This window comes from Culex pipiens, chromosome 2, assembly GCF_016801865.2.
Source record: "Culex pipiens pallens isolate TS chromosome 2, TS_CPP_V2, whole genome shotgun sequence".
Lineage (NCBI taxonomy): Eukaryota > Metazoa > Arthropoda > Insecta > Diptera > Culicidae > Culex > Culex pipiens.
The window spans coordinates 58,638,322-58,710,410 of record NC_068938.1 but is presented as its reverse complement, the minus strand read 5'-3'; positions in this window follow the sequence as shown (position 1 = coordinate 58,710,410).

Here is a 72,089-nt window from a genome sequence, read left to right as displayed (position 1 = left end):
TGTTCGACATCTCTTGCGAACTTTTCATTTCGCAGGAGAGTGAATCTGTGGTCAATAACCTTTTGCAAATCTTTTTGAATTCGCTTCAGTGCAGGATCTCGAGAACGTTGATACTGTCTTCGGCGAACATTTTTCAGACGAATCAGAAGCTGAAGATCGTCATCAATAATGGGAGAATCAAATTTGACTTGGACTTTAGGAATAGCAATATTCCTAGCATCCAAAATTGCATTAGTTAAAGATTCCAAGGCTGAATCAATATCAGCTTTGGTTTCTAAAACAAAATCATGATTTAAAATGTTCTCAATATGATGCTGATACCTGTCCCAATTAGCTTTGTGGTAATTAAACACAGAACTATTGGGTCTGGTAACTGCTTCATGAGAAAGTGAAAAAGTTACTGGAAGGTGATCAGAATCAAAATCAGCATGAGTCACTAAAGGACCACAATACTGACTTTGATTTGTCAAAACCAAATCAATTGTTGATGGATTTCTGACAGAAGAAAAGCAAGTTGGCCCATTCGGGTATAAAACCGAATAAAGACCAGAAGTGCAATCTCTGAATAGAATTTTACCATTGGAATTTACTTTTGAATTATTCCAAGATTGGTGTTTGGCATTGAAATCACCGATGATCAAAAATCGAGATCTATGCCGAGTAAGTTTATTCAAATCCCCTTTGAAATAATTTTTATTTTCCCCAGTGCATTGGAATGGCAAATATGCAGCTGCAATCATAATTTTCCCAAATGAAGTTTCAAGTTCAATGCCCAAACTTTCAATAACTTTTAATTTAAAGTCACGTAACGTGCTATAAATCATACTACGATGGATAACTATTGCAACTCCACCGCCATTTCGATTAATTCTGTTATTGGTTATAACTTTATAATCTGGATCACTTTTCAAATAAGTGCCAGTTTTTAAAAATGTTTCGGTTATAACAGCAACATGCACGTTATGAACTCGTAAAAAGTTGAAAAATTCATTTTCTTTCGCTTTTAAAGAGCGAGCATTAAAATTCATAATATTGATGGAATTACTTAGATCCATGATTAAACTTCAGGGTAAGAACAACATCATTCGCAAATTTTAATCCAATCTGGATTGCTTCCATCATCGTGACAATAGTTTGTACCAGATTATGTTTCACCAGTTTTTTGTTTAAAAGGAAAAAACAAAATCAAATTTCGGCATTCTCTATAAAAAGCACCAACACTTTTTTATCTATCATCTGCTCCACAATCTGCAATTTAACCAAGGAAAATTGAATTTGTCCAATCTCAATCATATTACAGGGTTGTGCCACCACCGGGAACGGGCAACCACTCCCGGCCGCGAAGGGCAAAGCGACCCTCCTAAAAATTGATAAAATTCAATCAATCAGCTGTAGGCCAATTACCCTGGATAATGTATTTTGAATTGCTTTGCCTTACCGGGGAGGCCTCACCATCGTTTGTCGAGTAGGTAGCGTGGAAGGAAGTCGTGAACTCTGGGGAGGAACATCGAAATTGTTTTAAATTCCAGGTAACAGCCGTGATTTTATGGGTCAGCTTCACTTTGTAGCGATTTGGGATAGGTTGGTTGGCCTATGTTGGTGCAGCTCAATTTGATGAGTTTGCCATGCTTTTGGGAGAAACAATTGTGCTCAAAGTTTAATTCAGTGAATGTTAAAGATGTCTGCCCTTAAATTTTAGAATTTATTTCTTGTGAAGAAATATTGAACAATCAAAAGTGAAAAATGAAAAGTGAAAAGTGAAAAGTGAAAAGTGAAAAGTGAAAAGTGAAAAGTGAAAAGTGAAAAGTGAAAAGTGAAAAGTGAAAAGTGAAAAGTGAAAAGTGAAAAGTGAAAAGTGAAAAGTAAAAAGTGAAAAGTGAAAAGTGAAAAGTGAAAAGTGAAAAGTGAAAAGTGAAAAGTGAAAAGTGAAAAGTGAAAAGTGAAAAGTGAAAAGTGAAAAGTGAAAAGTGAAAAGAGAAAAGTGAAAAGTGAAAAGTGAAAAGTGAAAAGTGAAAAGTGAAAAGTGAAAAGTGAAAAGTGAAAAGTGAAAAGTGAAAAGTGAAAAGTAAAAAGTAAAAAGTAAAAAGTGAAAAGTGAAAAGTAAAAAGTGAAAAGTGAAAAGAGAAAAGTAAAAAGTAAAAAGTGAAAAGTGAAAAGTGAAAAGTGAAAAGTGAAAAGTGAAAAGTGAAAAGTGAAAAGTGAAAAGTGAAAAGTGAAAAGTGAAAAGTGAAAAGTGAAAAGTGAAAAGAGAAAAGTGAAAAGTGAAAAGTGAAAAGTGAAAAGTGAAAAGTGAAAAGTGAAAAGTGAAAAGTGAAAAGTGAAAAGTGAAAAGTGAAAAGTGAAAAGTGAAAAGTGAAAAGTGAAAAGTGAAAAGTGAAAAGTGAAAAGTGAAAAGTGAAAAGTGAAAAGTGAAAAGTGAAAAGTGAAAAGTGAAAAGTGAAAAGTGAAAAGTGAAAAGTGAAAAGTGAAAACTGAAAGCTGAAAAGTGAAAAGTGAAAAGTGAAAAGTGAAAAGTGAAAAAAGAAAACTGAAAAGTGAAAAGTGAAAAGTGAAAAGTGAAAAGTGAAAAGTGAAAACTGAAAACTGAAAGCTGAAAAGTGAAAAGTGCAAATTCGAATGGAGTGACACAGTAAACTTGTTAGTGAGTAACACTACTTGAACTTTTGGGTATTTTCTGTTCACACACTGTAAAGTGAATCAATTCATATTATTTACTCCATGAAGAAACATCGCCAAAAGCCAATTTATGTGCGCGGGTGCGGAGTTCATCCCTCCCCTCTCCCTTGTTCAGCAAAAGTGATAGATTCAATTTTTTCACGATTATTGTCCCGCTCTCATTTTGCGTTAATCTTGGGGCGCGAATTTTTACGACTTACTTATTTCTTCATCCGGGTGTGGTGGCGTTGGTAGTTTGAGGATGCTCACCAAGGAACGGGACCGGACGAAGGGGACAGCGGGCAAGGACCTTGATGAGGGATGGATGGCTTCTGCTCGGTAAACCAGAAAAAATATGCTTTCTAATGGCTTTTTGCCATGGCTTCTGGGGATGGATACTTTCAAGCAGCAATAAATGCGCGCCCAAATAAAACACTCCTCGCCGCAGAGAGGTTGCCAGAGGTTATGTTGGTGGTGGATGTCAACGGCAGGATCGCCAGAACAAGAGGAGGGAGAGAGGCAGTATCAAGCGCAGTCACAAAATGGCAACAAGGGGATAATCCACAGATTATGCTATTATTTGTTAGCTAAATTGTGGCATACGGATGCTAAAATCATCACTTGCTGGTACTTATCATGGTGAATTGGATAATAATTTAAATTAGTCGTTAATTGAATGAGTTTTTCCACTATGGTGAATCTGCAATGAGTTTTTTATTTCGTTTTAATTTACATAAATCATGGAGATTGTTCATGGGATCATGATGCGCTAAACACACAACACATTGTATTATTGTTGGATTATCCCTTAAAAAAAAACTGATATTTTATGCTGATTTATCAGTGGTGGTAGTTTAATTTTAAAGCGTTTAATCTCAATTTTCCTTTTTTGCATAAGATAAGTTTTCTTATTTTTCTATGGAAAATAAAAGTTATCATTAAAACTACACTATGAACTATAAATATAAAGATGATGGTTGAACAAGCAAGAAAATAAAACATTGTTTGTAAGCTTCAAACATAAATCAAAAATCAATAAGAATAAAAAGGACAAAAAAATATCTAGAGTTTTTTTTTTGATTAGGTCCTATAAACATATGAAAGACAATAGTTTATTGGTCCTTTTCAAAAAAAAACTCTGGATACTATGTTTTTCTGCGACCTCCTTAATAAAAGGAAATTGGTGAATTTAATGAACATATACTTTTTAAACGCACATTTTACGACATCTTGTGCATCATAATTTGCACGCCTTTACTCACCCAATGACAAACAAGCTGAATACTGGGTTCGATGCCAATTATCAAAATTATTTTCGTTAAAAATGACTAAAGTTATTAGAAACCGTATTATAAATTTAAATATAATCTTAACAAAAAGACCCATATGAGCAACTCTCTACCAAAACCGGAAATGGATTTTATTGGTATTTTTTTATTTGGCTCAAACTTTTTGAGGGCCTTCCCTATGACCAAAGAAGCTATTTTGTGTCATTGGTTCACCCATACAAGTCTCCATACAAATTTGGCAGCTGTCCATACAAAAATGGAACGTGAATATTTAAACAGCTGTAACTTTTAAGTGAATTTTTGATCAATTTGGTGTCTTCGACAAAGTTGTAGGTATCGTTGAGGGCTATTGACAAAAAATATGTACACAGAAAAAAAAAACCGATTTTAAACTAACATTTTTTCACAAAACCTCAATTTCCCCAAAAAACGTAATTTTTGATATTTGAGATTTTTTGATATATTTTAGGGGACAAAAACCCGCAACTTTTGAGCTATAGAGAAGTATGGTTAAAAAATCTGATGCCGAGTTATGATTTTTTGGAAAAATAGTGATTTTTGGAAAAATATAAATCTTATACCAAAAAAAAAATTGACCTAAATTTTTTATGTAAAATTGAATTTGCAATCGAAAAGTACTTTACAGATTTTTTGATAAATATATAAAAAAATTATAAAGAAAATCCCTAATTCACCTTAAACTAGGAAAAAGTAGCACTCGAATGAGTAAATGTAGTAAAAACCATAGTTTTTTTTCACTAAGCAGCACCCCTAAAAAATCAGGCCATAAATAGTACAAAAAAATACGGATCGATTATGTTAATAATTGTTGAACTTTCGATTCCGTATATAATATGAAAAAATACAGGAAAATATTCCTAACAACATTCAAATATCGATTTTTCTGATTTTTTTTTAATTAAAAAATAAATTATGATTTAAATAGTTTAGAGCCTAGATTAGTGAAAGTATCACAAATTTGATGCCTCTGTGCTCTCTTGTACTAAGCTTGCTAGTTTTCCTAACTAGTTAGCATAACAGAGCACAGAGGCATCGAATTGTCTATCATTGTGGCTTACCAGAATTTGTTCAAGATAAGGGTGTTTATAGAAATCTATTTTTCTAGGAATATTTGACCTCATTATTGAGATTATTGGCTAGTCGCGATATTTTGCGATCTGGTCCACTGTGCAATGGTTTCAAAATATTAAAAAATAGAAGTTTATGTAATAAGTTGGAAAAAAGAAGATTGAAAATAAAAAACAAATTTTATAACGATTTGCTAAATTTTTTCTGCAATTTCGAAAAACGCTTTTTGAATAAAATTTTATGTTAAACATCCATGTGTAAAGGAAATTCACCGATCAAAACCAAATAAAAGTATTGAAAAATGTTACTTTAAACTGCTAGTGCTGAAAAGTTCAACTTTTCACATATTTCAGTGTTGAAAAGTAGAACTTTTCAGAAATGGTATTGAAATGTATAAATTTTCCATTCTGTTATTTCTTGTAGAGAAAAGTAGGCTGTTTTGTTGCTCGAGAATCCGAGTTCCATTTTTGATATCTCGATATTCGATTTGCATTGCCATGATGATTTGGAAATTTTGTGTCATAGGACTTTTATGTACGCCTGATGTGATGGCGCAATCAAAAAAAAAATATATTTTTAAAGCTTCTGCCCTTATGCACTACTCAACTGTAAAAGTTGAGTGACATTTTTAGAAAAATAAAACATTGTTTTACAAAGTTTTAGTACAGAAAACTAATAGAAAATAGTGCAAAAAAATTAAAAAAAATATTTCAATGGCCTAAACTATGATGTTTAAAATATTTTTGTGTCATAGGGATTTTTAAGCACAGCTGAGCGTGTAATTTTGAAAAAAAATGTTTGCAAAGGCATACTCATTTTTTTAGATTTTAAATTGATTAGCTTTCATTGAATTGTTGATATCTTTTTTATTCAAGTTGCCGAAATATTTTTAAATAATAAGTATTAATATTATTTGAAATAGATAGAAAGTGATATTTTGACTGGATTGGAGCTAATTTCACATTTGTTGTACGAGAAAATACAAAAAAATGTTCAAAATCAAAACCGTTAACACCTTAACTCCCAAGCTCGAGAAAAAGGGGGAATTTATATGGAAATTCCCCCTTTTTTCGAGCTTGGAAGTTTAGGTGTTAATGTAAAGTGAAGATACACGTCTTACTTCAATATTATAATACCTGAACTACTAAGCATGATAAAATGTGGTTTTTGTTTGGTAAATCTCACCTTTTGTATTAATATGTCACGCAGTTGTCAAAATATCATTAAAATAAAAAAAATGTTTATAAACTTTTTGACTTGGGGAAATTTTCGTATGTTTGGCAGGTTAAGCACTCGCTCCTAACTCTAACTAGTTTTGCAAAACTTTTGATAGGAACTTGCTAGCTCTTTTCTTATTAAGCAAATTATCACTCGATTTCAGTTGAAAACGCTTTTAATGAGCTGTAATTGCATGTCAAAGTGCTGATATGACACATTAGAGACACGCTGGAATTAGATGCTGTTCCCCTAGTTAAATTCATGGTAGAATGTTCGAAGCAAACCTCAATTGTAGCTCTCTTCCAAATTCTGTTGAAAATGGCGTCATTTATGGCCACTCCCCTCGAACAAATGCATCACCTTCGTCGTCGTCATGCAATTTCGTTTCTCCCATTTTGCGCCCAATAAAAGCTCCACTTTGTGCGCGACTAACAGAGTTGCCCTGCCTCGGTCATACCGTCGTACTTTGTGCGGGATCGGTTCCACCTTCGCATCGCCAAGTTAAGCACCATCGAAGACCCGCCGGTGGCCCCAGGATTTATTGGATGGCACACACGAAATTGACGAAACGTCATCATTGGCCATCGTTCTGTGGAGTGCTGGCTTGGCGATTGGGGTTTGTTTTGGAGGTTGGCATTCTCGATATGAGACGGAGTTCAATTTCTAGAAAATAATTCAATAAAAACTACCGAATCACATAATATACCTGACGGCTGATTTATTTAAAAAAAAGTTTTAATAATTTTAACTTTAAAGTATTTTCAACAACAACTTTTCAGCAGTCTTGTCCCACCTCACTACTCCTAAACCTTCAGTGTCAGACAGGTCGTATTCGGCGGACCGGTCCACTCGAGAGTTTATTAACATTCAAGTGCTCTCGCGTGCACTCATCATAAAATCTAAACATAATTTTACGAAACTTTGTTATTGATATCCCCGTCATCGTGATCGAACGGCCATTAGAGCTATACCCGGTAAAGGACTCACTCAGTTCCGGGGAGACCAATCGACACAAAGTATCTGGCAAGGGACCTGCCAGGGAGAGGGGAAGGTTCTCGAAGTAGCAAATTGATATCAACAAGTTTCGTTATTTATGTCTCATTTTCATTGCCCTTGGAGCACGCCTTCGGTTTCACCTACTTTGCGCCAAGGACCTTCGCACGCTGACTGCTTCGGGGGTCCTGATGAGGATGATGATGATGAGATGAGAAGCTGCGAAGAGCCGTAGCTCTCGATTAAATTATTCAGAACGCGGCTGAACCTCGGGAAACGTGAGAAAGCGATTGGCCAGACGCGCGCGTTTGTCTATCATCGGTGGGGATTTAAGGACCGGGTCGATTTTAGCACAGGACGCGTCCGTCCCTGAGGCAACATGGCTGTGGTCTATTAGCGAGAATCGGCACGTTCGGCACTAGGATTATACACGTGAATTGAAAATCACTCCGGAATGATGGCCACGCTTGGGTGGCTGGTGGGGAATTCTCGTGGTCCGAGCTAATTGGTTTCAAGCGGTTTGTGAAACGATGTGGGTCTTTAAATATAAAAAAAATGCCGATTTAATCCACCGAATGGTTGGATAGAGTTTTTCTTTCTTGCAAGATGAATGGTCTGATCGTAAATTCGGGTGACAGTTCAGCGATTGTCCACACTCCATACAAACACGATTTGTTTTGTATGGAAATTGTCTACGAGGAGGGGGGCAGGGTGGGGGGGGGGGGGTCTGAGATTTCAAAAAAGTTTCCACGTGGTTTATGGATGGTCCCTATGGAGAATTGGGACCCCAAAGTTGATGCTTCCCCCCGAAATGCATGTGAGCAAAAATTGTGTTCATCGGTGTAATCAAACCAAAGCCTTCTGAGATATCATCATCAGTTGTAAAAAAGTTTATCAGAGTAACAGTGAGATAAACTCTTTTTTTTCAAATAATTTTTGTAAGAGGTTGTGTTAAAATAACATCAAACTGAAATTTTCTCAGCTCTGGGGAAATCTTCCAACCCGATTTGATGGCGTACTCAGAATTCCGAAAAAAAACACAAACAAAGTTTTAAAAACTCTGTCATTTTGCGTTACTCCACTGTAAAAATGTTTGGAACATGTCATTTTATGGGAAATTTAATGTACTTTTTGAATCTACATTGACCCAGATTTTTTTCATTTAGAACATTTTTTTCATTTTAAAATTTGGTGTTTTTTCTAACTTTGCAGGGTTATTTTTTAAGAGTGTAACAATGTTCTACAAAGTTGTAGAGCAGACAATTACAAAAATTTTGATGTGTAAACATATAAATATAACGAGTTATCGCGATTATACAAAAAAAAAATTGAAAAGGTTACTTTTTGCGTTTCTTTTTGTTTCGTCGTCCGTGTCTGTCGCGGGTGACCGTGTTTGTCACGGACGGCCATGATCAACGACGACCAACATTTTCAAAACTTTTTTTTCGTAAAATCACGATAACTCGTGACGTTTATAAGCAAACCCCTTATGTTTATATATCAAAATTTTTGTAATTGTCTACAATTTTGTAGAACATTGTTACACTCTAAAAAATAACCCTACAAAGTTAGAAAAAATACGAAATTTTGAAATGAAAAATTGTGTCCTAAATGAAAAATGACCCTTCTGTGCAGACGTGCATCCGCTCTAACTCCTCTTTTAGAAGAACTTGTTTGGCATTTGGCGTGGATGATTCCCAGCATGTTGTGCCAGTGTTTAGAGTACACTTTTACGCTAATCTTTAAGGCTCCCGAAGACCCTGAGAGCCTATATAATAAACCAAGTGAGATATAGGGTAAGAACCGTTAAGTGCACTCAAAGAGCTTTTAAGACGTTCTTCTTAAGAGCTTATGAGAACAGTCACATGAAAATATACCTGAAGTCGGTTTTTCCAATGAACCAATGTTTTCTACACATTATTCATGCTAAAAACAAGACGTTTTTAACTGGCAACAAGCATAACATTACTTTAAACTTAAATGCCAACCAGAACAAGTTAGCTCTTAGTGCCGATGCATGTCTGCTTCTGTGGTTAGTGTAGATTCGTTAAGTACATAAAATTCCCTTAAAATGACACGTTCAAATTTTGTACAGTTGACGGAAACGGAAAATGGCAGAGTATTTAAACTTTCCTGTTTTTTTTTTCATGAAAAATACGTATTTTTGGTATTTTGAGTACGCCATCAATATGGGCGTCCAATTTTACACAAAAGTCCCTTTGACACGAAATTTCTGTCTCTTCCCATTACAGGCTGCAAATTTTTGAAAAACACGTCTTTTTTCGCATGTTCAAAAATGAGAGGGGTCGTACCACCCCTCCATCACGAGACATCAAAACCCGATTTAATATCACCAGAGGTGAAATAGTGCCTTTCTTACAAAATGATGAAACTCCGAGAAATATATTGGTGCAATTATTTTTTCAAAAACATAATGATACCATCCAGTGAGAATTTTACCAAAAGCTTCGAATCTTTTAAGGCTAAACCTCAAATGCCATTTTTTTTTTAATTTCAGAAGTACATTATTTGTCGCAAGACATTTAAATTTAATTAAGAAAAACATATTGGATTGACATTATTAGAAAAAAAATAAAGGGTACTCAGTCTATAATGTTAGTCTATGATTAACTTAAAAAAATATGTATCGCTATTGCACTTTGTCGATCAATTATGAGAAGCCAGAAAGAACACTTTCACGCACAGCGTAAAACGCGCAAGCGTAAAAGCGCTGGCGTTGAAGCTTCGACTTGACGACTTGTCGAGCTTTCGGGCGAGAACGAGCCGGGACTTCGAATTTGATGTTCAGTATATGATTTTATATAAATCCAAAAATTTAATAGGAAAAAAGGGTAAAAATAAGACGAAAAACACTAAAATCGCTATATCTCTGGAAATACATTTTGGAAAAGCTTCAAATTTTGGGCCCAAACAGTTTATGGCGCATGTTTTCGAATGGTTTTTTGTTTGAAACTGAATTCTTTAAATTTGATAGTGTTATATGTAAAATAGTCCAAAAAATACCTCCAAAAATGGCTTTGACCACATTTACGGGTCGAAAATTGTGAATCGAAAAATAAAATGTTCGTCTCCGACCCCACGGCTACAGATCTGGCTTTTAAAAATTGTGGGTTTTACGAGCGGTTTTCCAGTGATGGAAGACACAAATTTTTAAGAGCGGATACAGACATCGGCCATGTATTTCAGAAAAAGAGCTCTCAAAAATCAGACTTTGAGTTCCGGGTTTCGGGCCAAAATTCAATCGAAAGAACGCATCTAAACCTTCAATTTAGTAATAGGTTTTTTTCCTGGGATGAATCCTCGCCGTGCACGAATTTTTTTAGATTTCTGAAAAAAGCGTTTTTCCAAAAGCAAACCTTAAACCTTTCTTTTGTAAGAAAGGCAAAAAGTCAAACGCTCTCAAATAAAAGTGCGGAATCCAATCGATGTAAAATTTGCTGAGAAGTTTGATCGAGTCGTGAACACTCAGTTAGAAAGATAAATTTAAGTGAAATTACAAATAAATCCTTGGGGAGAATTATTCTGAATGACCCTTTACCTTTTTTGAGAAATTTACTCTGTATATAAAGAAAAATCATACAGCTATAACTTTTGAACCAACCGTCTGATCAATACCAAAATTGACTCGAATACAATTCATCCCAAATGCTTTCGATCGAGAATGGGCTGGGACTTTGAATTTGATGTTCAGTATATGATTTTGTATAAATCCAAAAATTTAATAGGAAAAAAAAGGGTAAAAATAAGACGAAAAACACTAAAATCGCTATATCTCTGGAAATACATTTTGGAAAAGCTTCAAATTTTGGGCCCAAACAGTTTATGGCGCATGTTTTCGAATGGTTTTTTGTTTGAAACTGAATTCTTTAAATTTGATAGTGTTATCTGTAAAATAGTCCAAAAAATACCTCCAAAAATGGCTTTGACCACATTTACGGGTCGAAAATTGTGAATCGAAAAATAAAATGTTCGTCTCCGACCCCACGGCTACAGATCTGGCTTTTAAAAATTGTGGGTTTTACGAGCGGTTTTCCAGTGATGGAAGACACAAATTTTTAAGAGCGGATACAGACATCGGCCATGTATTTCAGAAAAAGAGCTCTCAAAAATCAGACTTTGAGTTCCGGGTTTCGGGCCAAAATTCAATCGAAAGAACGCATCTAAACCTTCAATTTAGTAATAGGTTTTTTTCCTGGGATGAATCCTCGCCGTGCACGAATTTTTTTTAGATTTCTGAAAAAAGCGTTTTTCCAAAAGCAAACCTTAAACCTTTCTTTTGTAAGAAAGGCAAAAAGTCAAACGCTCTCAAATAAAAGTGCGGAATCCAATCGATGTAAAATTTGCTGAGAAGTTTGATCGAGTCGTGAACACTCAGTTAGAAAGATAAATTTAAGTGAAATTACAAATAAATCCTTGGGGAGAATTATTCTGAATGACCCTTTACCTTTTTTGAGAAATTTACTCTGTATATAAAGAAAAATCATACAGCTATAACTTTTGAACCAACCGTCTGATCAATACCAAAATTGACTCGAATACAATTCATCCCAAATGCTTTCGATCGAGAATGGGCTGGGACTTTGAATTTGATGTTCAGTATATGATTTTGTATAAATCCAAAAATTTAATAGGAAAAAAAAGGGTAAAAATAAGACGAAAAACACTAAAATCGCTATATCTCTGGAAATACATTTTGGAAAAGCTTCAAATTTTGGGCCCAAACAGTTTATGGCGCATGTTTTCGAATGGTTTTTTGTTTGAAACTGAATTCTTTAAATTTGATAGTGTTATCTGTAAAATAGTCCAAAAAATACCTCCAAAAATGGCTTTGACCACATTTACGGGTCGAAAATTGTGAATCGAAAAATAAAATGTTCGTCTCCGACCCCACGGCTACAGATATGGCTTTTAAAAATTGTGGGTTTTACGAGCGGTTTTCCAGTGATGGAAGACACAAATTTTTAAGAGCGGATACAGACATCGGCCATGTATTTCAGAAAAAGAGCTCTCAAAAATCAGACTTTGAGTTCCGGGTTTCGGGCCAAAATTCAATCGAAAGAACGCATCTAAACCTTCAATTTAGTAATAGGTTTTTTTCCTGGGATGAATCCTCGCCGTGCACGAATTTTTTTAGATTTCTGAAAAAAGCGTTTTTCCAAAAGCAAACCTTAAACCTTTCTTTTGTAAGAAAGGCAAAAAGTCAAACGCTCTCAAATAAAAGTGCGGAATCCAATCGATGTAAAATTTGCTGAGAAGTTTGATCGAGTCGTGAACACTCAGTTAGAAAGATAAATTTAAGTGAAATTACAAATAAATCCTTGGGGAGAATTATTCTGAATGACCCTTTACCTTTTTTGAGAAATTTACTCTGTATATAAAGAAAAATCATACAGCTATAACTTTTGAACCAACCGTCTGATCAATACCAAAATTGACTCGAATACAATTCATCCCAAATGCTTTCGATCGAGAATGGGCTGGGACTTTGAATTTGATGTTCAGTATATGATTTTGTATAAATCCAAAAATTTAATAGGAAAAAAAAGGGTAAAAATAAGACGAAAAACACTAAAATCGCTATATCTCTGGAAATACATTTTGGAAAAGCTTCAAATTTTGGGCCCAAACAGTTTATGGCGCATGTTTTCGAATGGTTTTTTGTTTGAAACTGAATTCTTTAAATTTGATAGTGTTATCTGTAAAATAGTCCAAAAAATACCTCCAAAAATGGCTTTGACCACATTTACGGGTCGAAAATTGTGAATCGAAAAATAAAATGTTCGTCTCCGACCCCACGGCTACAGATCTGGCTTTTAAAAATTGTGGGTTTTACGAGCGGTTTTCCAGTGATGGAAGACACAAATTTTTAAGAGCGGATACAGACATCGGCCATGTATTTCAGAAAAAGAGCTCTCAAAAATCAGACTTTGAGTTCCGGGTTTCGGGCCAAAATTCAATCGAAAGAACGCATCTAAACCTTCAATTTAGTAATAGGTTTTTTTCCTGGGATGAATCCTCGCCGTGCACGAATTTTTTTAGATTTCTGAAAAAAGCGTTTTTCCAAAAGCAAACCTTAAACCTTTCTTTTGTAAGAAAGGCAAAAAGTCAAACGCTCTCAAATAAAAGTGCGGAATCCAATCGATGTAAAATTTGCTGAGAAGTTTGATCGAGTCGTGAACACTCAGTTAGAAAGATAAATTTAAGTGAAATTACAAATAAATCCTTGGGGAGAATTATTCTGAATGACCCTTTACCTTTTTTGAGAAATTTACTCTGTATATAAAGAAAAATCATACAGCTATAACTTTTGAACCAACCGTCTGATCAATACCAAAATTGACTCGAATACAATTCATCCCAAATGCTTTCGATCGAGAATGGGCTGGGACTTTGAATTTGATGTTCAGTATATGATTTTGTATAAATCCAAAAATTTAATAGGAAAAAAAAGGGTAAAAATAAGACGAAAAACACTAAAATCGCTATATCTCTGGAAATACATTTTGGAAAAGCTTCAAATTTTGGGCCCAAACAGTTTATGGCGCATGTTTTCGAATGGTTTTTTGTTTGAAACTGAATTCTTTAAATTTGATAGTGTTATCTGTAAAATAGTCCAAAAAATACCTCCAAAAATGGCTTTGACCACATTTACGGGTCGAAAATTGTGAATCGAAAAATAAAATGTTCGTCTCCGACCCCACGGCTACAGATCTGGCTTTTAAAAATTGTGGGTTTTACGAGCGGTTTTCCAGTGATGGAAGACACAAATTTTTAAGAGCGGATACAGACATCGGCCATGTATTTCAGAAAAAGAGCTCTCAAAAATCAGACTTTGAGTTCCGGGTTTCGGGCCAAAATTCAATCGAAAGAACGCATCTAAACCTTCAATTTAGTAATAGGTTTTTTTCCTGGGATGAATCCTCGCCGTGCACGAATTTTTTTAGATTTCTGAAAAAAGCGTTTTTCCAAAAGCAAACCTTAAACCTTTCTTTTGTAAGAAAGGCAAAAAGTCAAACGCTCTCAAATAAAAGTGCGGAATCCAATCGATGTAAAATTTGCTGAGAAGTTTGATCGAGTCGTGAACACTCAGTTAGAAAGATAAATTTAAGTGAAATTACAAATAAATCCTTGGGGAGAATTATTCTGAATGACCCTTTACCTTTTTTGAGAAATTTACTCTGTATATAAAGAAAAATCATACAGCTATAACTTTTGAACCAACCGTCTGATCAATACCAAAATTGACTCGAATACAATTCATCCCAAATGCTTTCGATCGAGAATGGGCTGGGACTTTGAATTTGATGTTCAGTATATGATTTTGTATAAATCCAAAAATTTAATAGGAAAAAAAAGGGTAAAAATAAGACGAAAAACACTAAAATCGCTATATCTCTGGAAATACATTTTGGAAAAGCTTCAAATTTTGGGCCCAAACAGTTTATGGCGCATGTTTTCGAATGGTTTTTTGTTTGAAACTGAATTCTTTAAATTTGATAGTGTTATCTGTAAAATAGTCCAAAAAATACCTCCAAAAATGGCTTTGACCACATTTACGGGTCGAAAATTGTGAATCGAAAAATAAAATGTTCGTCTCCGACCCCACGGCTACAGATCTGGCTTTTAAAAATTGTGGGTTTTACGAGCGGTTTTCCAGTGATGGAAGACACAAATTTTTAAGAGCGGATACAGACATCGGCCATGTATTTCAGAAAAAGAGCTCTCAAAAATCAGACTTTGAGTTCCGGGTTTCGGGCCAAAATTCAATCGAAAGAACGCATCTAAACCTTCAATTTAGTAATAGGTTTTTTTCCTGGGATGAATCCTCGCCGTGCACGAATTTTTTTAGATTTCTGAAAAAAGCGTTTTTCCAAAAGCAAACCTTAAACCTTTCTTTTGTAAGAAAGGCAAAAAGTCAAACGCTCTCAAATAAAAGTGCGGAATCCAATCGATGTAAAATTTGCTGAGAAGTTTGATCGAGTCGTGAACACTCAGTTAGAAAGATAAATTTAAGTGAAATTACAAATAAATCCTTGGGGAGAATTATTCTGAATGACCCTTTACCTTTTTTGAGAAATTTACTCTGTATATAAAGAAAAATCATACAGCTATAACTTTTGAACCAACCGTCTGATCAATACCAAAATTGACTCGAATACAATTCATCCCAAATGCTTTCGATCGAGAATGGGCTGGGACTTTGAATTTGATGTTCAGTATATGATTTTGTATAAATCCAAAAATTTAATAGGAAAAAAAAGGGTAAAAATAAGACGAAAAACACTAAAATCGCTATATCTCTGGAAATACATTTTGGAAAAGCTTCAAATTTTGGGCCCAAACAGTTTATGGCGCATGTTTTCGAATGGTTTTTTGTTTGAAACTGAATTCTTTAAATTTGATAGTGTTATCTGTAAAATAGTCCAAAAAATACCTCCAAAAATGGCTTTGACCACATTTACGGGTCGAAAATTGTGAATCGAAAAATAAAATGTTCGTCTCCGACCCCACGGCTACAGATATGGCTTTTAAAAATTGTGGGTTTTACGAGCGGTTTTCCAGTGATGGAAGACACAAATTTTTAAGAGCGGATACAGACATCGGCCATGTATTTCAGAAAAAGAGCTCTCAAAAATCAGACTTTGAGTTCCGGGTTTCGGGCCAAAATTCAATCGAAAGAACGCATCTAAACCTTCAATTTAGTAATAGGTTTTTTTCCTGGGATGAATCCTCGCCGTGCACGAATTTTTTTAGATTTCTGAAAAAAGCGTTTTTCCAAAAGCAAACCTTAAACCTTTCTTTTGTAAGAAAGGCAAAAAGTCAAACGCTCTCAAATAAAAGTGCGGAATCCAATCGATGTAAAATTTGCTGAGAAGTTTGATCGAGTCGTGAACACTCAGTTAGAAAGATAAATTTAAGTGAAATTACAAATAAATCCTTGGGGAGAATTATTCTGAATGACCCTTTACCTTTTTTGAGAAATTTACTCTGTATATAAAGAAAAATCATACAGCTATAACTTTTGAACCAACCGTCTGATCAATACCAAAATTGACTCGAATACAATTCATCCCAAATGCTTTCGATCGAGAATGGGCTGGGACTTTGAATTTGATGTTCAGTATATGATTTTGTATAAATCCAAAAATTTAATAGGAAAAAAAAGGGTAAAAATAAGACGAAAAACACTAAAATCGCTATATCTCTGGAAATACATTTTGGAAAAGCTTCAAATTTTGGGCCCAAACAGTTTATGGCGCATGTTTTCGAATGGTTTTTTGTTTGAAACTGAATTCTTTAAATTTGATAGTGTTATCTGTAAAATAGTCCAAAAAATACCTCCAAAAATGGCTTTGACCACATTTACGGGTCGAAAATTGTGAATCGAAAAATAAAATGTTCGTCTCCGACCCCACGGCTACAGATATGGCTTTTAAAAATTGTGGGTTTTACGAGCGGTTTTCCAGTGATGGAAGACACAAATTTTTAAGAGCGGATACAGACATCGGCCATGTATTTCAGAAAAAGAGCTCTCAAAAATCAGACTTTGAGTTCCGGGTTTCGGGCCAAAATTCAATCGAAAGAACGCATCTAAACCTTCAATTTAGTAATAGGTTTTTTTCCTGGGATGAATCCTCGCCGTGCACGAATTTTTTTAGATTTCTGAAAAAAGCGTTTTTCCAAAAGCAAACCTTAAACCTTTCTTTTGTAAGAAAGGCAAAAAGTCAAACGCTCTCAAATAAAAGTGCGGAATCCAATCGATGTAAAATTTGCTGAGAAGTTTGATCGAGTCGTGAACACTCAGTTAGAAAGATAAATTTAAGTGAAATTACAAATAAATCCTTGGGGAGAATTATTCTGAATGACCCTTTACCTTTTTTGAGAAATTTACTCTGTATATAAAGAAAAATCATACAGCTATAACTTTTGAACCAACCGTCTGATCAATACCAAAATTGACTCGAATACAATTCATCCCAAATGCTTTCGATCGAGAATGGGCTGGGACTTTGAATTTGATGTTCAGTATATGATTTTGTATAAATCCAAAAATTTAATAGGAAAAAAAAGGGTAAAAATAAGACGAAAAACACTAAAATCGCTATATCTCTGGAAATACATTTTGGAAAAGCTTCAAATTTTGGGCCCAAACAGTTTATGGCGCATGTTTTCGAATGGTTTTTTGTTTGAAACTGAATTCTTTAAATTTGATAGTGTTATCTGTAAAATAGTCCAAAAAATACCTCCAAAAATGGCTTTGACCACATTTACGGGTCGAAAATTGTGAATCGAAAAATAAAATGTTCGTCTCCGACCCCACGGCTACAGATATGGCTTTTAAAAATTGTGGGTTTTACGAGCGGTTTTCCAGTGATGGAAGACACAAATTTTTAAGAGCGGATACAGACATCGGCCATGTATTTCAGAAAAAGAGCTCTCAAAAATCAGACTTTGAGTTCCGGGTTTCGGGCCAAAATTCAATCGAAAGAACGCATCTAAACCTTCAATTTAGTAATAGGTTTTTTTCCTGGGATGAATCCTCGCCGTGCACGAATTTTTTTAGATTTCTGAAAAAAGCGTTTTTCCAAAAGCAAACCTTAAACCTTTCTTTTGTAAGAAAGGCAAAAACGGACCACGGATTCGTGATCAGGGACAAAAGTCACTTCTAAGAACAAAGTTTCACGCAAATCGAAGAGGGATCGGGGCATCTATTCCCGATTTCGTGTGAGTTGGTAGAGAATTACCCTTATAAATTTTGGTGAATTTATGAACATATTTTTTTTTAAATAAAAAAAGCATTACACTGCCTTAAAAGCGTTTCAAATATTCTAAGTAATTTAAAATGCAACTCCTCTTCCCCCTGCTAAATTATCTTGAAAAAAGCGGGGGCCAAAAAAATCGATGCACAGTTCCGCAATAAAGTGTTTATCTAAAAATCTTTATTTCAAAATTCAAATCAAATCAAATTATTCGCTCTACAGCATTGCACAGTGAGCGAAATGGAACCTAAAATCGGACTTAATTGAACGCGGCTGGTTCCCTGGTATGAAAAATAGTGTTTCTTATGTAAAAAAATCCGGGGAATCGATTGGTGATGGTTTCATCCACCGCACGAAACGGCAAAGGGTCCATTTTGCCCCAATTCCCCATTTTTTTTACATTGTTTCTTGAAAATCAGTCTGTATTTAGAGCGGAGGCTTAATGCGGCCATCCAAAATATACTTAAGTTATGTGAAAATGTCCCAGAAATCCAGTAAAAATAACCATTTGCACCGAAAAAATCATCTACGGTCCATTTAACCCCGATTCCGCTATTAAAGCATTTTTGGCCGTTTTCAAATGTTAGGTCATATTTTAAAAATCTGAAAATATTTTCATCGTAAAGATCAGACAATTTTACATAAGAATGACAATTTGCACTTGATAGTTTGACACATTTATGTTGATAAAAATAAAAATGATCTAAAAGGCAGTTTATTCTGCGTTTTGGAGAATTGGCCCAAAACTGATTCTTCAATCTTTTTATTTAGTTTAATTTATATATCAACATAAATGTGTCAAACTATTGCAAATTGTCATTCTTATGTAAAATTGTCTGATCTTTACGATGAAAATATTTTCAGATTTTTAAAATTTGACCTAACATTTGAAAACGGCCAAAAATGCTTTAATAGCGGAATCGGGGTTAAATGGACCCTAGATGATTTTTTCGGTGCAAGTGGTTATTTTTAACTGGATTCCTGGGACATTTTCACATAACTTAAGTGCATTTTGGATGGCCGCATAAAGCCCTGCTCTAAATACAGACCGATTTTCAAGAAAAATGTAAAAAAATGGGGAATTGGGGCAAAATGGACCCTTTGCCGTTTCGTGCGGTGGATGAAACCATCACCAATCGATTCCCCGGATTTTTTTACATAAGAAACACTATTTTTCATACCAGGGAACCAGCCGCGTTCAATTAAGTCCGATTTTGGGTTCCATTTCGCCCACTGTGCATTGCCTTGGCATTCTCGATTGCGAGATTCCTACTCGAAACTTGGTGTGCGAAGGCTTGATGGTTGAGGCAATTGCAAACCTCTTTTTACACCTAAGCTTCCATCCACCCCGGGATTCGAACAGACGACCTTTGGATTGTGAGTCCAACTGCCTACCAGCGACTCCACCAATACAGGACCCAGGGAGAAGACTCCTACACCTAGACTGAGCTAACGACCTAACCTCTAGGTTAGTCCGGGGCCAACATTTACTTCCCCGTCCGACGGAAGGCGAGATCAGGCAAATCTCGTCTCGAAAAATGCCACCGGGACCGTCTGGGATCGAACCCAGGCCGACTGGGTGAGAGGCAACCACGCTTAGCCCTACACCACGGCTCCCAACTATATTTAGGTTCCTCAATTTTGTCGGGATCGAAGGGATTTCAACTTTCAATACGTTTGCATCGGCCTAATAAAAAAACGGCTCGCAAAAAATAAAAATTTTCGTGCCCTTTTTTCGCATCCTAAAGAGTCCAAGTGTTCGATGAAAAATTAATTTTGCACATTTTATCTCTCTTCAAGGAGTAAGATGAGCCAATTCTCAAACGACTCTTAAGCCAGGTTCCATCAAACTTTAATTGGAAAATTTTTTTTTATATTTAATTTAATAGATTTTGTTGTTTACAGAAGTAATCAGGATACTATTGAAAATTATGAAATAGAAAAAAAAAACTTCACTTTGAAAGGCGGAAACAGTGTTGTAAATGTTTATAGTCTATTTCGTAAACATGATACATGTGATTCACCTTACATAAAATACAAGGACTAAGCTATTTCTTTCATTCGCATCATATCGTCCATGTTACGTGGGTTGGTTGCCCGTGGCCACAAGCACCAGCTGGATAAAACTAAAACCCACCACAAAAAGAAAAAAAACCTCAGATAAATATGACTTTCAAAATGTAAATATTGAATTGGGACCGAAATTGATTTCGAATGCTGCGTTGTCCTGCCCGGACTCTGTTTAGTTCCAAGAACGGAAAGGAACTACGCCACGGTGGATGTCCGCCCGAAGGAAATCCGCCACAAAAAAATAGAACATTTTGGTTTCGGTTCCACCACAAAGCACACACCCGTCCACCTGCTCACTCCCCGCACACAGCAGATGAAAGCCGAAACGAAAGGAAATGAAAGATTTATTTTCACAGGTTGCTGACTTTTGCTCTGACTCGGACGGTTGTTCACCTGCGGCCAGCAAGATTACCTTTATTTTGGCCTCTAATGTGAGTTTTCGAGGTTTCGGCGATGTTTCGTCCTTCGTGTCCTGTCCCCTCTCCCCCTTAACCACCCCCTCCCCTGACGGAGAGCATTTCCGTTTCCAATTCCAAATCGTGGGACCCCGCACGTGTAAACAGATAAAAAGAGAATAATTTAGAAAAAAAGGGTTGCCGTGCATAAATTTTGTAAACAGTCATTATTGAAGGCTCTCCCACGAGGAGGGGTTTCAACCAAGTTCTGTTGCTTTATTTGACCTGTTTCCCCCTCACCCTCCACTTTTGAGGCCGTTTGAAACCAGATCCACACATTCATCCTCTTGAATATGTTGATGGGGATGTCTTTATTGGAATTGAATCGGACGCCGATGGGGTTGGCTGATTACGTGTGTGTCTATCGGAGTGGTGCCGGGGCAACCGATTGAGAGGACGGATTTTTTTTAGCTTCTTCATTTTCTTCTTTTGGGATTGGATCAGGAAGAGTTTGTGTTGTTTTTCAATTTTGTTTGGGAAGTGTGTGTGTGTTGTTGTTGATGTTGATGTGGGGAAAACGAGGGAAAAATTAATGATGTCTTAAATTTGTAAATGGACAGGATTCACCCGAGGGCAAACATTTATAGATGATGTTTAAACTTGGCCAGTAGTGGGTTCGAAATTGAATGCTGTGAATTTAGGGCAATCAATTGGCAGGATAACATATCCAATTGGGATCCTTTCCGATATAGCAGTATTTGTGAATGCTCTGGTTATTTTTTTTCATAAATTTTGGTTGTTCTCTTTAATGAGATTAGTTTTTTTAGTTCATTTAATTTTGTTTGTCTTTTAAATAATGTCTTTTTGGCTGAATTTTGGCCATTTTTACATATCATGCGCAGCATTGGTTATCAAATGTACAATTAATATAACCTTTGCAAATTATGAATGCTAGTGAACATTCTGAAAAATTGTATTAATCAAATTTTTACGTCAAAAGCAATCGGGCCAGTTTGCATATTCAACTTAAATTAAATTCACTTGCCACATATTTACAAACTTTAACAAAATTTATGTTCCTTGGACATTTGAAACCCAATCCCACAAATAAAATCATGGAAAAATTGCCATTACTATTTTCAAATAGTTCAATCAAAAATTATCACTAAAATGTAAAAAAAATAGATAAGGCAAAATTTAAAACTCTGAAAAACGGATTCTAAAGTTGTGTTTTGACGATATGCTTTTTTGTTAATAACAATGTTTTACTTAGATGATTAGTGCGCTGACTACGGAGACGCGTTGTCTTGTTTTTGCATGTTCATTTTCATTTCTTTTGTGTCGCTGTTTGTGTGCTTGGGTGCGTGGTTATTATAATTAAATAATGGGGGGGTCATTGTGCTAATGAATATTGTTGCGTGTCAGTCGAAGTCGTGATTATTCAGGATGATTTTTTTTGTTTGTGCTTTTGTGTCGCTGTTCGTATGGGGTGAGGGATTGTGGTAATTTTACTGTCTGCGTGTAAATTTATCAACTCACTATATGATTTATATAATTGTTTATATTATTCCTCATCCTTTTCCTTTCCTGTAACATACCATCTCCTCATACCATATATGACTAAATTGTTTAAATTAACGATACTTTCTAGAACAGCATGGGAACCATCTGGAGTATCTTGATTTTATTTATTATATTTATTATATGTATTATATTTTTTTCATTTATTATTTTTAACAAAACATGCTTATTATATAATACACAAAAGACTCACATTTACACGTACAAACTTCCAAATCATTCAATACATTACCAAATCATTCAATACATACCATTTTCATCGGCCCGATGAAATTCCCCTAACCCCCATTCCAAACCTCCCAAAAATGTTCCGTTCACTTTTAAAAGTCGCATGGGTTCCCTGCACTTTTGCCACTAGTGAACAACAAAAACATCCCCTCCCAAATCCCCACGGGACTGTATGGGCGTAGCCTTGGAGCACAGTGTGGAAATTTACGTTCTTAGATATTTTTGGATGTACCGGGCAGCAATCAAATTGTCTAAGAATATTGAATTGACCATTGTGGCACCCCCTACAGCGTGGTGCAGACCCGTTATGCTATGCTATGCTATGCTATAACAATGTTTTACTTAGATTTTTACAATTAATTATAAATCCATGAGATTTTACTTTGCATATAAGTTTAAAACTTTTCTTTATCAGTTTGTAACAACAAAACTCAATCTCCATTGGAGCAACCCAGATTTTGACAGCTATCCATATAAAAATGGTATGTACTATTATAGTACAGCCCAGACTCGATTATCTGAAGCCTCGATTATCCGAAGTTTCGATTATCCGAAGTAGGGATGGGACTTCGGATAATCGAATCACGAACAAAAATTTCTTTTTCGTTTTTTTTTTCTTTTTCTTGTTTTTAACATCAAATTCGTTTTCTGCGAACCCATTTTAGTCAAATTTGAATTGTTATGCTCATGCTCATGCTCATGCTCATTTTAGTTAAATTTAAATTGTGTATTGCCTAATAAATAATTTTGGCCGCCATCTTGGAATGAAAAATTCTTAATCACGTTAGAGTAGTTTAGAGGTCATACTTAAGCTCAACAATCAAAAATAAGCTAACGAAAAAAAACTTTTTTTTTTTCTTGATTCGATTATCCGAAGTGAAATTTTTCCGAGGCCTTCGGATAATCGAGTCTGGACTATATATATATATATATATATATATATATATATATATCTCAAGAAGTAAGTTTCTGATTGATTTGGTGTCTTGAGCAAAGTTGTTGGTATCAGTTAGGACTATCCAGAAAAAAAATCTATCTTAAAAAAAATACACATTCTTTAACTTGAGGAAATTATCGTATGTTTGGAGGTTAAAAACACTGACTTAATTCCGTGCAATTTGCAAATACTCACTATTTCAACCAATTGTTTTTAAATTTTTTGCATGCTTTCTCTCCCCCCATTAAGCTATTTATAACTTGATATTGATAGAAAATGCTTTTTAGAAGCTGTAATTGAGTTGGGATATGCCAACATTTGGAATTATATGCTGTTCCCGTAGATTTTTATGATTAAAAAAATTATTCTCAAAATCCAAATATTATGTGTTCCATAGGACTAAAACAGGCATCTTTCAAACCAAAGTAAGTTTAGTTTTTCAATCAAACTTTTTTTTGCATAATTTTTTGGTGTTAAATCAATTTTGCAATCATCTTTTTTTCAAGTGTGGTTTTTTTTGCCTTTAGCCTATCGTATCGCTTTGTTTTTTTTAATAGTGACCACAAGTGCCCATATTTGAAAATATTTTTCGAAAATTTGAGAAAATTTGCTATATATTTGTCTAACAAACATTGAAGATTTGCCTTTTATTTCCCGAGATACAGCCCGTAGAATATGAAAAAAACAGTAATAGTAGTTTATGCAACAAGTTGCGAAAAGAGGATTTTTTCAGCACGAGTCGTACATTTATCCAACAAAGTTCACCAAGTTGGATAAATACGAGTGATGAAAAAATCAAGTATTGCAACGAGTTCCATACAACGTTCTTTTTGCAATTCCGAAAACACCCTTCGAACAGAATTATAGGACAATTGTCCATGCATTGAGTCAATGTATCGTTTAATTAAAAAAAATCTTGAAAAGTATAACTTTTCGAAACAAATGCTGAAAAGTTCAACTTTTCAGCATCCATTTCAGTGCTGAAAAGTAGTACTTTTCAGCATTTGTTTTGAAAAGGGTTAATATTCGATTTTGTTATTTTTGGTACAGAAAAGTAAGCTGTTTCGTCGTTCAAGAATGACAGGAAAATTATTTATTTTCACGACGGAATTGCAAAAAAATGTTTTTTTTTTATTGTCATCAAAAAAGCATTCAATTTCCAACTGATGGTAAACAGTGTATCTCAGAAACTGATGGTCCGATATTCAATGTCAAATAAATCATTCATAAAATTTTCTGATCCCTTTGAAAGAAATATTTTGAAAATTTTATAATTAGGACCAACTATTCAAGGCTGTTAAATTTTCGTCTACGAATAATTCATTTACTGACATATTAAGTTTCTAAGATAGAAAATCAATTAAATTAATGTTTTGTTAGTGTCACATCAACAGCACTACATTTTCAAATATCTCCAATATCCAAGGAGACATTTGAAAATTTAGTGCTGTTTAAGTGACACTTTATCTAATTTACAGTAAATTTTCTCAGCTCTTCGAAAAAAGATTTTTAGAATTGAACAGTTTTGCGGGCTGGTCATTCGAAATGGTGAATATCCGGTCACATGTATCTTGAGAAGAGATTCTCTGATCGATTTGGTGTCTTTGACAAAGTTGTTGATTATGATTAGAACTTTTTAGAAAAAAGGTACACGGAAAATAAAATTTCCAGATTGTTTTTTATTTACATTTGAACATGCAAAAAATAATTCTTAACAAAGTGATTTTATTTTTTTTTTTTAAATATTTTTTATTTTTCTGGGACTTTTAAAGCATCTTTTGCTGGAGCTGAGGATGGTACCGGAAATGTGATATTTATTTGCAAAAAAAAGGTTTTTGGCAAAATCTTTAAAACTGTTGAACAAAATATTAAAAATTATTTATAAATGCAAATTTACACTAGCAATCGAAAATGATTTCGCACCTTTTTAAATAAAAAGCACAGTTTTCAAGATATTGGACACATTTAAGGTGAAATATTTTGAAAAATATTTAGTTTTATGCAACTTTAAAATATTTATTGCATGATAAAGCACTCCTACAACATAATTGGATGGAGTTAAGAACGAGTGCTTAACCTGCCATACATATGAGGATTTCCCTTAAGAGCAGTTCTTTCAGATTTCAGTCATTCGTTTTTTTTTTTGTATTTTTCAATCCGACTGAAACTTTTTTGGTGCCTTCGGTATGCCCAAAGAAGCCATTTTATCAACATAGTTCAAAAAAGCAAAATATAGAGAATTTTCTCAGCTATTCAAAAATATTTTTTTCAAAGGTGGGCAAACAAGTGCACTTATTTGAAAAAAAACTGCGACTATTTTCAAAAAAGTTTCCTAAAAATTGCTTTAACTTGAAAACGGTGCACTTTATCTAAATTTCAGAAAAGTACTTTTTGATTTCAAATTTGATTTTACATCGAAAAATGGACTCGGTCAAAGATTTTTGCACAACCTGGAAATTTCTAAAAAGTTGGCATTTGATGTCCTCTAAACATATCAAATAAAGAAAAAAAAAATAAAAATAGTGTTTTTTGCAAATTAAGTTTTAGTGACAAAAAGTTAAATAAAAATCACAATTTTTTTTACCGTGTATCATTTTTTCAGTGTAGTCCGTATCCATACCCAAAACTTTGCCCAAAACACCAAATCGATCAAAAAATTCCTTCAAAAGATACAGATTTTTGAATTTTCATATATAATTTTTGTATGGACAGCTGCCAAATTTGTATGGAAAATTATATGAACGAACTAATGATGCAAAATGGCTTCTTTGGGCATACCGAAGGCACCAAAAAGTTTCAATCGGATTGAAAAATACAAAAAATTAAATTCTAAAAAAATACCGATTTCGTAGATAATTGCTCCTTAGTGTTTAGGCACGTTTTAAATGTTTTCTATCTAAAGCAAAAGATTGGAAGACAAACGTTTTGGTCAGATTTATAGCTATTTGTTTTTCATTGAGATTTTTTGTACATTTAAGTGGTATTGCTAAATAAAATTGTTTTTGTTTTTTAAAGAAAATAACAAATTTGCCGTATGGTGCCCGGAAAACAATGCCCACCTGCTCCACAAGCGGAAAACAGTTATGGGCCAATTTTGAGCGAAATTGGTTGAGAATAACCCATTGATACCCTTGCCTGAATTTGATGGAAAAAATGTTTGAATACAAAAATGACTTTTTTTAAATCGCTTTTAACATTTGAGCATCGAGTTTTACAGCATTGCTATGTTCTACAAAATTGTAGAGCATTAAATTTCCAATGAGAATCTCACTTTTGGGAAAATTAGGACGGAAGAAGCGCACCGCGCAGACAAGACCGTATGGAAAATGGGGTTTTCATACATTTTATCGATTTTTCCCATAAAAACTTCACCTTCGCGTATCAATGGGTAAATGTTGACCGATTTTGCTTATGTTTGGACCAGGGTCCTAAAATAGCTGAAGGAACAATGTACAGTTTTTGGAGTGAGGTTTTGAGAAAAAGTTCCATAATCTGGGCACCCCAATGTGCTGTCAATTCTAAATGTTGCAGGTTCAATTTAAACAAAACTAAAATAAACTAAAATACACCAAATTTAAAGCTACGCGAAAAGTAATTTCCAAACTACATAGGCAGCAGGTCACAACGTTACCGGATTAGGGCATCGTCTGAGGGCCATAAACACACAAAGCGTTTTTAATCCACCTCGTTCCAGGTCTGGGCGGGTCAGCTGCCGGTCATCTGGTACTGGCTAGTTGGGCGCACCGGAAACAGAGCTGTTTGGCGGAAAAGATTCATCTTCTCGGAATGCAGGCCAGTATGTAGAATAAATTTTAGCTAGGTGGGTGCTTGGCAGGTACAACAGAAGCAGGTGAGTCTACATTACACATTTACATGACTTTTAAAAGTCAGATGCAGCGTAGGTGGCAGACTGAAAAGGGTTTTCGTGAATTTTTCGGAATTTTTAAATTTGAATCAATTTTAGGCTGATTGGTTTTTATCTACCTTTTTCAAGAGAAATGGATTTTCCCGAATTTAAACTCTCTCAACCGCAGTTAATGGGATTTTTTAATTGCTGTGCAATGCACTCAAAACCACAATGGTAATAATTCAATGGGACGTCAGCTTTATGAAGTGGCACGCAATAATGTGTGGTTGTATTATTTGACCCAAATGCATTCATAAACTTCAATCCAGCTGCATTCCATTTCAGGGTTATTTTTATAATTAGCTTGCTTTTATGCAAACAGCATTTCAGCAAGGTTTTTCAATGAGCGTTGTTTTTTAACCGGGACCCGTGGTCCCGAGCATGGGTAAATAACAAGGGAAATGCGTAATAATACCTTTCTCTGGTATCAATACCAAATTTTGGCATTCCTGGACCCTTTAAAATTTGTCTTAAGGATTATGCAAGAGCAAAATGTGCTATCATACCAATTTAAGGTATTGTTTTGATACCTTAAATTGTATTGCAAAATTGCAGAATTTGTCAATGGTCGAACACCACATTTTGGTATTGTTTTGGTATTACAGTGTTTTATCAATTTCCTCTGAAACTATGGGAAAATTTTGACCAATTTTGACAAAATAATTAATTTTGCGCTTAAATGATGTCTCAAAGCGAATGCTTTCATTGAAAACCGGAAATTTCAAACTTGATTTTAAAGTCAGGATGCCACATTTTGGTATTATTTTGCTATTGAAAGGTTTCATCAAATTTCTCTGAAACTATGGGATTTTTTTTATAAATTTTGATGAGATAATTAATTTTGCACTAAAATGACTTGAAACCCAAAAATGTTAAAGCTGATTTTCAATTTTTTTATATACCCACTAAGATTTTTTTTTAAAACGTTGAAATTTCTCTAAGTTGGGATAACCAAATACTTTGAGAAACGAGTTAATCGACAGATTATAGGATTTTGGTGAATTAAGGGGTAGGCGTGGCTGAATGGTTACGCTGTTCGCTTTGTAAGCGGAAGGTTCTGGGTTCGATTCCCATCTGCTCCTATCGAGAAATTATGGAAAGAAGGAATTCTGAACACTTGAATATGAACGAAAAATTAATTCATTAGCTCGCGGCGGGGTTCGATCCCCCGTCCTTTGGGTCAGCAGACAAAAATGATAACCACCAGACCATCGAGGCTTAGTTATCTAAAAGGATTAAGAATGCTATAAGAATCCAAGAAACTTGATTGGAATCTGTGTGAACCTAAGAACAGAAAATGCAATATTGAATGCAAGTTGAATTGAAGGACACTTACTGGTTGCATAATTGTTAGGCGAATATTGAACTTTCAACACGACCAGAATTCACCACAAAAAGCTTGGTGAACCGAATTGGAAAGCTTCCAAAATGAATCCAAGAACATACGAAGAATTAAGGACTATAAATAGAATTGACCGGCCGCATCACTTACCACGGTGAATCCTGGCTTCACACCCATCTTACTAACACCCTCAAACCTCACGTGATACTTTGTCGAAGACGCAGCCGATTTAGCGGTCTTCATCACTCAAGTATCGGACTAAAATTCCTATCCACTTCCCCGTGTCTTACCACTGGTCGTGGCCGGCGCTGTGATTGGCTAGCATGATAGGGACATTTGAAAGTTGCGAAGTGGTGATGATTGGTTCCTACTCTTCATCTGTGGTCCACGGAGCAATTCTTGGATGTCCTGGCCAATAACAGAGTAGCAACTACGGGTAGACACCAATGCTATGCTATGCTATGCTAGATTATAGGATTTTGGTGAATTTCAATCCAGTTTCATTTCAATAACACTTATTTTTCAATCTTGTTATTTTTTAGAATCTTCAAGAACTTCAAGCACAGGCCGTTCATCAATGACAAATGCATTCAATGTGGTGAAGAATATCACTAAGCACAACATGGAATCATCAGGTGAGTAGATTTGGCTGTTGCATATGGATCATTTCCGTTTTTTCACTAACTGCAACTGTTGTACTAAAAATGGTATAAAAATACCAAATTAAGGTATTTCTTGTGCAAATACCAGCGACCAAAATGTGCTCTTGGTTGCCCAGTCATAGATGGTAAAATACCATGAAATCATACCAAAATCATGTATGTGGAAGACCACAGGAATACCAAAATCTTATTTTCCAAGGGCGTGGGAATACCTAAAAATAAAACCATGGTAATACCAACTTTTGGTATTCAAGCAATGTTCAAAAATTCCAGAAGACCTCAACTTGGTATTGAAATGGTTTTATTTTGAGGTATTATTTTACCCTTGGAATAACATGGTTTAGTATTGTTGTGCCCTTCCACATACAAGACTTTGGTATGATTTCATGGTATTTTACCATCTATTACTGGGCAACCAAGGGCACATTTTGGTCCCTGTTATTTGCCCAAGTAATACCAAAATTTGGTATTCCCGTGTTATTTACCCCTGCTCGGGGTGTAGAGGTAAGCGTGATTTCTTCTCACCCAGTTGGCCTGTGTTTGATCCCAGAAGTTCCCGGTGCCATTTTTCGAGACGAGATTTGTCTGATCACGCCTTCCGTTGGACGAGGAAGTAAATGTTGGCCCCGGTCTTACTTAGAGCTTACGATTTTTATTGTTGTTTTTGAAATGACATCTGTTTTGTTATTCCACCTGGTCGTACACCCAAAGTTAAAGAACGAGGGGATAGTCCTCACGAAAAGAAACGTGAGGAAAGTGCTATTTTGCGAGAGTATAGTCCTCTCGCGTGTTCATTCGTTCATTGGAACAGTTCATCCTATTGAGTGGCTTATATGGACAAATGACCGCCACTTAATCACCGAACCATGGTGGCCCATACGGCAAAGGCACGGTTCAATATGTCGAAGGTCTTGGGTTCGAGTCTTAGTACTATATAGTACTGAGACTCGAACCCAAGACCTTCAACATACTATAGTACTTTTTTTTTGATAGATGAACTTTTTTTGAAGATGAACCCATGAGTAAAGTACTCTCGGTAATTTCGGGATTTATCCTCTCAGTCCGCACACAATATCATTTTACTACCGAATCGTGCTCTTTATCCTCTCGTATGCCGATGCCCAGTTCTGGGTGTATAGAAAGTAGTAAAAACAGCATCTATAACTAGATTTTGCCGAGAGTTTGCGAAATCATGACGATGTTCTATATACAAATCAGACTCGTTACAGAAAATTGTATTCCATTATGATAAAAGCTGTACACAATCGATGTACAGCAAAAGGTTGCCATTATCCAGTACTACGAGCTAAGTACCTTCTATTGCCAGCTCGTCAATACTCCAAGATATTTCCCAGAACCAGTAACTGCATATCTTCTCGAACAGCTTTTTTTATCACGTTACAACGGCAAACACTTTTCCACCATTTCACACTGCACAGTGTTGCATTTTCTGTGAATGAGCTTTGAGAACTTGCGCTGACAGCCTTAAAAAGTGGAATACGAACGAAGAGCAGTGCATAATTGTCACCGTAGCTAAGCGTAACAGTTGTGTTGTGGCAAAACTGGGGAACCGAGGCACCTTTTCCAACGTTTGGCCAAAGCTCAACTGCCGGTGGCGCTTTGCGCTGAAAATTACACCGATGTTGAGGTTGTTCTGCACTGCGGTGGGAATAACAAAAATTACAAAGAAACCCAGAGAAAAGTGGGAAAACGAGATGAAACAAATGTAATAAATTTCCCTCTTCTTTTTTTTCCTTTTGTGAGTGCAACTTCTTGTCAACTGGGCATGGTGAGGGATGCTGTAAAAAACTTGGTTAGAATTGAGTGAATTTGGTTTTTGAATAAGTTTGAAGCTTTCTGAAGTTTTTTTTCGATAAAAGTAGTAAACTAACAGGCTCTCGTCACAAATAAACAATCAATGACAATTTCAAATGACAATATTTATTTGAAAACATCTTCAATCATCCAACATCTAATGTGTTGCAGACTTCCAAGGAACGCAACCAGTCAGCCCCGTGTTGCTCGTTGGGCCGGAATCTGCTTTGAGGTCACCGTGGGAAAATAAATCGTGCTCAGTTTCTGCGACGTCAGCTTATTTTACAATTTACCAACCCCATGGAAGTACCTAGTCGCGGAAAACAAACGAACCGCGCTGAAGGTAGCAGCCTCCACCAGGAGATTTCCCCGCTGAGAATTGATGCGCTGATGGAAATGACATCCGGGACCGTGGTGTAGGGGTAAGCGTGATTGCCTCTCACCCAGTCGGCTTGGGTTCGATCCCAGACGGTCTCGGTGGCATTTTTCGAGACGAGATTTGTCTGATCAGGGGGAAGTAAATGTTGGTCTCGGACTAACCTACAAAGGTTAGGTCGTTAGCTCAGTCCAGGTGTAGGAGTCGTCTCCCTGGGTTCTTTCTCGGTGGAGTCGCTGGTATGCAGTTGGACTAACAATCCAAAGGTCGTCAGTTCGAATCCCGGGGTAGATGGAAGCTAAGGTGTAAAAAGAGGTTTGCAATTGCCTTAACAATCAAGCCTTCGGACACCTAGTTTCGAGTAGGAAACTCGCAACCGAGAACGCCAAGGCAATGCTGGCGAATAATTTGATTTTTTTTTTGGAAATTTTGAAAGTGGAAGTGCACAGTTGGTCGTGCGGTTGGCAGCATTGCCAGAAAGCTTTCATCATCTGTTGATTGATGTCGTTAATAAGGTAAGGAGAATGGAAGCTTATTTTAAATCATTTGAGTAATAGTTTGTTGGTGATGTCGAAGCTTCAAACACAGGAACTTTTCGCCAGCAAGTCTGTCAAAAAAAAAAAAAGGAAAATTAGTTTTACCACATCTACCTTCCTTCGTAACCGCTCAAACCACCACCGGAATGCGCTTGCTGAAATTTTTATAACGATCTGAAATTCAATCAGCTCCCACGAGGACTGGGGAGCTTCCTTTTTGTGTTCGACGTGTACGATGTCAGAAAAATGCATGTGATTTTTTTTGTGAACGAAACTGTAAATATTTCATCACACAAAGCGACAAGGGATTGTCAGGACAGCGATCGGTGGCTCGTAGTGATATAGATTTCTGTTCTTGCAATTTAAGCTCACAATCCTGATACTTCGAACTTTAATTCGGAAAAATATAAAATCTGTACAGTTAGTTATGATTTTTTTTTTAAATTAAAGATTCCAAATCAAAACATATTTGTTGAGAATAATGCTATCAAATTTCTCTAAATTTTTTACATGATGTTCCCTACAATGTTTATAAAATGTGCAGCATTAGGTGGTCTCTTTTTATTGGATATCAAACAATCTTTATCAAAAGAAACTTTTTAGGGCAGGGTGAAATAATTAACGAAAATTGATTTATATTTAAGCTCCCTAATCCTAAGCATAAAACTGCTTCGTACCATTGGTTCGTATATCATATTTTGAATTTTCAGAAAAGGGGACACCAAAAGCATCGTTAAGTCTGAAAGAAAATCTCACCCAAAAATGTAAAAACAATTTCAAATCAAATTTGCAATAGTAAAATACTACACAATAATCAGTTGGCTATTATTTCGGAAAAAAAGTTGCTCTTTTTAATTCTTTAAAGGTGAGAAAAATTACCTTAAGCAGTACTGCATGTAATTCCATCGTGCACCTATTGTTGGCATAACAACAACTTGACGTTAAATTACAGCTCCTAAACAAAGTTTTCAACTAAAACCAGTTTAAGTAAAGAGCAGTTCTCTGCCCACCATTGAAAAAACGGCTAATATCCACTTTTGGCAAAAACGAGATATTAGCACTAGGTGGTAGAGGATGTTCCAACGCATCTTCGGGAACTTGAATTTCACTGAAATAGTGTTTAGACTTGGCTGCCGATGCGAAAAACTAAACGGCTAATATGCCACTCATATGGGAAATTGCCTTGACGGAGATTTTGTGACAAACACTAAAACGCGTTTTTTTCGGAATACTTGATTTGGCATAATAGCCGAATTTTCAATTGTGGGCAGTTCTCTCAGATTTCGGTCATTCGATTTTTTTTTTGTATTTTTTAATCCGACTGAAACTTGTTTGGTGCCTTCGGTATGCCCAAAGAAGCCATTTTGCATCATTAGTTTGTCCATATAATTTTCCATAGAAATTTGGCAGCTGTCCATACAAAAATGATGTATGAAAATTCAAAAATCTGTATCTTTTGGAGGAATTTTTTGATCGATTTGGTGTCTTCGGCAAAGTTGTAGGTTTGGATATGGACCGCACTGGAAAAAAATGATACACGGTAAAAAATTCGTGATTTTTTTATTTAACTTTTTATTACTAAAACTTGATTTGCAAAAAAAAAATATTTTTATTTTTTTTTATTTTTTGATACGTTTAAGAGGACATAAAATGCCAACTTTTCAGAAATTTCAAGGTTGCGCAAAAAATCATTGACCGAGTTAAAACATTTTAATCAATAGTGATTTTTTCAAAAAATCTAAATTTTGGTCGCAAAAAATTTTCAACTTCATTTATCGATGTTAAATCAAATTTGCAATCAAAAAGTACTTTAGTGAAATTTTGATAAAGTTCACCGTTTTCAAGTTAAAGCCATATTTAGGTGATTTTTTTGAAAATTGTTGAAGTTTTTCATTTTTTAAATTTAGTGCACATGTTTGCCCACTTTTGAAAAAAATATTTTTGAAAAGCTGAGAAAATTCTCTATATTTTGCTTCTTCGGACTTTGTTGATACGACCTTTAGTTGCTGAGATATTGCAATGCAAAGGTTTAAAAACAGGAAAATTGATGTTTTCTAAGTCTCACCCAAACAGCCCACCATTTTTCAATGTCTATTTCTCAGCAACTAATGGTCCGATTTTCAATGTTAAAATATGAAACATTTGTGAAATTTTCAGATCTTTTCGAAAACAATATTTTCAAAATTTTCAAATCAAGACTAACATTTCAAAAGGGCCAAACATTCAATATTACGCCCATTCAAAAAATTTAATTTAAAAGTCAGCCAACTATTCTTATTTTGTTAGCAAATATTTTACTAAAAAATAACACTTCTCTGTTTTTTTATTGTTAAATAAAAATATCATCAAAATTCATACAAATCAAATCATTCATGTGAAATAGGCTAGTTTAATAGAGTGTTTTGCCTTCCTCGAAAAACTTCTCAGTTTGACCTCCTAGACCTTCACGTATACATATCGACTCAGAATCAAGTTCTAAGCAAATGTCTGTGTGAGTGTTTGTAGGTATGTTGACAAAAAATGTCACTCGATTATCTCCGGACTAGCTAAATGGATGTGGACGATTCGTCTTGGGTTATCATAAGTCTCTATTTAAAATCAGCATGTTTAGTTAAATACTTCAAAGGTTATGCTCAAAAAAACTTTTGACAATCATCCGGATCGATTGTAGAAACGATGGTTTTTGCAAGAAATCCCTTCAACCCTATCGATAGTTATGAGTAGATAAAGTTATGTTAGGGAAAATTTGTAAGTTAGACATTTTTTTTTTGTAAAAAAAAACTATATAAATGTGAGGAAGGCGTCAACCACCTTACCGTGGATTATTAAAAAAAAAAATCTAAAATATGCTGAAATTCAATTGAAATTGTAATCAACACAGAAAATATTTTTCGAATTGTTGACAGTAACTTTGCTTGCAATTGCCTGTAATTCATTACCAATCTGTGCAATGTGTTCCGATTGTTTCTTTTCTAATCAACAAAACCTAACAAGTTAATCGAATTGCCATCCAGTCAAGCTGTACAGCAACAAACGTATACCTGGCAGCCACTTTATCAGATTTGTAATCAATTTGCAGTTTCGACTGGTGCTGCAGCGCACCCAATATCCCTTGCAAATTATTTTCACTTTTAGACCGGCTTTTCCTAATCCCATATTGAAAAAAAAAAAACACGCTTGGAGGTGCTGCCAGTGCAACAGCCAACTGCCAAAATTCCACAAAACTAGAGTTGTGTGTGTGTGTGTGTATACGAATGTATTCAACTATCTAGTTTACATTTTATGTCTGTTTGATTCTCGCGTCGAAAACGAAATTGGTCCACCGGATTACGGTGGTAAAAATACGAGTTTTCGAGTTCGTTTCGCAAAAAAAGAAGGACGAAATGTTATGCTCACCGGTTGACTGCGTATTTCTGACCTGGCCAAGTCGTCGTCCTCGTTCCACCAACACTGGCGGGAATTGCGAAGGAATAAAATGTGATAACTTTGCCGTTTTTATATTGTAATTTTGGGATTTGAGTTTATTTGTATTTATGATTATGAAAATTGGTTTACATCTCTCATAACACCTCGTGTTCTCGCCGTCCCAGGGACCTGCTGCCACACCTGCCGGTACAAGGTTATCCTTTGGCAACAACGACTGAGAACTCGACTGTGTGTCGTGATGATCCCTTGGTACTTTATTTAGATTTCAACGCCATGTGTATGCTAAGCTGCTTCCGCCGCGCCCACCTGGCAACAGTCCCTGTGGCGACCACCCTTCTCCAGGTCCTTGGGACGGTAAGCTCTCCAAAGCGAGTTATACTTTGGATTGGATGGATTCGGAGGTTGTTATTTGGAATAACATCGGAGACGCTTTGGAAGATCGTAAAATAGAAGGATCTGGCGGAGCTTAGACAACAGGTCTACGGACTCGGAAAAGTGTGATTGGGTTTGAAGGCAAGGAAGAGTTTTATAGATTAGAGTGTAAAATGTTTTCATTGGCTCACTGAAAAGTCAATTTATGATATTGGAAAACAATAATCCTTTACATTTAAATAAAGCACTTTTAAGACTTGATTGAATAGATCTCCAACAAAAATTTGAGACAGCGAATGATATTCGAAACACAAACGGACTACCAACAAACTAATTTAATCTACTTTACCTTATTAAATTATCATATAATATCTAACCAATTTCCCAAGCAAAAACAAAAAATAAATTAAAAAATACAAAACAAAGAAACAAAAAAACAACAAAACAACAAAACAACAAAACAACAAAACAACAAAACAACAAAACAACAAAACAACAAAACAACAAAACAACAAAACAACAAAACAACAAAACAACAAAACAACAAAACAACAAAACAACAAAACAACAAAACAACAACACAACAAAACAACAAAACAACAAAACGAGAAATTAAAATTTATGATATTTATCACTCAAAAAGGACAGTCCAGACTCGAAGCCTCTATTATCCGAATTTTCGATTATCCTAAGGTTTGTATTGGACTTCGGATATTCGAATCATGAGCAAAAAATAATGTTTTTTCATGTTTTTGTTTATTTTTTATTCGAGTTCTGCAACCTCATTTTTGACAAATTTAAATGTATGATTGCCTTTTGAATTTAAAAATTGATTTTTTTTTATCTGATATCGCCATCGCCATCTGGCCGCCATCTTGGATTTTAAAATTCTAAATCATTTTAGAGTAGTTTATGGGTCATATCATGATTAATGGTCGAGCTTAGGGACCATAAAAATATGAAATTAAAAAATCGTGATTCGATTAACCGAAGATTTGATTATCGGAAGTGAAATATTAATGAGACCTTTGGATAATCGAGTCTGGACTGTAATGATACTGGTGATGAAAATGCAGACATAATATTTAAGATTAATTGGTACTTTTCCGACGGTTGGCGTCGCATAAGAAAAGAATTTCAAGTTACCACTTTGTATTATACTGTAATTAATTCATGGAATTGCTTTATCCTTCTTTTCAACTGATTTATCTTAGCCAGATCCATAATAAATTTAGCTCCAGAGTCACACTTAGGCCTATGTTTTCAGATATTGTTAAATTTGTTAACAACTTTGGAATAGGATTTTGAAATATGTTTCTTTAACTAATACGGATGTGCATCAACATTTTCTCATTTCTGTTCCATTATAAAGTTAAAAAATCTTCTTTGTCCACCTCTGTCCCAGCATCATCTGTTGCAAGAAATTGCACCACCATCACGGTGACGGACCAAGGCAGCCAAGTCTCCGCTCCTGCACGAAAGAATAAACTCGCGCACACAATTGGAAAACTACACCTGAGGGAGATTAAAATATACCAAAGTTGTGGAACGCTGGAAAACTGCTACCGGAGACCCCCAGGCCTCGGTGGCCCAAGATTGTGGCATCATATTGAAGGCATCAGAGCGGGCCCACCTCCTGCCCAAGCTGGAAGACTTTTGGAGCAGGTTTGAGCAAGCCGAAGATCTGGGGTGTCTATACAGGTAGGATGTTGTTCCACCGTCAGAAAGAGAGAGGAGAACCAAAGAAACAACATTCAGTGCCCGAGGTGTCGTCTGATAGCAGCCTGCCTGCTCGGAGTTGTTCCTGTATATACAGCATAAAACGTTAGATAAACAACTTATGAAACTTAAACGAGCTGGAATGGATGAGAAAATGCTGTTTGATCATTACACAAGGCTCGCACAGGAACGAGAAAGTGCCCTGGTGTACACAAAACTTTCCCAGGCTACAAAGATTCTGGATTGACAGGAACGTTGACGATATTGAATTTAAAATTCGTTTCAAAGTTTAGCAACGAGCACACTCCATACAAAGCATCAATTTTCGAGCTAGAAGGTAGCAGAGAAGGTACACACTCATAAATATCAATTTCAAATGAGGCATGCATTTTGCATCACTCTAGGGTGTGCAAGTTTTTGCAATTAGGTTTTCAATTGAGATGCGTTTTTCATCTTACTACTGCTTTAGTTTATGCAAATAAATTGAAAATGGAAAATGTGTCATCAAAGTTCATCTGAGCTTAGATTTTTGTAACTGCTCCCAGTGTATCATTGAACACGATGAATGCCAAACACCGGAGCACAAAAATGTTATCAGCAACCCATCAGCAACAGCGCGTTTTTGTTCCAGTACATACCGAATAGATGTACCAGTACTCGTTCTAACTGAAATTTCCTGGCTTTTTTCCACCTCCCATGGGACGACTCCAAGCTGCCGATTGCTCTGCTCACAATCAAATGCCTCAATCCAATTTTCGTTGATTGCTGGCAGGCTGTGCTGAATGCGGGTGGAAAGATAAATTTTTTTTTCGTTTGTTTTTTGTAACCATCGGTGGAGGATTCTGGTTAAAAATGGCATTACATAATTTTGCACTTTTTGATTTCTTTAAATATAAATAAGTAAAGGCATTAACCATAATGTATGATAATTTTTTGAAGACCTTCATAATCAACTAAAAAATAATTCTGATTCTGCAGAGAACTGTAACACACTAGAACAGTAACATTAACGCTCAATGTAGAATTTTGGATTCAATCATTCAAAATTGAAGAAAGATATTGTTGATTGATAGGTATCATGTGCTTTTTCGAACAGAAAAAGCTTTTGTTTCTGTTTTAATTTGTATCCTTTAATGGAAGAAATAGCTTTAAATTGATTTTTTTTTTTGGAAAAATCTAAAATTCAATGCGATTTTTATGAACATAATAATTATAGTTCAAACATAAAGCAGGAAAATGCGTCAGAAAAGTTAATCAGTTAAATCGTTTTCAAAGTCCATTAAAATTTGCATTATGTGCCAATTTTTCCCATTTTTCCTGTATTTTCAAAATACAATGTTTTCCGAAAATGCAAAACATGTAAGCTGTTGCAATGTGGGTATGAAGCGATCGAGAATTTTTCTAAACATTTCCGTAGATTTTTTTTCCAGAGTCCATTACTAAATGATCGGTAATTTTGCATAAATTTCGATAGAAATAATACAAAGTTTTATAAATACACAAAATTTTCACAAGGCCACATATTTTTGTGTTTTACGATATAAGTTTCAATCAATCGGGAAGTTACAAACGTTTTCTTATTTCTCACAAGACTACAATTTTTTTTAAAAATTACTCAATTTTGTTGTTGTTGCAGTATGATTTTCAAATATTCTAGATTTTTTAAATAATTTTAATAGTAATAATAAAATTTGTGAGTACACTGATTATTTTCCCAAGATTATAAATTACGACCTTTCAAGAAATATCTACAATTTCTGTTAAGTGCTTTTTTAAAAATACGTAGCAAATTAAAAATTCTCCAGAAAATACATTAAAAGTATTTTAAAAAGTCAAAGTAGTTATGTCACAGACATAACCGGAATGGACTACGTAAAGTTTTGAGATGTGGACATAGAGTTTTCCATATCTTAATTTTGAAGAATTAGCTAGATACTTGAAATACATTAACGGAATAAGATCGTAAATGGGAGATGGACCCCCCAAAAAGAAAGCTGTGCTATCCGTCACCCCCGAAGACCAACACTAGTTCCTGAAAGGCATTTCACCGACTCATCACGGGTGGGACGAGAGACGGGGAGTGAGGCAACTCCGAAGAGTTGGGAAGTCCTCACCCCCTACCACGAAAGATCCAAACGGTCCGGCCATCGAGAGGCAACTGGCTGACGGTGACGACGAGAAGGCGATGCGCGCTTCTTTTGCAGTTCTGGTCCCTCTCTCTCCTGCTGCTGCTGCTCTGGGCTGAGCTTTCCTGCTGCTGCTGCCGGTCCGACGTCTGAGACGTGAATGATGGTCTGAAATCTGGCGCAGTTTCTTATATATGTTTTCGGCCCGCTACTTCCCCTCCTTTTTCGCGACCGGTACCGGTCGCGCTGCTTGTGTGATTTTCCCCTCAAAATAGGTACTTGACCTTCCCGTCCGTGAGTGGGAAGCGCTCATTTTGCTTGCAAAATCTCTGCATTTTGAAAACATTTTAAAACATTGAGTTGTTTCAATAGTAAAACTATTTTGCCAACATTGAAAATTTAATAGCAAATTGCTGAATAATTTTCGAATCGAATGGAACCAAAATCGTGCCGATTCGATTTGAGGGAAGGAAGATATAAGCGATTGACGGATGACGCAATATTCCAGGGCCTTCGGCCCGGGTTTTTTGGAATGGCACCCCAGTACCTTCGACAAAGACGTAAGTCTACGTCAAAATTCTCGATCAATTGATATCCATTTGCAACAAGGTTGATGCAAAGATTTTCTTGATGTTTAACATAAACTTCAAAATATATATTTGCAACGGCATGTCTAAAATTTTGATTATTGATTCGGAAATACGTTACTAAATGAACATTTTGAGTATTTTGCTTTCTAAATAAATGCAAAAATCCAAATCATTTGATGCGAAATCACCCGTACGTTTTTGGAAATTCGTATTTTTCTAAAATTTTCAGTATTTTGAAATTAAAAAATATTTGTTAATTCAAAATTTAGGGGAAAATTTCCAATCTTTTGACATGCATAACGTAATGGCTGAAATATAGATTTTTATATATTTTTTTTATGAAAATGTTAAGTTTGAAAACGACATATTTTTTGGTTTACTCATAATTCCAAAAAACTGTATTTTTCTTCGAAAATAAGGCAATAAATAATAATAAGTCTATTGCCATTTATCGTAACTCAACTGTATTTTTTTATAAAAGGTTATTTCCTGGGAAATTAAATTTACTTATTGAATCGGGAATAAAATAGGAGGGTCTTTTTCATTTAGAACATTCGTTTGCAAATTTTGAAAATTTTGTGTTTTGTAACTTTGCAGGACTATTTGTAAGTGTGACCACAGTGATTCTCAAATTTTTTTTTATCAATACCCATATTTTTATTGTCTATCAGTTTTTATCTATAAATATAATCAAATAAAGAAGTCAAATTTATGTAAAACATCTCGAGAATATTCTTTTTTTTTTTTACATGGTCAGGAACTGCTGATTTTTTTTGAAATTAAATATGTCTTTATTGAACTTTCTTATAATAATTACATTTCATTTACATTCTAAGTGATATGGCTCAATGCTCTTCATCTTTATTGTTTTTTTCGTTTAATTATTAACTGTTCCAATTCATTTTTTTACTTCAAATTGTTTTACATTTTTGCTTTGAATCGAATACATTTAGGTAAAAAAGAAAAAATCACTTTAACAACTAATCCTAACTTATAACTTAAAAAAGTGAATCAGGAACTGCTCATTTTGAATGGATCAGGAAACTCACATGAATTCTCTTTTTTTATGCAAGATGCATTGCCGACTGGGAGGCAGGTAGGCTAGGACGCGCGTGAGTTTAAAAATAATTATTTCTAGCCTAGAAACAATAGAAAAAAAATTATAGATAGCCTATTCCAAAAAAATCCAAAAAATATGATGTTTTCGGGAAAGTTTTATTTCCAAATGAAATGAAGTACTTAGTTCCAAGAAATGGTAAGAAATTGATAGTTATTGCACTTTCCACAGGTAAAAAACTAAAACAGTTGTCTTTCTCCATACATTTTGACGATTTTTTGCCATACAAGCTTCAAGGGCTTAAAGGGGGGTTTCCGTGGTCAGAATGAGCTCAAACTTGGAATTTAGCCTAATGATTAGTCAATCTTTGATTGCAGGGAGTAGCCTCTTAGAAAACTAGGATTTGGACCACCCAAATATTTATTCATGTAGAGCAGACAATTAAAAAAATAATTATATGTAAACATTATCACTAGTAATTACGGTTTTACGAGAAAAAAAAATATAGTATTGCAAATGTTACAATTTGCATTTCTCACAAATTGTATGTTTATGTATTGTGTATGTGTAAGGCTACCAACTGTACGGATTTTTTCCTTACCATACAGATTTTCGAACCTCTTCGCGGATTTTCAACAGGCCGGAATTTTTGTAGGGAATTTTACGCATAATACGGATTTATACGGAATTTTAACAACTTTTTAATCATTGAATTGCTTTTTTGAAGCTCGAAGCTTTTGTTAACTAGAAATTTTTATTTTTCTGTGAGTTTAATTTAAAAAGGGAGAGTTTTCCGGAGTTTCCTCAATCCAAAGTTTATTATCAATAATTCTAGAGTTTTTGAACTATTGTCTTTCATATGTTGATAGGACCTTTTTTTTTTAAAAAAAAACTCTAGAATTGTTCTTTTAAAAATTCCTTACTAAATATATTCCAATTCTAAAGGCTTTCTAAAACTTGTGAAAACATTTGAACATTTAAGTCATAAGCATTCTGATAGCATTTTGTGAAATTTGTTAGCTGTAAAATCGACACAGTTTTATATTTTTTGTTCTCAGATTTATTAAATTGAATTTATCTAAATAATTCATTGACAGTTTTTGTTCATATCGGCAAAGTGTACGGATTTTTGCTCAGCAAGAGTTGGTAGCCTTATAGTATGTGTATGTTGCGGGTGACCTCCAACGGCCATGATTAACAATGACCAACTGTTCAAAAGTTCGTTAAGTTTCGTAATATGTCGCGTTAAGTCGTAATGGTTACAACAAAAGATCTTTTTATTTATTTTTTGTAATTGGACCTTTGCACACGACAAATCAACATTTCTAAAAAAAATTACGTTGAATCGTATAATTTCCAGGAATTCCAAATCCTAAGCTTCTTTTAACTCCTAGCCGAACCCAAACTACAACCAAATGACAAACTACTCATTGAGTGCTGGCCAGCACTGATAAATGATCCAGGCGACACAACACACGACCGTCACATACATTAGTGAGGAACCAACGAAGAAGAAGAAAAAAAGTCACACACGACGAGAACGCGCCAAAGTTCCCAGCTCAAATTGACTAAATTTGAATAAATAAAGCATAAATTGGACACAATAGGGACAACATGCGCAAGATGTCGATGATGAAGATGGGGAAGGTGGGCCCGGAATTGAGTGGGGTGGGTGGAAAAGGAAAAACAGAAAAAAGGACAACAGTTACAACAACAACAACAAAAGCACACAAAAGAAGATTCGAAAATGTGTAGAAAATGGATATCATATGTATTTTCCTCTTCCCCGCTGATTTCCCTCCCGTACAGATAAGGTGAATGCGTCGTACATGACTAGCAGAAGTTTGCAAAACGAAACCAGATCCTCTGCTAAGAGGGGTTGTTTTGCCTCCTCACCACCCTAACTTACTCTTTTTCGTATCAAACCCCTAACGGTTAGCAGGGAACAAGACGACGACTCTTGTTTTTCGGTCGAATCATCCCTCTCTGCACTGCTGGTCGCTTGTGGACCACGACAAAAGCTTTCTTCAAGGAGGGAGGGAGATGAAAAGGGCGACAAGGGAAGAAAAGCTGGAAGTTACCGAGAAAAATGAACATAAATAAAGCGAATCATAAATATATTTATACCACCGCTTCTTTCAATATTGCTTCAGTACGGGATTTCGGCGAACGAAGCGTATCGAAGCGTTCCGATGCATTGGACGGGAGATGTTAGGTTGGTTCACAGAAAAAAAATAATGCAGTTTTTTTGTAATGCTAACAAAAGTTGATAACATTTTACTTCTCTTACGTCATTTTGATGAGTTTACTATTGTTTGATAAAATCTGCAATGTTTTAAACAAAGACGGTTAAAAAAACTTTTCGAAAAAATGTTGACAGTGTAATGCCTATAAAAACTAATCTTTTGAAGTATTTTAGAGGTAAAACATCAAAAAGAACAAATTTGTGTATTTATTATATCTGGATCATTTCACCTTAAAGCCAAAATTTAAATACAAATTTTTTGATCTAATCTAAGCTAATCTTATCAAACCCTTACCATTCTTTCGAAAGCATCATGGAGGATGTCGAGGTGATTACATCCCACATCCTTCTTTTCTAAACTGCCTGGCCAACCTCGTAAAGTTAACCGCAAAGATCGTTCGTTGAATTGAATTTGAAGGTTAGAATTTAAAATGACCTTAAAAATGTCCCCGTGAATAAAAAATGGTTTTTTTATGTTAAACTATTTGTTTCAGAATAGTTCTCATCATAACATACAAAGTTTCATACAAATAAAAAAATACATAAATTAGTTCAGGGTTTTCGCGGAATTCCGCAGAACTGCTCATTATTTTCCTGGCTTTGGCATTAATAGCCATATGAGAAAAAAACGCATTGGCAAATATTTTTCAAGTGTACTCTAGGGTGTGATATCAAAATCGATTTTCCAACACAGCAATTTGAATATTACGCCAAACTTTCAATATAACGCCCTTTTGAAATGTTAGTCTTGATTTAAAAAAAATTGAAAATATTATTTTTGAATAGATCACAAAATTTCACCAATGTTTCATATTTTAACATTGTAAATCGGACCATTAGTTGCTGAGATATCGACATTAGAAAATGGTGGGTTGTTTGGGTGAGACTTAGAAAACATCAATTTTCCTGTTTTTAAACCTTTGCATGGCAATAACTCAGCAATTAATTTCAAATTCAAATTCGGTTTTATTGGTTAATAATCAGATACAATAAGTTCTTTTGAGGTACAAAACAGAGTTTTGGAGTTCCTTTCAGCTGTGTGTTACATCATAATCCATTTTGGAACAGTTATTGCTTGTAAATAAAGGTGTTGCCAAGAGTAAGAAAAATTAAGAAAAAAAAACTTTCTAAACTTAATAGGAAAAGGGGATAGAAATAGAGAAAGCTTAAAACTAGATCACAGTTTTTTATCCTTTATAGATGTGCTTAATCATTAATTCCCCGAGGGCTAGAAATTGCTCCGCCTTGTTACGGCAGCTCCGAAACCGCGTCATCATCTCCCCCGCGAGAGCAAAGAACTCCGGCAGGGTAAAGAGATCTTTTCCGGTCACTTCTGGCTGGGCCGCATTGCCGCTGCCGGCAGCGACCACGCTGGCAAACGATCGCCCCCAGCCAGGAGGGAACGCTGAGTTGTCCGCTGGAACCGTTCGCTGGCCAGCTGCAGGAACGGCTGCACTCGTACTTCGCTGAGGAGGGTGGGACGCTGCTGCTTTCTTCTTCCTCTTTTCCTGCTCCTCGAGGTAGGACTTGCGCGCGACGCATCCGCGGTAATTACCGGTATGGTTACCGCCGCAGTTCGCGCACTTTACGCGCGGCTTGGTTTGTTCTGCGTTTTCCCCCAAGTCCGCCTTTCGTGGCAGTGCGCACACCTCCGAGAGGTGTGACTCACCGCACTTCACGCAGCGGGGCTGGAGGTTGCAGTTCCGCGAGCCGTGGCCGAATTTCTGGCAACGGTGACATTGCGCTGCGTCCGTCGGATTTTTGGAGTAAAACCGCCAGTTTACCCAAAAACCGTCCAACGCCTTAGTCCGCCGCAGGTCTTGAATTTTGACGGTGCCGCGGTCGAAGTACAATAGGTACAGTGTGTGTGTACCTGTGACGGTTGTCTTCCGCGAGAGGACTTTAATGTCTCGCGGCGTTATTCCGACACCCGAGAGGTGCTCCTTGAGGACGGAGATCGGGCGGTCTTGATACCCCTGCAAGACGACCTTAACAGCTGTCTTCTGCACGGGGTCGAATGTGTAGAACTTGAAGCTTTTACGCTTCAATTTCTCCACAACCAGGTCGAAGTTCTTTTGGTCAAACGTGAACACTTGCACTGACGATTTACCTATTTTGAGGCAGTACACGAGGCCTTCCAGCTGCTCGTCAACATCGTCCGCCAACGTGTCCAAAACGAAAATTGGTGGTGGTCGTCGTTCCTTGGAGTAATTACTTTTTTTTGGCGAAATCACTTTCTTCCGTGCACGACCATGGTCGTCGTCGTCGTCGGTAGTGCTACCGTCGGTGTTGTTGTAGCTGCTTTCCTCGTCACTCAGTCTCGCGAACTTGTTACTAGTGGGAATGTTGGCGGATGTTGAAGCGCCATCGGTCGACAGATTGCCGGAAGTAGCTGAACGGAGCCTTGTAGGGCTGCGGCCCTGGACACGGTAATTAGGGTGTAATAACTTGGGGTCAAATCCTTTGGCGCACACACTCCCCGGCGCGATGGCGGACGACGCGGCGTTGGTTTGTTTACCTTTTTGCACACGGCCGGTAGACGAACTTCGCGGGTTTTTCGAGGCCGCACTCGAACTGCCACGGCCACGGCCGGCCCTTGGCATGCTGTTGGAGCAAACTCGCGGCTAATCACGGTAAATTACGGCGAAAAAATTTCGAAAAAACGATGGAGCACTGAGCACTTGACTGCTGCTTGCACTCGTGCGTACACGGAGGAGTGAACTCAGCAATTAAGAATGCAAAATATAGGGAATTTTCTCAGCTTTTCAAACATATTTTTTTCAAGAGCGGGCAAACATGGGCACTAATTTAAAAAATGAATAACTGCTACTTTTTTCAAAAAAGCTACCTGAAAATGGCTATAACTTGAAAACGTAGCACTTTATCAAAATTTCACTCCAATACTTTTTGATTGTAAATTTGATTTTACATCGAAAAATGAAGTGCTAAATTTTTGCGACCAATATTTCGATTTTTTGAAACATCAGTATTAATTCAAAAATTCATAACTCGGTCAAAGATTTTTTGCCCATTCTGGAAATGTCTGAAAAGTTTGCATTTGGTGTCCCCTAAAACATATCAGAAAATAAAAGAAATAAAAATAGTGTTTTTTTTTTGCAAATCAAGTTTTAGTGACAAAAAGTGAAATTGAAAATCACAATTTTTTACCGTGTTTCATATTTTTTCAGTGTCGTACTTATCCATACCTACAATTTTGCCGAAGACACCAAATCGATCATAAAATTCCTTCCTAAGAAACAGATTTTCGAATTTTCATAAATCAGCTGCCAAATTTGTATGGAAAATTATATGGACAAACTAATAATGCAAAATGGCTTCTTTGGGCATACTAAAGGCATCAAAAAAGTTTCAGCTGGATTAAAAAATACAAAAAATCGAAATACCGAAATCTCAGAGAATTGCTTATAGCTTAGCTTAGCTTAGTTGACCGTACTCTAGCCGAGCAAAAAGCTCGCAAAAGCTAGGTTGGCGCCGATAAGGAAAATAAATGCGTCAGGAATGTGCCGAATGACACATTACCATTCATTTTTCCTTTTGGTCGACTCCTCACGATCAACGGGGGAAGTGGGGGAGGAATTTGATGATTGGATACCCTATAGAGATGCTTAAGAACTTAGACGACCTCCAAGATATCCGGATTTGGAAGGGGAAAAGGATTGATGGGATACTTCACCGACGAATGAAGTAGTAGGTTTTGGTTGATAAATATCATGAAATTTAAAATGCAGTAATAAAATAATGAAAATAAAAAATAAATAAGAACGCTCTCACCAAATTTGACCCCACACCAACGACGTCACTTCCATCCTGAGAGCTGTGTATGTGGAACTTGTCCTTCTTTCCCCGCTTCCTTGGCATCTCCTGGGCTGCCGGATGTGACCGCCAGCTGGTCCGCCGCAGTCACGACTGCCGCCGTCGCCTCGAACTGGTTTCCAGTTTCTGCCTGGCCCTGATTTCCTCCGGAATGAGCTCCATCTCGGATTGCTTCCCCTTTGCTTGATACACTTCCACTTGTAGATTTTATTCGTTAAAAAGTAAAAATTTGAAGTCGATCACTCAAAAATCACAAAAAAAGTTGTTAAAAGTGGCAACCGTCATCGTTTATCAAGAAAATTGAATACTGCGGGTATTCTCTGTTACACTGAGCATCAATTTATAAACAAATCGACGCCGTCGTGCTAACTTGTCGTACGTCGCTTTTTGACGTTCCGAGAAAAACGCGTATTAATGTTTGACCTTGAATAAACAAAATCGAGAGCACGCAATGCAAACAATAACAAACACGTTTGGTTAACCATTATGTGCATTGTCATGTAGTTTGGTTGTATTTAGTTGGAGTCCCGAATTATAATTACAAATATTTACGGTAGTCCTGCATGTACGTGTGTCAAACGCGTTCTGACCTGAAATCCCTTTGGCCAGTTATCGCAGTCACATCAACTTCAGGGTGGTGTCAAGATAGCACGACAAGAGTGAAACTTCTTTCGAAAATGCACGTGTGACAAGATAGCACGGCAGCGACGAAATAAAGAATACTGCACCACCCTAATGCCGCTGTTTGTACTGCCAATTGCTTCTCCACTGATACACACTTACACTGTGTCCCCTTTCGGTCGGGTGTATTACTTATTTTATGCTGCGTTGCTTTGCTTCTGAGAGGAGCCGAGGATGCCGAGCTTTCCTTTCGTAGAGCTTCTGAGCTGAGAGCTTAGCAGCGTTGCATAGCCGGATCTTGGTGGTTGGGTGTAGGACCGATACCGCTACTGAACCAACGGGAAGCGAATCAGACGCAAGAATCAGTCTTCTTCGACGCGATGCTTAGCAATGATGTGTGTCGAAAGATTTCGTCTGGGCGGTGGTGGGTGGTGGAAATGGGGACAACTTTCTGGTGTCGGTGAATATTTGTTTGTTGAACAGCAACAACAGCTGTGAAGAAGTTCAGTTTAGTTGTTGGGGGAACTTTGCAATCTGGCACGTTTGATATCGGTTGTAGATATGACAATTTTAGTTTTTTTTATGTTAAATTTGTTCCATACAAAAATAATCTTGTTTTGTGTTACTTTTGGAGAAATATAATGATTTCAAATAATTCGATACAATATTTTCCAGTATGCACATTTCCCAGAGGTCCCAACTCTGGCGCAAACAAGCTTCTGGTTGTCGATACACTCCACTGGAAGCTGCCTGATACACATTGATTTCTGCTGGGAATCGCGACTACCCCCACGATCCGTGCTGATAGATCAAGGGGACAGCGGGCGCGGACGCCGAATTCACAGTTCGCCGTATGCGCCGGATGTTGCACGTGGGTGTACTCCAACTGTGCTGTGCTCTGGAACTGTCACGGTCGCTTCTTTTACATACCGCACCAAATGTTTCTGTGTCAGACGTGAGGGTGGGTGTTACTGCTGCTGCTAGTAAGCAAGTTCAAAATGATATCTTTTGGGTAAAATAGTAGATTTAGGGGAATGCAGAACCTTGAGCCAGCTATTGTTAACAGTATAGTTATTTTTTGCATATTCAGTTTTTTGTATCTTTCGTTTCCCTTTTACGAAGATTTTTTTTTGTCATAAAATTATTTTTATTAGGTCCTTTTCGGTACATGGACCTGATTTGATTTGATTTTTGTTTAATAATAAAAAGAAATCGTTCTGAACGTCAGTTGAACTTATATTTCAAATTTTTAAATAATAATTTGAAACTATTTAAAAAACAGAAAATTCTTCGTCAAATGCCCAATCCTCCTGTTTTCAATTTCCTTCCCCAGGGAAGACATCTTCCAACTGGTGTAGCCGTAGGTGTACGTGGGAGGAAGCATCCTTTATGTTTCCTCTCCAGACATTCGGCATGAACTCTTTGCTCTGCTGCTCCTTTGACTGCCACTGAAACAAAGACTCCCGAACCATGAAAATATTAAATATCATCTTTTCTTCCATCAGTTTTGTTTTTGCGTCAACTCTTTCTTCACGTTTGGATTGCGAGCAATGTTTCTTGCACTTTTCCCGTTTCTTGTTATTGTTGTTGTTGTTCAAAAGGAAAAACCGATTCCCTTCACTGCTCCCCAGTTGAATGTGTGTGTTTGTGCCGGTCGATGCACTGAAGCATATCCGATACTCTAGGAATGTGTTCGCTTCGTTGCGATTGGCTCACACACACACATGTTGGATTGTGTTTTCCCTGGAGAATGGCAACAAAAAAGTGGCACTCTCTGACGATGTTCGACACTCCTGAGAAATGTTTATTATGCTTTGCAAGCAGGAATTTTGCAACGGGATGCCTACGGACGTGTCGAGATATGAGGAGGAGAATATTTACAAATGTTGAAACAATGCACTTCAAAGGATTCCTCATTGGTTATTGATCAATGAAGTGTAATGTTATTTGTGTCAATGTTATGTGCAGTAATGTCTTGCAAACTTCGAAGTAATAAAGAGTTCAGATTGATATTTGTATCCAGTTCTAGAATTGCAAAATTCAGGAGCTTGTATTCCAACTTGAAAAACTAAAAATTTAAAAGTAAAAACTAAAACCTACTCAAACTTTTTGTTTTCATAAGACGCGATATGGTTGCAAGCAAACCCCTTATGTTTACGGAAATGGTAGAGTTTTTAAAACTTTTTTAAGAGATTTTTCGATTGACAATTTTTTTTCTGGAATTTCGAGTACGCCATTAAATTGGACGTCCAATTTTATATAAAAGTCCGTAAGACACCAAATTTGCATCTCTTCACCATTTCAGGCTGCAAATGATTGGAAAACATGGAAAACAAAACATGAAAATTTCTTCTTCCAGCCACCCCATTCCCCCCCTCCCCCCCCCACCCCGCACCAAAATTCTGGCAACGGACCTGCCGCGGATTCGTGATCAGGGAAAAGAATTACCCATAAACTAAAATCTTTTGTTTTGATTTTTTAGAGGTTAATTAAAATAAAGTTTTGTCTGCTGAGCGATTCTCTACTAAACCGGAAATGGATTTTATCTGTATTTTTTTATTTGGCTCAAACTTTGTGGGGGCCTTCCCTATGACCAAAAATGCTATTTTGTGTAATTGGTTCACCCATACAAGTCTCCATACAATTTTGGCTGCTCTCCATTCAAAAATGGTACGTTAATATTCAAACAGCTGTAACTTTTGAGTGCATTTTCTGATCAATTTGGTGTCTTCGGCAAAGTTATCAAACTTTTTTCAGTAAAATCGTTGTATCTCGCCAATAGTTCATTTTAGTTTGAGGTCTACATTGATTATTATGTAAAATTGTCCGGGGAACACGATGGTGATAAAATAAAACAAATAAAAATATAAGGAATTGGTCAAAACTGAATTTTAATACTTAAAACGTCAAAAAATAATATAAGTGGGCATTTAAGGGTAAAATTTTTATTTTTATCGAATTCCTTGGACAATTTTTTATAAAATGCAACCTGTAGAAAGTCTTTTGCTCAAATAGTTGCAAAGTTATGATTAAAAGAAAAAAAGTTTTTTTAGAAAATCGTCAAAAAAGAGGGCGGTGCCAAAAATAGAGGGATGGTCCAATCAGCTCCAAACTTGGGATTTCTGTTAACTATCGATAGATGAACGTTCCCTCCAAGTTTGGTCCAAATCGGTGAAGGTCGAGTCCAAAAGTGTACTCAGTTGACCTGGAATGACCCATATTGATTTTTTTAAAATCAAGACTAACCTTTCAAAAGGGCCAAACAATGATTATTACGCCCATTTAAAATGCTAGTCCTGATTAAAATTTTTTCAAAATATTTTTTTCGAAAAGATCGGAAAATTTTACGTATGTTTCATGCTTTATCATTGAAAATCGGGCCATTAGTTGCTGAGATATCGACATTAGAAAATGGTGGATTGTTTGGGTGAGACTTAAAAAAACTTCAATTTTTGTTTTTCTTTTTTTTTAAAGCGGCTGTATCTCAGCAACCAGAGGTTCAATCTTTAATGTCTCCTAGACAATTTTATAGCAAATTTTCTGAACTTTTCAAAAAAATATTTTCAGAAATGGTCACACATGGTCACTATTTTTAAAAATCGAAAAACTGCTAATATTTAGCTAAAATCAAACTTTCGGTGGCTATATCTTGAAAACAGAGCCCTTTATCAAAAAAATCGTTAAAGTACTTTTCGATTGAAAATTCAATTTTACATTAAAAAATTAGGTCAAATTTGTTTTTGCATGAAATTTCGATTTTTCCAATAATCACCAATCATATTTGACCATGTTTCTCTATGGCTCAAAAGTTGCGAGTTTTTGTCCCTTGAAACATATCAAAAAATCTCGAAAATCAATTTTTTTTTTGTTTTTGTGAAAAAAGTTGATTCAAAAATCTGGAATAGTCCACAAAAATACCTACAACTTTGCCGAAGACACCAAATTGATCAGAAAATTCACTCAAAAGTTATAGCTGTTTGAATATTTACGTACCATTTTTGAATGAACAGCAGCCAACATTGTATGAGACTTGTATGGGTGAACCAATAACACAAAATAGCTTGTTTGGTCATAGGGAAGGCCCCCATAAAGTTTGAGCCAAATCAAAAAATACAAAAAATTAAAATGGTCGAAATCGGCCGAATTCGTAGAGAGTTGTTCTGCTGATATGGATACTGAATTTCTATGAATTAATTAGAATCATGAAGAAGAATGTTAAAAACTCTATGCTATAAAATGTTGATGGTTTATGCACCTTATAAAATAAATTTTCAAAATCAATTAAATTAAGATTTCATTTAATTACAATGAAAAGTTTACTTTAATTTTCTTTTGTATTCAAATTATAGAGTTTTTCAGCCTGTGTTTTTTTCAACATGCTTTAAATTCTGTTATATTTTTAGTTGTACAAAAACCCTGTATCAACTCATGGTGGTTAGCACTTAATAAATTTTAATTATCACGCAAAATTGAGCAATTCAAACTAGTATTTGCATGTCAGCAATAGTCAAAGTTATTTCACCGGTAACTATCAAGTTAATCCCACGAAATTACAGTATCACTCGTGGTGTAGTGGATATTTTTCCAACTAATTAAACATGCTATAAATACAATTATTATGGCACATCATAATTCATACGTCACCACCGCAAATGGCACCGAGTTTGCTCTGGTTGATGCAAATTACATTCATACCACACTCATCATCGTCACCATCATCATTGTAGTGTTCCACATTTCATTTGTGGACCCACCCTCCTCTGCATAATTCATTCCATCACCGAGTTGATCTGCCGCCGCCGCCATTACTCATCTCTGGCGCTCGCGCGATGGTTGTCACTTTCATTAGCCCCTTATTACACCGTCATCATGTCACGTTTTAATTAGGTACCGTTTGTATTATTAGTGCTACACGACATACACACACACACACACACACACACACACACACACACACACACACACACACACACACACACACACATTGCCACTCCAAATCTCTCACTTACCAACACACACAATTTAAACCCTCACCCCAACCCCCCCCCCCCTCCCACTTCATTTTAGCTCAAAAAATTAGACAGCCAAAGTGACATCAATTCAGGTAAGTGTAGCAATTATTCTCCCCCACGTCCTCTCCATTCATTTTCCCGTGGTCCGGGGGAGAGGGATGTTGGTATCAGACTTTCAGAAATGAGTGTATCACAAATGATGGCAAAAGTGCCCCCCCATCTACCCCAACCAACTTTACCATATCTGGCACACAATCAAATTTAATTGTTCTGCTTGCTTTGGATTCTTGTCAAAGGACTTCTTCGGGCTTCGTGTCGCTGGGGGTTTTTTGGGTGGGAAAATTGTTGGGAGAGCAAGGAAATAAAAATTATGTCACGCTAAATCATTTTGCAAATTTTACGGGCCGGTTTACCTCCTGCACAGGTGTTGTTTAATTGGAGCGAGTTGGGTTGGGGTGGTCATTTTTTCACCTTTAATTTCAGAATAATGGTTCGAGGCTTATTTTTATCTTTCAAACATGATTTATTATCCCCTATTTCTGTTTAAATCTGAAAACAACAGAAAATGTTGAACTAATTTCAAACCTGTTTTGAACTATTTGTTTGGTTCAAAATAGAAATTTAGAACCATTGAATATAGTTTGTTTTGTCATACAAATTGCCATATGGGTAATTCTCCGCCAACTCACACGAAATCGGAAAAAGTTGCCCCGACTCCTCTTTGATTTGCGTAATACTTTGCCCTACCCGACTTTGGACTTTGGAATAACATTTTTTGATATTTGGAAATACTTGGCCAATAACATTTTATGTTATTTATAACAAGATTTGTTATTCGTCGTTATGATTTATTTGTTATTGGATTGCTTTCTTCGGACTGGCTGCGCTTCCCGTGCAGACGGTAATAACAAAATTCATGCCATTTCAATAACAAATATTGTTAAAATAACAGAAAGTGTTATGGAATCTTCCTGGAAAATCTATTTTTGCATAAGAATTTAATAACAGTTTTTGTTATCGTAACAAAATTTGTTATTGGTCTGATATTGGTTGAAAGCCAAAAAAACTAGGAAATAACATTTTTTTATTTGGAAGAAAACCGCCAACTGTTATTGGGATGATCGGATTAGTTGTTAAAATAACAAAAAATAATAACAAAGATTTGTTCGAAGAATAACTAAAAATGTTATGAGTCTGTTATTACAATAACAATCCAATAACAAAAAAATTAAAACGACGAATAACAAATCTTGTTATAAATAACATAAAATGTTATTGGCCAAGTATTTTCAAATATCAAAAAATGTTATTCCAAAGTTATTTCCGTCTGCTCGGGTTGTGTTCGATTAGATTAGATTAGATTAATTAGTTATGATTTTTTTGTTATTGGATTGTTATTGTAATAACAGTCTTATAACATTTTTAGTTATTCTTCGAACAAATCTTTGTTATTATATTTTGTTATTTTAACAATTAACCAGGGCTGAGCTGTAGGTTAGTCGAGGTTAGTCGTCGACTAACAAGTTCTTTAACAAAAATGTCGCCCTCCTTAAACCATTTGGCGCCCTTAGCAGGGCCCAAGAGAAACTTTGCAGAAAGTTGCCAAGTTGTGTCGCGAAACGCTGCCGCGTTTGTTTGGAATCAACTAGCAGTGCTCTTCAACTTGTTCCGTTTTGATGATTCTTTCCTTTTTCTAGATGCTGCTACGTTGCTTGGGTCGCTGTTCGTTTTATGCATCGCTAGCACACAATGACCGGTGTTATGGTATATCTGGGTCTGGCCTGTGTTTGAAATATAATTTTTTGTTCGCTGCGATGATTATATTTATTGCGGCTGGAGTGGCTAATGATGCCAAATCATTCAAAAACTTACCTTTAGTAGGGGTGAAATTGGGTCAAAATGTTTTTTTTTATGGAATTTGCAATTCCCCAGTCTTTTCAGTGAAACTTAATTCTGTTAAAGACTTGAGTAGGAGACATCTTAAATACGTTTGCTGAAATTCTTACATTCCAAGAACAAAACCTGTGTTTGTAGCAGCTATATATGTTTGGGGTACGTTTTTCACCAACAATGATTTTTCAAAAATTCAAACTTTGTATACTCTTTGAAAAGGGTCGATTCCTTTGTAAGAGTAACACTGCTGAGTAGCCTGTCCCATTTTGAGGTCATGTCGAGGAATTTCAGGTGCTCACTTCTTAAATGATAGATTATGATGTTAGGAACAATGTTTTCTTAGACAAGAAAAAATAATAAAATACTTTCTCGCACCCCCTAGTCGATTTACTGAAAAAAGTCACTTTTTTGAACAAATTTTCTAAAATCGCTTGGAATCAATACAAAAACTGTTTCGATCAGGTGTGTATTATCTTCAAACGATAGGTTTTTGTCCATAGATTAAGATGCACTATCAATATTGGACCAAAATTTAAGTTTTTGGACTCTCCCAGGCGGATTTGTGTCGAAAAAATCGCATTTTTTCGAAACTTTTTTCAGAAATGTTCATTTAATTTAGGGTAGCCTATTTTTCCCAGTAAAACCAATACATGCAGTTTTTCTCATAGTTTTTCTCATAGTTTTTCGATTTTTCTATAAAAAACATTTTACAACGTTAGTTATTGTCCCTACAGCATCCATAGCGGCACTTTTTAGTCTCAATTTTGTCAAGCCCTGCAACTAACCCGATCATCCCAATAACAGTTGGCGGTATTCTTCCATTACAAAAAAAAAAAATAATATTTCCTAGTTGTTTTGGCTTTCAACCACTATCAGACCAATAACAAATTTTGTTATGATAACAAAAACTGTTTTTAAACTCTTATGCAAAAATTGATTTTTCAAGAAGATTCCATAACATTTTCTGATATTTTAACAGTATTTGTTATTGAAATGGCATGAATTTAGTAATTACCGTCTGCCCAGGTAAGGGATAACTTTTGTACCTGATCACGAATCCGGGCTCCATTTCCATTTTACGGAGGGTTGGTACGACTCCTTTATTTTTGAAACATTCAAAATTAGACGTGTTTGCAATAATTTGCAGCCTGAAATGGTGAAGATTTGGAAATTTGAGGTCAAAGGGACTTTCATGTAAAACTGAAAGCCCAATTTGATGGCACATTCAGAATTTAAAAAAAAATATTTTTCATCGAATAAAAGACAATTTTTTTTAATAACACTTCCATTTTCCGTTACTAAACTGTAATTTTTTTCTCAAATCTTTATTTACCCTGAATGGTTTTTTTCAATTCGAACAAAAATTTTCATTTTAAAATTTCATTAAAAATCAATTCGAGCATTGCTGGGTTATTTTTTTAGAGTGTAACAATGTTCTACAAAGTTGTAGGACAGAAAATTACACAAATTTTGTTATAAAAACATAAGGGGCTCACTTATGATCATCACGAGTTATCGCAATTTAACGAAAAAAAAAGGTTTGAAAAAGTTGCTTTTTACTTTTCTCTTAGTGTCGTCGTTCGTGTCGTTCTTGTTCGTGTTCGTGTTCGTGTTCGTGGGTGACTATGAACGGACATGATCGACACAACCAACTTTTTCACATTTTTTTTTTTTTGTAAAATCGCGATAACAGGACATTTATTTATTTAAAAATATTTTGTTTTGTTATAAAAAAAAAACTTGAGGAGCATAACAATTTCCTCCAAAAAACTTCAATAATTCTAATGGAAATAGGGGAAAGTGGGGCAAGTGTAACAAGCTAAGGAAATGCTCGTAATAACCCATTAAAAACGTTTAAAAAATCTGTCAGATTTTTTTTTTATAATCATCTTATTCCAGGTCTTGACTAAGACTTTGATAAAACAAATTAAAAAAAAAGATCCTGTTTTTTATGTAAAAAAAATATTTTAAAGTTTTTGATTTTTCGTACGTTCTACTCAACTAGTGGGGCAAGACGAACAACCCGTTGGGGCAAGAGGAACAATGCATGAAACTACATGCTAATTTGCTAACAATTGAACTGTTATCACTTAGATACATCAGATTAGAATGTATTTGAAACGTTTCATTCATTTTCAGATTTAACGGTGCACATCAACCAGAGCTTTTGCACCCAGATATTTGTTACAGACATATTAGTATCTTCAAAACTACGGGTACTATCGACATATTGTTATATTCATCCCCTAAAGTACTGTTAACAAAGTAATTTACAACAAAGTTTGACTATTTTTACAAACACATTGTTGCAGGATTGGGTCCGTAAATTTGACTATTTTGGAATTAGAAGAAAACAACTTCCTTCGTTGCTGTGTACCCTTTTAAAGATAATATTTTATTTAAAATTTGATCATTTTTACGAAAAAAAATATTACTTGGAAAAAAATAGTTTTTTTTTCATTTTTTATGCCCCGTGGCGTTTATGTCGTTTTGGCGGTTATATGGTAATAGAATCAGCTATTTGCATTGCTAGCAACAATTCCTCATTCTGGAAATTATAAAAATTGTAAAAATTATGGCCGTAGAAGCGATTGTTTCTCTTGCCCCATATGGTCACACAGTGGATCCAGGCGTGACAAAAATCAAAAAATGAAAGTTATATTTTAGTAGTGTTAGTATTTTTCTATTTTTTCTCATACCTTCAAAAACACTTTCCCAAATTTTGAGCAAGATTGGATGGAATTTGAATTTTTGGCGGCTTTGAGAGTGCAGACATTTTTGTTATTTCTAGTAGCTGAAACTTGAAAATTCGCAAATATTATTTTTTCTTAAAACTTGCATAACTCAGCTAATTTTAAACCAAATTTGATTCTTCTGGCTGCATTCGAAAGGTATTTTAAAGTGTGAATTTGACTTTTCTTGGAATTTTGATTGGCCCCTCCCCCCTTTTTTGCTATTCAAACGAAAGGAAGCATTAACTATTTTCAATTTTTTTCGAATTTCAGGCCTTCAGGAACAATTTTGTACGGGTGTGACCAAAGTCTCGTATGCGGTTTCTGTCATGAAATTTAATTTACTTTCAGACTGTTGATAGCAAATTTTGCTCCTACTTGCTCGAAAGATCAAAAATTATAAGTTTCTTAAAAAAAGTCAAAGTGGATCTACTCTACTCTATTCACGAATCGGATCAAAAAGTCAGATATGGCTATCGCCTTATGATTTTTCTTCATATTCAAGAATTCAACAAATGTACTAACATAATACTGGATTTGGATGGATCATAGTGATATGGTACCAACCTAAAATTTTATTTGTTAAGATTTACACACACACACAAAATCACAATTTGAAGCTTCTATTGATATAAAAAAATACAATTTCAGCAATAAAAAAAAAAAAAATAAATGTACTTACATTTTATTTCATAAAAAAATAAATGTCTTTTTTGAATTTAGCTGCCCAAAATTACCCTAATATGACATATTTGGTTGAATACCTGACATTTTTTAATTTTGTCACACCTTTGTTCGGAGAGGATCCACTGTGGGTCGGCTTGCCCCACCTTCCTCTAAAAGTCTTTTCAACTGAAAACTATTTGTAATGCCTTTTCCTACGTTTAAAATCAGATTTAGCATGTCTGGGATCGATCAAAAATATTTCGTTTTTTTTTGAAATTCCGGGAAAACAACTGGGTGGTTGTGAAATGTAGGCGTACAATTTCCTAAGTTTTGAATTTCCCGGGATACGGGAAAATAATTTTTAGAATGCAGGGATATTTTTGAAACAGATATTATATCTATGTTTTCATCATATTTGTAATGTTTTTAAAGCTTAAAATCAAAGAATTAGCTCAATATTATTAGTATTATTACTATTATTATTGTTTTCGTTTATTTCTTCATGTAATACAAGGCACGTGTCTATTAATTCATTACATTGTGGCGGGACTTCACTTAGTGATGGAGTAATTGAATTTCACTAAACTTAAATAAATTAATGCTAATTTTCTCAAATGTATCACTGATTCGGGTTGTTTGAGTTCGGCTAGGAGTTTGGGCTTGAAATAAGGTATAGACATACTTGTTTTGATATTTGAAGGTAAGAGATTCCAGGTTGAAATGCCTCTAACGAATAATGATTTAAAGGACACAAAACACTCAAGCACACTTTACGTGAATTTCGTTAAATATTGTTTAAATTTTTATTGATTTGGTTATAATCATCGTGGAATTTTGTCATTTTTGTTAATTTTTAATTATTGATTTAATGTCGATATTTTATTGCACGAAACCTTGTCTAAACGAAATACATAAACTTATTAAAATATTGATCAAAACATATTTAAAAATCTTTTTTAATGCTAAGTTTAAGAAAAAGATTCTTTATCAAGTATTTACAAAATTCGAAGTAGTTTTCAGCCGACTGTACTAGTTTTGCATAAAGCCATGACTCGATTATTATTATCGATTATTTGTATGGGACTGCGCATTATCGAATCATGATCAAAAAAATATTTTTTTCGTTTTTTTTTTATTTTCATATTTTTAACATCAAATTCGAGTTCTGCGTCCCCATTTTAGTCAAATTTTAATGATTGATTGAGATTGAGTCCGATTTTTTTTAATTTATTATTTCTATTTCCTCATGTATTTTTTTTCTACTAGGTGGAGAAATGGGGAAATGGGTAGTCAAACATTTTTTATAAATTTCTTATTGGTGTTACGAAACATGAAAAAAAAATTGGGTTACAATTTTGTTCTTGAAATACATCCCTAATACATTTTTCCGCGAAAAGTGACATCGCGCGAGTGTGGTACAATACAAATGAAAAGGATTTATGCTTAGGGAGACATAAATTTAGTCTCCAGACACACTCGTGCCTCGTGCTGAAACAGAAAGGAGCAGCAGAGGAAAACAGGCTTTTCTCTGTTGTTTCCCTTCCCTTTTTTGCGGCAACAAGGGCTCCGTGTGTAATCTCTTCCCTCCGCTGGGTGGGGACTAATGATGAAGCACATAAAGTGTTAATTACCTGTGGGGTGCGCACGGTCTTGTCGTAGTCGCGTCGGAGGAAAAACGCGTCTGGGAAATTGTGTTTCTATCGTGAGGAAAAGGTCTAGGTTGAGGGACTGAAGATGGTGGAGAGAAATTATTCTTTCAGGTTAGTTGTTGTTTCCACAGATTGTATATTTCCGTAGGCATGTAAGGAAAAATAATCACTTAAAAATCTGAAAAGTCTTCTTAAAAATATCTTACAAAATCAAAAAGTTTATTTTTTAAAATTCGTTAAAATTAAAGGAATAAAGTCTGATCTTTAAGATGAAACATATGATTTTGCAAATAAATAAATGCGTTTGATTTTTCCTCAGTTTGGATCTAACCATAGATTGTTTGAAAACTATTGATTTTAATGTAACTTTAATCGTTTACGGCCTGTGGAGTCAGAGTTGAAGACTGGAACTGCGAATACGTAAAAGTACAAGTTCAAATTTTTTTAAATAACTTTCACATAAATTTGCATTTTTTTTTTATTTTCTGTTTAATATGACTTCGAACTCTACTTACCAATTAAACCTCCGTAAGCTGTGTGCCTTCATACCAAAATCGAAACCGTTTCCACCACGGAAGCGGAAGACCCAAATTGTATGTTCGAAAAAAAAACCCATCAAATTATCGGTCCCCTGGTTGAAATTTCAGTCGTGTCACCGGCCGTCCACATTTTTTTGTTGGTCCGCGTTGCCTGACGTGGTCCCCCACAATCAAAATTGCACGGCGCGAAAAAATGTCCCTCCCAATGGGTTGTGACTTCTATGGTGACGACGCCGCCACGCAGCCAAATGCGGAAGTCCTGTGGCAAATCAGAAAAGAGAAGAAAAAAAAACACTGGGAAACAATCGCTCTTCCTCTCTTTCTCTGTTCATGTGATGTGGCTGGGCTGGGAAAATTTGACACTAGCTTTCTCGACTTCGCCCGGGTTGGTGGTGAAAAGTGGCTTCACAATTTTGGCGAGCCATGGGAATATATTTTTTAAAACGTCACGTACAGTGTGCATCGTGTGTGTACTTTGCCTGACTTCATGCTACTTTTTCCCTCCAGCTGTTTAGGGTCAGTGAGGCTTTTCTGGTTGAGCTGATTTCCCAAAATATTGTTTTATAATAGCTAAAATAATTAAAATTGGTTAGTTTCAAATCAAATCTTCAAATCTTATAATTGAACAAGTCTCACTTTTGTATCAGTATCTTAGATTTATAGCAAATCTTTAATTCCTGGTTTGCCAAGATAGGGTTGTTCCAATAATCAAATTTTTTGCAAATGGTGCAAAAAACATGTTTTCAAGAAATCATAACTCCAAGTAATTTGAACCGATTTCAGTTCATATGGTGCCAATTGAAAGTTTATGCTTTTAGAGAAAAACTAACTTAATCCACCTATGTGGTTGATGCCTTCCTCACTTTTTACCAAAAATGGGTAATATGAGTGGTTTGGACACACATTTCAGCATTTTTTTAGATCCAGAAAAACAAGAACACAGATATAACTTATGTGGTAATAACTCGAGACAGGGTTGCCAGATCTTCAATGTTTTGGACTCTTTGGAAAGCCCTTTCAATTACCTAACCAACGATGGGTCGGATGATGGATCCGGACATCGTTAACATACATTTAAGTGAGATCCGGCTTCAAAAAGGTACATAAATATCACTTATGTGGTAATAACTCGAGACAGGGTTGCCAGATCTTCAGTGTTTTGGACTCTTTGGAAAGCCCTTTCAATTGCCTAACCAACGATGGGTCGGATGATGGATCCGGACATCGTTTACATACATTTAAGTGAGATCCGGCTTCAAAAAAGTACATAAATATCACTTATGTGGTAATAACTCGAGACAGGGTTGCCAGATCTTCAGTGTTTTGGACTCTTTGGAAAGCCCTTTCAATTGCCTAACCTACGATGGGTCGGATGATGGATCCGGACGTCGTTTACATACATTTAAGTGAGATCCGGCTTCAAAAAAGTACATAAATATCACTTATGTGGTAATATCTCGAGACAGGGTTGCCAGATCTTGAGTGTTTTGGACTCTTTGGAAAGGCCTTTCAATTACCTAACCAACGATGGGTCGGATGATGGATCCGGACATCGTTAACATACATTTAAGTGAGATCCGGCTTCAAAAAAGTACATAAATATCACTTATGTGGTAATAACTCGAGACAGGGTTGCCAGATCTTCAATGTTTTGGACTCATTGGAAAGGCCTTTCAATTACCTAACCAACGATGGGTCGGATGATGGATCCGGACATCGTTTACATGCATATAATTGAGATCCGGATATTTGTGAAAACATATTTTTATACATAACTTTTGAACTACTTATCGAAACTTCAAACAATTCAATAGCGATGTATGGGACCCTAAACCAAGTCGAATGCAACTGGTTCGATCAAAATCGGTTCAGCCAGTGCTGAGAAAACTCAGTGAGAATTTTGGTCACATACATACATACACACACATACACACACACATACACACACACATACACACACATACACACACACATACACACACACAGACATTTGTTCAGTTTTCGATTCTGAGTCGATATGTATACATGAAGGTGGGTCTAGGAGCTTTTAATCAAAAGTTCATTTTCAGAGCAGGATTAAAGCCTTACCTCAGTGAGGAAGGCAAAATAGTAATTTGTGTGCCCTCTGATAATTTGGAGAAAATGGGATAAAAAAATGAGTTGGCCTTTTTCAAAAAAAAAGTTCAAAAAAAGGTTCGAGATCAACGTTTCGAAATATGAAGAATAACATTTGTTAAAATCTAGATTAATGTTTCAAATAAATTGCAATGTTTTTTTTTTGCTTGGTTAAAAAATTAAAATATTGTTTTCAAATGATAAGAAAATTTTACGAATGTTTCATGTGTTAACATTGAGAATCGGACCATTAGTTGCTGAAACATCGGCTTTAGGAAATAGAGGGTGAGACTTAGAAAACTTCAATTTTCCTATTTCTTTTTATTCAAGCCGCTGTATCTCAGTAACCAGAGGTCTAATCATCAATGTCTCTTGGACAATTGTATCGACAATTTTCGAAACATTTCAAGAAAACAAGGTCTTCAGAAATGATCACTCATGGTCACCTTTTTAAGAATCAAAAAACTTCAAATATATCACTTAAATGAAACTTTCTGTGGCTATATCTTGAAAACGGAGTACTTTATCAAAAATCTGTAAAGTTTCAAATTCAATTTTACATAAAAAAAAGTTAGGTCATAAGAGCTCATTAGTTGCGGGTTTTGTTCCCCTTAAACATATCAAAAAAACTCGAAAAAAATACTGATTTTGGAAAATTTAGTTTTTGTGAAAACTAGTCAATTAAAGAATCCAAAAATTAAATTTCGTGTACCTTTTTTTTAACAGTCCCCATCAATATCAACAACTTTGCCGAAGACACAAAATTGATCAGAAAATTTCTTTCAAAAGTTACAGATTTTCGAATATTTACGTACCATTTTTGTACGGACAGCTGCCAAAATTGTATGGAGACTTGTATGGGATTACCAATGACACAAAATAGCTTCTTTGGTCACAAAGTTTAAACCCAGTCAAAAAATACAAAACAAAAAAAAAAGTCAAAATCGGCTGATTACGTAGAGAATTGCTACCATTTGAAATATTTGCAGGGATCTTAATTTGCTGCACGACTAATTTGTTTATTCTCTTGTTTGATTCTAAAATAAAATTTTATCTCTGAACATATAAGGGGAACATCATCTTATTCCAGCGTGCATATAATGTTGCCATATCAGCACTTTGATATTCAATTACAGCTCATTAACATTCCAACGCCCAAGGCTCCAAAAAAGTTGGAACGGCAACTTCAACTCAATGGTTCTCGGGCACAACTCAACCAATCAAGATAATTCCTCTTTCCAGTGATTTGTTCGGATGTCTGGATGATTCTAGAACTTTGCAGAAAAAATGTATTTTTTGCGATTAAAAACATCGTTCCAACTTTTTCTTTTCCAGTGTAAAAAAAAATTCGCCAAAAATTCCGCGGAGGCAGTCGTTTTAAAAAAGGTGGAACGATGTTTTCGATCGCAGAAATTACAGATTTGTTCAAATCAAGTTCTGCAAAATTTGAGGATCATCTAGACATTCTTACAAATCACTGGAAGCAAGAATCGTCCCGATTGGTTGAGTAATGCCCGAGAAGCAGCGAGTTGAAGTTACCGTTCCACCTTTTTTGGGAGGCTTGGGCCTCCGTGTAAGTTGGACATGCGTTGGGCGTTCCAGAGCTAAAAGCGTTTTCGACTGAAATCGAGCGATAAATAGCTCAATTAGAAGTGATCAAGCAAGTTTCTAACAAAAGTTTTGCAAAATTAGTTATTTAAATAGTGAAAATCAGTATATTGGATGGAGTTAGGAGCGAGTGCTTAACCTGCCAAACATATGAGAATTTCTCCTATATCACATTTTTACTATCATTTTTTAATTTAGATTATTTCATGCTTCAAATAAAAAGAAATTTAAACTTTTCAGTTAGCAAAGAAAACAACTGCTACGTATTATAAATATATTTATTGTATGCATTTGAAGCCATTTTTTCATTTATTACAATTTTTTACAGAACAGAATGTTTTGTTTTCTTGTGTATTTTTTTTGCAAAAAAAATTATGAATTGATCGGAAAATTAATAATTTTGAACAAAATAGAATTAAAGTCGAACGAAAAGAATGTTAAAAATTAATTTGATACTAAGTACGGTGGATCAATCGGACCGCGCACTGGATTCACAATCCAGAGGTCACCGATTTGAATCCCGCGCCCTCAAAATATGCGAAATCCTTCTAGCAATAGTGGCTAACAGCTACAGCTAACAGCAGTTGACTTTGTTTTTGATACTTAACTATTAATATGTAAAAGACAAAAGCGAAATCCAAATATTTCATTGAAATAACCACATTAGATTGCCGAATCCTAAAAAAATAAATTAATGCTTTTGTTTGGTTTTAGTTTAAAAAATTGAATTCAATCTAAAGGGTTTTTTTTTTAATTTAGCCACTAAACTTCTAAATTCAATAAAAATTCAATAATAATCCGATTGTCAAATGGAATGGCTTCATGGGTATGATTTTGCCGTCCTTTTTTAATTGCATCATTCTAATTTTCAACTTATAACCTTTACAAAAAAAATGAAAGCATGGGTTCAAACGACAACTGCAAGAAATGATTTTTTTGCTCAAACAAAAGGATTTCCCTTCACATTTTTGACTTTACAGGTATGTGGTCCTTTGTCTATTGAACATAACACTTGAAACTTGGATTTTTCATCACACTTGAAAAATGGATTTTCCATAGCTAGAATGTTGACTTTTCGTAAAATACCGTAAACCGGGCTGACTTTGATATGATTTCATTTTATTTTTTGAATATTTTCCAACTGGTAAGGTTTTTCTAATGATTATTATTTTTAAAACATGTACTGGGGTAGGCCACACAAAGTCCATGCATAATTAAAAAAAAAAATCAAAGGTGTTTAGAAAAATAGTTACGTTAAAAATTCTTTGTTTAAATTCCGGGGTGACTATCAACATAGTTTTTCTTGTTAAAATCAGATTCAAGGTGTTCAAACTTTATTTTTACGTCAAATGTACCATCAATAAGTTTGCTCATATAGTTTTGAAGAAAAAAATCAATGTTGCTATTTAGTTAACTAAGTTTATAAGCTGTAAAACAAAATACATATAAATTAAAGGGAACAATGTTTAAAAGTCGAAATTTTTGCTTAAATTCGTTAAAACTAGTTTTTTTTTATAAAGTTATCAATTTATATTGCATTTTAAACTAAATTCGAAGCATGAATCACAAGTTTTCGTATTTTTCATAAAATTTGTTCAGCTGAAATTGCCTATAAATTTGATGATTTTTTTAATTGTATTTCAAAAACAAATATAATTTATTATTTACAAACTTATTTTACCTTCTCCTAGTGGAAAATTGTCCAAAGAATCCGAAAATGTATTCCGTTTTCCGATTAAAAATTATGTTCATTGAGAAAATCATGACACTTCGAGAAGTTTGAAATCATGCCTTTCATCAACATTTTCGTAATTAGAGTTAACTAACTTCTAAAAAGTCACCCCGTTTTACGGGACCGAAAAATAATTGGTAAATCTTTCATTAACTCGCTACAAAGCAATTCTTCTTAAAAGTTGATTGTTTTTCGAAAATTATTTTTTGTTTTTTGAGACTTAGTTTTTTGATTGCTTCCTTTACGACTATTATTATTATTGCAATAAAAGTTCGTTCATACGAATTGCCATACATTATGCTAGCTGTCGATTCAAAAATTGCAAATATATTTAAAAAAATCTTGTGTCAAGTTTTTCTGATTTCTTTGGTAAAGTATTTCAGAAAAAGTATACTAAATAAATAACAAAATTTTGGAAGAGTTTAAGATAGAGCGTTAAACTTCCAGAAGTGTCAGAAATTCTAGTTTCTGTCATTTGAAATTTTGTATAAAAATGCAATAGAAATGTGATGTAGACCCCAATTAAATATTTCAATTAAAATAAATGTTGTTGCCCAATGCCAAACCAAGTTCACCGTTCTGCTCTGTACCAGTTCACACGGCCGTTGCAAATGAGAATTCTTTTGTATCCAGTCCGCCGCGAGGAACTACAGCTTGGCCGGAGAAGCGGCCAAACCACGTTTCATTGGGAAATAAACTGGCCTCGGTTTTTGGGGCCAGTTCGGTTCCGTCCGTGGCAACCTAGGGGAAACTGTGATCCGCCAGTTGCTTCCCATCACACCGTTTGGTAGAAGCTTTGTTTGAGCATTTTTAACAGCGAAGGGAACCAAGTTTGTGGGCTGCTGTGCCACACATATTGTGCTTGGGTGTTTAGAGTTACCAAGTTGGTTATAAATTCGTTTGATTTGATTTTGTGACAAATTGTCAAATCAATATCATAATAATCAGTAGTATCGATTTGTTATTTTTTATGTGAAATTCAATTACTTTGCCGGAAACCCTACGCCTTTTGATTAAATACATCGGCAAAGTGAACCACTCGTGCTGCTACAGATCCTGGCAGAGGACTACTTTTTTCATTGCGGTTCAGCCACTTGTGGGCAACCATCAGAGCAGTATCAGCAGTGTGATCCACCACCAGACACGGTGCTCTGCTCACCCATGAGGACACCGCACCCTCTCCCAAATTTGTGGCGAAAGACCGTTGTACTTTTCTACCGAAAGCACTTTTTTGATTCCTTTACTGAGTGACCTGCCCAAACCTGCCCTAGACGTGGGAAAGCGTGAGTCTTTTGCACACTTGTGTGAGCATGTGTGTGTGGTTCAGGTATGTATTTAATTTTCATGTAAATTGACTATTAAAAAATCTAAATAATAATGGCCCCCGGTTTAAATTATTCAACGTACTCGCTAGAGAGCGTGAGCTTTTCTGTGTAGCTTTTTTTTGCAGCTTTTGCCCCTTGGGGACGAATCTCATCTGTGCTGATAATAACTGTTGACTGCTGATGAACGCGCAGTGGATGGTCATCACCCGGGGGGAGGCGGGTCTCTGATATCAGGGTGGTTAACCGGCACTTAATGAGCTTGCTACGAGATTTTTATGCTGTTTTAGCGCAGTCAACCAGAGTCGTTAACTTGAGCGCGCGCGGTGCTGCTGGGTGAAACAGGTGAAACGGATTAACGCTTCCAGGTAGCGAATGAAAATGACTCCGCTTTGAGTGTGACTTAAAGGGTTCCAAGGAAATCACCCGTTTTGTGGAGTTCATCTGAATCTGTATCATTTTGTAGGGAGCTTGAAGCGATTCCTTGGAATTTATTAATTTGATGGATTGAAAGGTTAACAGGTTAACTGAGGTTAAACGTGTTTCATCAAACCATAAAAAAATACAGAAAAAATCCTGTGTGATGAATTCTGCCTCAGCCTTTGGAAAACTCAGCGTTTTATTTTTCTGGAACGGCTGAACCAATATTAACTTTTCAAAAGAAAGGTTATTAATTGAACTTTTAAGGACAAATATTGAGGTACGAAAAAATAGCTGATTATTTGAACAGGTGGTATTTGATATTTATATGTTGATTGGGCCAAAGATATCATGTCTGAAAATATATTTTCCTGATTCCCTGTAATATTTTCTAAAACATATCCAAAAATTGCGAATATCCATTTATAGGATTCTGATGTATGATTTTTTGAAAATAAAAACTGGGTTTTCAACACGCCGCATTTCAAAACGGAAAAATTATGAAAACGGGTAAAAATCTTTTTTTTTTGCAAAAAATAACTTTAAAATTCCAGCAATGACCTATTTATTTTCCAGTCCATTTTTTTGTAATTGAATTACGCAACTTTCTAGAAGTAGGAATTTTTTTTAAACTCTGTGTTTTGCAAAATTCGATGAAAAACGCCATTTTTTAAGGCCACTCTATTTCGGAAAGGAGCACCCAAATCGCCAATCAATACGGGTCTAATTAACGTCATGATTCGAATTCCCGGACGCTTCGAAACCCGGACACTTCAACTTATTTTTTCAATTATTTGGATATAAGTTCGCATTATGAATGTCAAAACTATGTTATTTGATGAATTTTAACATCAACTTTCATTTAAAGTTTGTTTGAACGCTGTAGTTAATTCCAATCAATTAAATAAAATAAAATTATAAGTTCACCAAAATTGCGAAACATTTCAACGTATGCGTCCGAAGCACCGGGAAGGCAAAGCAGAAATTTATGTTTTTGATTTCCTTAACTTCGAGCATTTTTTTATATAAACTATCGATTGTTTTGATGTTAACAGCTTATTTGAGACCTAAATAATGCCATTCACTAACATTTCAGTCCAAATTTGTGCGATTCATAAGCAAAATCGAGTGGTGTCCGGAATTCGAAGCAAAAGTGTCCGGATTTCGAATCAGCTTTTATCAGTGTCCGGGATTCGAAGCACAACAAGTCATTTTAATTTTAAAATTCTGATGAAAAATTGTTAGAAAAGACATATTTTGCATGCATTCTCTTAAAACTGACTGTTTATACTAAATCCTTATGATATTTCTACATTTCCAACTTGTTACATGATTTTTTGCCAGCTATAACAAAAATAATATGGTTATAAGTGTCCGGATTTCGAATCATGACGTTATTTTGGTCAAGGAACTCCCATACCAAATTTGAGCCAATGCATTAGTTGTTATCACAGCAAGTATACCACTCAGAAGACTGTTAAAATATAATCTTTGTTTTCGGAAGTCGCCCTTTCTTTGATTTTTTTTTAATATTTTATTGAAACTTTGTTCATATATTCCTAATGCCAAAAGAGCCATTTTCCAACATCATTTTAATTAAAATTAAAGAAAACAAAACAATGATGCTGCGGGCTTTTCATACAATAAAGCTGTTGGGAAGGAATTTTGTTATCGATTTTATGTCTTCAAAAATTGTTTTTTTTGCTATTTTTTGTAGAATATAACTTTTGAGAAACTGTCGGCTCTTTCAATTGAAATTATTTCATTTCATTTTAAATTAAGTCTCACATTAAAAAGGGCCTAAACCATTATTTTAAACATTCTCTAGTTGCAGGCTTGTTTTGAAAATTTTGAAAATATTAGATTTGAAAAAAAACTGCAAAATTTTTATAAAACAAAACTTTGATTTTCTGATTTCAAAAATCTAAATAAAACCTGTAAAGATATCGTAATTTAAATTATGAGTAATGATTTTACGAAGCAATGAGCAATTCTCCAAAATTCTCCTTAAATTTTAAACGGGCCTTCCTAATTACCAAAGAATCATTTAGCGTCATTGGTTCGTCCATATAATTTTCCCTGCAAATTTGGCAGTTGTCCATATAAAAAAGGTATCTGAATATTCTAGAATCTGTATCTTGAGAGAGGAATTTCTGATGTACAGAGAAAAATGTTGAATTTTAATTGGCTGAAAATATGGATGGTTGAATTTTATTTTATAGAGTAATTTTACCTAAAAATGTGCATTTATGTGAACCTGATGAAAAATTCCAAGTTCCTGATGTAATATCTCACTTTTTTTTTGACACAAGAACAATTTGATAAATATAGAAACAGTCTTAAAAACTATTTTTAGGTTAATATTTTATCACAAATACAAGATTTCCATAAGAAGATTATTTTTGAAAACTTGTAATTGTTTATAAGGCCGATGCAAATTATTTTTTGAAGTTAATTTCTCTCGATTCTGACCGAAACTAAAGGGAGGGGCTAAGCTAGGGCAAAAAAATAAAAATGATGTTAACATTGGAATAACTAGTCAAGATTTCAATATTATGATGAAAAAATGGTTTTAAAATGTATATTACTACATTAGTCTATTTGTTTTCTAAAAATTGTTTTTTTTTAATTCACGATTTTTTGCTGTGCTGCATATTGGTGTTTCATAAAAAATCTATATCTTTTTAAAAGAGTTTCTCGGTGGAGTCGCTGTTAGGCAGTATCCAAAGGTCGTCAGTTCGAATCCCGGGGTGGATGAAAGCTGAAGGTGTAAAAAGAGGTTTGCAATTGCCTCAACAACCAAGCCTTGGGATACCTAGTTTCGAGTAGGAATCTCGCAATAGAGAACGCCAAGGCAATGCTGTAGAGCGAATAATTTTTTTTTGTTATTGCTTGAAAATTGTCTTTTAACATCCTCTTGAACATATAAAAAAAATGTGTTAAAAAGTTAAAATGTGAAATAAAAATATTATGGATACATATTTTTTCTCTAGATACAGATTCTAGAATATTAAATCTAATCCATGGACAAAGATTTACCCAAACCTATAAAAAAAACATTTAAAAGTTGATTTGTGAAAACGTACAAAATAACTCTTGAATTAATTTGCAATTAGGATGGTCTTAGTAAGTTCGGGTGGTTCACAAAACTTTTCAAAAAATTATCATTGCTCGGCATCGTTTTGGCGAGTTCAGCACGCGTTCAAGAGTAATCGATTCGAGGAAAAGTAGATTGCATGGTCTAAGTTCTAGCCTAATATATAAATACATCGTAGGAATTCTAAAAATGGCGTGTACACTATACTGCCCATAATCGCATAAATGTCCCATTTGCATTTTCATCGTTTTTGAGTTCATGATGCAGTTTGGTTCAAAATCGTGTGCTCTTTCAGAAAAGCCTATAACATCCAGTACTTTGTTCTGAAATCAGGAGGAAATCCAGTTTTTCGACGAAAACTTAACACGTTGCCTTATGTGTGGGACAAACTTCAAATGCGTTTTTCTCAGCTTGCTGTTTTTGCATATGGGACATTCATGTGAACATGGGCAGTATACATGAACCAAACAGGTTATGTATGAAAATATTTGTATCGGATTTCTCAAAAATGTAAAATGTAATATATTGACATTTAGTTAAATTGAAAGTTTGCAAAATTAAGTTTAGATAAGTTTCATATAGAATTTCCAGAATTATATAAACTTTAATACTAAGTAATAAGTACACTTTATATTCAATCCATTTTTTTTTTAATCAGTCAAGGATACCTATTTGGATTTGGGAGACTGGATTTATGGTGATTTGTCAATAAATAACATTATTTATGTTAGTTTTTCGAAAAGTGTACAAACTTTTTTTGCACCATTTTTGATTTCTGTAATAGTATTTGTTATATAACCTTTTATAGAAATCATCTTTTCATGAGCTTTTTGTAGCAAAATGTTCGGCATGAATTTCTGAACAAAACTGATTTTTTAATTCTTTTGGGTAGTTTTCGAGCGATTCCAACAAAAATATTAGAAAAATGATTTTTCGATTTTTGGCCTAAAACGTACCTCAACTTTAGACAGCTGCCAAAATAACAGGATTTGTTCTAGGAACGAGATTTTTTTTAGCGAAGTTTTCTTATGATGTCCCCTACACAAATCTTTAAACAGAATTTAGTTTCATTGAGAAGAATCTGAGAAATTGTATAATCCGTAAAAAATCACTTTGACCCAATCTCACCCCCCAGACCCAATGTCACCCCCACGGTACTGTACATTAATAAAGTATCCCTGTAATTTTAAATCATGGCCAATTCACTACAAAATGATATTTTTCAGCAATTTTCGTTTGGACGCCTTATCATTTTCGAAAATATTTATCTCGGAAATGTTTTACTGAGCTTGCCCAATATTTGAGTTTATTATATCAATTTCAGTCAGATTATGCCGAGCACTCAGTCAATTCAAATTAAAAAGCCAAGTTTTGGTTTCAAAGGGTGCCAAGCACCTCGGTACCATAACAATCTTCCGACAGGTTCTTGAGCACTGTCAA